The sequence below is a fragment of the Strongylocentrotus purpuratus genome, unplaced genomic scaffold (genome assembly GCF_000002235.5).
Source record: "Strongylocentrotus purpuratus isolate Spur 01 unplaced genomic scaffold, Spur_5.0 spur5_scaffold_18, whole genome shotgun sequence".
Taxonomy (NCBI): Eukaryota; Metazoa; Echinodermata; class Echinoidea; order Camarodonta; family Strongylocentrotidae; genus Strongylocentrotus; species Strongylocentrotus purpuratus.
Window position 1 is genome coordinate 8,570,632 of NW_022145603.1, and position 72,089 is coordinate 8,642,720.

General features: G+C 38.8%; 1 protein-coding gene and 1 long non-coding RNA gene across 3 annotated transcripts in view; both read right to left on the minus strand.

The window, feature by feature from the left end:
- Nucleotides 1-414: 414 nt before the first annotated feature.
- Nucleotides 415-24,462, minus strand: LOC592570 (tetratricopeptide repeat protein 17). Its single transcript, XM_030989481.1, has 22 exons — nucleotides 24,309-24,462; nucleotides 21,538-21,797; nucleotides 19,904-20,015; nucleotides 19,109-19,225; nucleotides 17,986-18,095; nucleotides 17,479-17,626; nucleotides 16,099-16,238; nucleotides 15,080-15,237; nucleotides 14,523-14,698; nucleotides 13,586-13,797; nucleotides 13,074-13,248; nucleotides 12,047-12,130; nucleotides 10,922-11,146; nucleotides 10,274-10,441; nucleotides 8,766-8,929; nucleotides 7,723-7,805; nucleotides 6,681-6,807; nucleotides 5,972-6,137; nucleotides 4,846-4,920; nucleotides 3,859-3,978; nucleotides 1,875-2,018; nucleotides 415-819 (listed from the first exon to the last, which is right to left on the minus strand). Exons 1-22 carry the CDS (start codon nucleotides 24,423-24,425, stop codon nucleotides 691-693), a joined length of 3,210 nt encoding a protein of 1,069 aa, XP_030845341.1. The 5' UTR covers nucleotides 24,426-24,462; the 3' UTR covers nucleotides 415-690.
- Nucleotides 24,463-66,564: 42,102 nt separating this feature from the next.
- Nucleotides 66,565-72,089, minus strand: part of LOC105446956 — an 8,119-nt gene continuing 2,594 nt past the window's right edge. For both annotated transcript variants that reach the window (XR_973919.2, XR_973920.2), the window contains exons 3-4: nucleotides 69,877-69,922; nucleotides 66,565-68,636 (exon numbers count right to left, since the gene is read on the minus strand). This is a non-coding gene — a long non-coding RNA (uncharacterized LOC105446956). The remainder of the gene's footprint in view (nucleotides 68,637-69,876; nucleotides 69,923-72,089) is intronic.

Genomic DNA, 72,089 nt, shown 5'->3' on the forward strand with positions numbered 1-72,089 from the left:
ATTGATGAGGGACATTGTTCATATTAAAGTGAAAGTGGTGAATGTTGAAATAACCTCTTATAGACATATGGGCAATTCAATGGACAATGTGTGTTTACTAAAAATCATAAATTTGGCGTTATCTCCAGAAATTATTGGGCTACCATGACAAATTTGATATGAATCAAAAGAGCTCAACAAGCCCTTTGATCTGAATGATATGCTAATAGGATTAAAATACTTTGAAGCATACAGTTTTATAAAGACAATCACTATGGGTCACGTCCGTTACAGTTACAAAATATCCATTTTCTCTTGAAATAATCAGCAATTTAACACTTCCATCCTTCCGAGTTAGAAAATTGGGGGAAAATAGGGAAATTATGGAAATAAGGGTAAAATCTGGAAAAATCAGGGGGAAAAATGGGGGGGGGGGGGGGGGGGGGGCCGGTGGGAATCAAGAAATTATCAGGCCTGATTTTTGGACTATTATTTCTTTGTTTTTATGGTTATGCTAAATAGATGATAGATTATATAGCCCTATATATCCCTGGGCTTGTCAGAGCCAGGGTAGTATTACTACTTGGTATCCTCCTTGAGCACCCCCTGATACCATGGATACGTATATAATATAAACATAGCTATTATTAAATAATTATCATTGTGCTGCCTGGCTGGGGAGGATGGTGGCTGTCTGTCTGTCTGTCTAAGCTACTTCTTATTGGCAGTAAGCTGAAGGACATTGCATTCTATGGTTCTCAGCCTCTCCACAGCAGGCTGAAAGTCTGGCTGCAGTCTGAGCGTGGATTGGTAGTACTCCAATGCATGGTCCCATTGACCCTGTAGCAGAGGAAGAGCAAGAAGAAGAGGAGGAAGAAGAGGAAGAACAAGAACAAGGAGAAGGAGGGAGGGTAAAAGTATAAGAAAGAAGTAGAAGAAAAGGAAGATGGAATAGGAGGATGAGGAAGAAAAAGGGAGAAAGAGTGGAGGGAGGAAATGAAAAGGAGAAGGAGAAAGAGAAAGAGGAGAAAGAGCAGAAGGTCACAAAAAAGAGAAGAAGGAGGAGAAGAAGAAGAATAATCAACAACAGCAACAAACATCAATGTTGAAGCAGGGTGTGCTAACAAAGCGCAAGATTTGAATTTGACTGAAAATCAACTTAGAACAGAAATCTGACATTACAATTCACACAAATGAGTGCATTTGTGTGACAATTTAGTTGATTTGAACATCAGTTGGTGTAATGTGAGGTAGTGGAATGATGCCTGATGTACGAATGCCCTCATATTCGAACTATGACTAGTAGCAGCTAAAGGTTGTGGACCACAACTATCATGTTTGTGTAGTCCCATATACACATGTTTATGTACAGTGCACTTGACTCTTAGCAATACTGAGCCAATTTCTTATCATTTTGACAATTCCAAAACCTCACAATAAACACTAATACTTATGTGCTACAATATCCAACCCTTTCCAGCCGCTTCCGCAGTTTCTTTCACATTACAAGTGTAGCCTACAACTCAACCATATCTTTGAAGGAAAATCCCAGAAGCTCAGGGGAGTGTTCCACAAAGACTAAGATCGACTTTAAGTTGGACTTAACTATGGCAGGCTGTTCATGCCTAGTTCCTCTAACAATTCCTGACACTGGTTTCTCAAGGGACGTACAAATCATGGTGATAAATCTACAGAATTTATATTTTTTGATGGTTCATAATTGAAGGAAAAAATACAATCTAAAGATATTAATTGATAGGCCAATGGTGAGAGCAACCAGTGGCATGAATGGCCTGCCATAGTTCAAGTCCAATTTAAGTCGATCTTAGCCTTTGTGAAACACTCCCCTGAGCAGATTACAGCCTGGAAACCAATGTGCGATGAGCCATTCTTACCTTTGAGGAGTAGACGTTAGCCAAGGTGAAATGGTTGATGACTAGCTGAGGTGTGATCTCGATGGCCATCTTAGCAATGGTAGCAGCATCATCATACATTCCAACTCGGTGGAAAATATTAGCAATGCTCACCAACGCTAGGTCCTGACACATAAAACAATGAGTAATATCAGTAGGTGTAAACAACAACAATAATAGCAACAACACCAACAACAATGATGATGATAATAATAATAATAACAACAACAGCAATGATATTAATAATAACAATGATAGTACTAATAACAGCAAAAAAAAAAAAAAACATCATTCATAATAATACTGCAAAGATAATATCAATAATTTGTTCTTTATCTAGCAAGCAATGGCACACCGGTACAGCTCTTCCTGTGGCCTTACAAATATTATTACACCAGTGTTGTCATGTAAACACTTAAAGGGATTTGGGTAACTTTGTCTCAGATTCTGAAATAAAATCCTTGATTTAGCTCATGCTGCAATGATAATTATAAACTTTTAGGTCAGTCAGGAACCCCGTGAAATTTACAAGCCGATCGCATGTCTGATTATCAAGATATTTATGATTGGAAATAAAAATTTAAAAAATTGTTTTCCTAACGGTTTTCATAACACTACAGTCTATTGGGGAAAATGAGTATGGTAAAACCTGTCACTCAAACATTTTTACTTTTTTGAGGCACTGAGCACTAAAACACTCTGGCCCGTATTCTGAAGTCGTGTCTAACTTAGCCACGTCTAAAGTTAAACAACTGTTTAGTTAGACAGGACTTAGACAGGACTTAGACGCGAGGTCGTGTCTAAGTCCTGTTTAACTAAATTTCGTATTCTGAAGTCGTGTCTAAGTCTCGTCTAACTAAACAACTGTTTAAGTCCTGTCTAAGTGGTATTTAACTAAACAACTGTTTAAGTTCTGCGCAAGTCGTGTTTAACTCTTAGTCACGACTTCTGGGCATGCCCAGTAGGCGTTAATTCTGACGAAAGACCCTATGCGCATGCGTGCGCGCACCGGATAAATAAATTAACGCGCACAGCTAGCTGTGCGCGTGCTGGTACCATGGTGATGTGATCGTGACGTAATGACTAGACTGTATGTACTTTGTGTACGTACGTACGTAGTACACGTACTGTACACTGAGATTGACAAACACACTACTTATTGGTGCCTCAGTGCTCGGAAGAACCACAAAAGAAACTTCTCCAACAGAATAGTTAGTTTATTATAGATTATGGAATTTCCAAGATGTCACCAGTAGATAAGAATAGTTAATATTATCGAGAAAAAAAATTAGGCTACACGAGAAAAAATCCTGCAAAACGTATTTGAAATTTTGGAGAATGCACGTACCATCGTTCTCCCCCGCAAGTTCGGGGTCAGCAAGTACAGTGTACCGTCGACGTTGAAAAGCAGCAGAATCGCGCCCTTAAACAGGACTTAAACAACCCCTCGCAGTTGTCTAAAGTTAAACAGGACTTAGACAGGACTTCGTGTTTAACTTTATTTAAACACGACTTCAGAATACCAAAAAAGTTAGACACGACTTCGTGTCTAAAGTTAGACGGGACTTAGACAAGACTTAGACAACTGTTTAGTTAAACAGGAGTTAGACACGACTTCAGAATACGGGCCTCTGTATATTTATGTTAAGAGCCTTTTCAAATGTACCACAATGCTCACATTGGTAATAACAGTGAAATCTGTATATAACAACCACTCAAGGGAGGGTAAGTGAAATTTTATGAGCAAGTGGTCTTTATACAAGGTTCCTTTAAGACATGTTTAATGAGAAACATATTCAACGTTAATCATAAAAACAGTCTATATGAACAGGTGGTCTGCTACATAGGTGATTGCTAAAGTAACTTTGACTGGCAAGTCTATCATTGTAAAAGAGCATTTGTAGTTATGACTAAAGTCCATCTAAAAATAAAATACAAAGAACTGAAGAAAATACATATTTTTTACCTTCATATTTGCAGGAGCATAATGAAGGGCATGGCGGAGACAGTCCAAGGCATTAAGGGACTTGCCTTCTATTCGCCAATAGAGGGCCGCCATATTAGTTGCAACCCAAGATTCAGGATCCTTTATTACATGAGACAGAAGGAGAAAGAAAAAGCATAAAAAACAAATAGCTTTTAGTTTTGGAAATCCCTTTCAAATTTCACGTATTTTTGATTAAGTGTAAAGTTGAAGAGAAGGGTAAGTTTTGGTAAGAACGAAACATGATGTGTTATTTTTCTCATTATTTGTATGTCAGTTTGGAAGGATACCATTAAAGAAATTTTGCCTGAAAATAATTGCATTTCACCACTCTCGCATTAGAAATATGAAAAGACTTGATCATAGCCTACTCCCATGCCAAATGTGTGTTGTCACATACAGTTAACATCTAAATTATTCATACCCCTTATGTCTTCTGTGTTGAAAAGTGGACTGGTTGACATGGGGACTTTGTTGAAAACTTTTAGATGTAAGCTTTAATATGTCACATTCTTAAAAAACGTAAATTAGGACAAATCAATTTTTGACATACTTAAACACATTGTAAAACATGGTAAGGGTATGACAAATTTAGTTGCTAACTGTTTTGTTTGTTATATATTTGTAAAACTGCAAAAGAAAAGGAAAATCAAACAGAAATAAATAAATCAAATCAAATCAAACTGAATACCTGTTTCTGTGTGCAGTGCATGATATTTGCAGCAAGTTTGAGTCAACTAATTTTTATTTTGATAATTCCAAATCTACTGGTATACACAAAGTCTGATGTATTACAAAATCATTAATTCTCAGTTGCTTCTAGGTATTTTGGTTTTTTGTTTTGTTTTGTTTTCAGAGATGGGGGAGAAAGGGGGGGGGGGGTCCACAATGTGGTTGCATGACTAGTACTCAACCCCACTTCTGGAAAAAAAAACTTAAAGATGAAAGCTAATTGCACTTGGGACTGACCTTCTGTAAGAGTTTAGCGACCCTTGTGCCGACCTCATCATGATCCATGAAACCTCCATTGATAGTTTGAATCACCTGCAGGAAAGAGAGAAAGAATGGTTCAATCTCATGTCCTTGTAGAGGTGTTGTGGTCTAGTGGATAAGTCACCGGACTGTGGATGGCATGGTTCCCGGTTCGAGTCCCGGGGCGGCACTAATGTCCTTTGGCAAGACATTAATCTACATTGCCATACTCCACCTAGGTGAGGTAAATGGGTACCTGGCAGGAAGAAAATTCCTTGAATGCTTGGGCACATTTTCATGGTAGCTCGGCTAAAGCTAAGGGTAATGATATGATTGCGGTGCCCTCAGGGAGAACAGTATGTATACTGATGAGGCTACCGTGGGTAAACATGACATATTATTATTATTATTATTATTATTTTTATTATTATTATTATTATTATCATCCAGAGAGAAAGAAAGATAAAGAAAGATGGAAATGAAGCCAGTTTGCTCAGTCGGTAAAGCGTCTGCCTGTCGCACCATAGATCGTGGGTTCGAATCCCACCCAGGCAGATGACTGAAGTCTGCGATGTGTGTTAACGTGCCCCTCCCCTGTTTCATAGATGCAGGCTATGTGACAGTGAAAAACACTCCGTCCCTCGGATAGGACATTAAATGGAGGTACCGTAAAATGGGAGAGTCACCACCTTTGCAAGTGAAGAACCCATTTACTCGCTTGTTTATTCTAGATGAACTTTTGTTACCACCGTTACCTCCTCAAACTTGTTCCGCTTCATAAGTTAGGTCTTTTCTCTGTGCCATGGCAGTAGTGGGTAGGTCTGATTTGCAGTAAAGTTGTATCTCCAAAATCAATGCAATAACACACACACACACCTGTACATGTACAAGTACCAAGTGATATATGAGGGCAAGATCTTTATGGAGATGTGTATGTACATGTACATAGGTTTCATATTTTCTGTTCTAGATGATAATTTTATGAGTATTTTTTACCTCTTTAAGTCCTTGTTCCGCTTCATAGGTTAGTTCTCTCCTTTGTGCCATGGCTGGTATATATGATCTAACGTATGCATGCTTGTAGGTAGGTCTGGATTGCAATAAGGTTGTATCTTCAACTTACCTCTTTAAGTCCTTGTTCTGCTTCATAGGTTAGTTCTCTTCTTTGTGCCATGGCTGGTATATGATCTAACGTATGCATGCTTGTAGGTAGGTCTGGATTGCAATAAGGTTGTATCTTCAGCTCCTCACGGGTCAGTTGTGTGCGGAAGTCAATGTACTCATCCAATCTGTGCAGCCAAGCAGATAGAGGAGAGAATTGAATATGAATTTATTGATTCATCTGTCGGTGTCGTGGTCGAGTGGATATATAGATTCATCATCAGAATTTAAAGTGACTGGAAGAGAGAACAACCAAAGGAAAGATAGATAGATTTACTACAGCAATGAAGATTGAAGAATTAAACTAGAGATGGCCACAAGTTTGACAGAGAATTGTGTTAACTAGAGATGGCCATAAGTTTGACAGAGAATTGTGTAAACTAGAGATGGCCACAAGTTTGACAGAGAATTGTGTTAACTAGAGATGGCCATAAGTTTGACAGCGAATTGTGTAAACTAGAGATGGCCATAAGTTTGACAGGGAATTGTGTAAACTAGAGATGGCCATAAGTTTGACAGAGAATTGTGTTAACTAGAGATGGCCATAAGTTTGACAGGGAATGGTGTAAAAAAAGACCTGGCATTGCGTAGAGAGAATTGTTATGATAGGAATGGTAGTGATGATGATGATAATGATGATGATGATGATGATAATGCTTATGATGATTTACCTCATATCTTTAGCAGAAATGGAGACCCATGTGCTGTAGAAAGCCTTGAGATTGAGTTTCCTGTAGCCTGCACACTCTTCAATGGTCGGCCATCGTTTGTCCCTTTTGGCAAGGAGTTTGTTCACATCTGATACATCATTACACAAAAGCACAAATTAAGAATTTGAAAAGAGCTCTTTTAGTGTTTGGAATCTTAAGATTCTGACATTTTCTGTACTGTTACGTATATTATACGTGACAGACCATAACTGAAATCCCATCCAACCCATCCCAACTAATCGATCTGATCCAATGAAAATCAGATTTTATCAAATCAAAACGAAAATACAAACGTCATCTAATGAAGAAATTCTATCTTACCGGTAGTTATGATTAATTAGCCGGTACACACTTGTTTATGTACTACCCACTCTTTCTTTTATCTTTACTTTGTTTAATAATCTGCGGCCATTGGAGCCTTGCCTTTAAAAGTCCAATGGCCTCTGCTGGCTCCTCCATATTCTTTGTATTGTTTATATATTTTCCTATATTGTATTGTTAAATGTATTTTTCACGAGAATTGGAAATACAATAAATCCAATTGTAATGGTGAGACAGATACTGTTACTCACATACATCAGGTGCAGGGGCAGCTGGGATCTGAGAGAGAGTGAGAGTGGGAGGGAGGAAGGGAGGGAGGGAGGGAGGGAGGGAGGGAGGGAGGGAGAGAGAGAGGGAGGCAGGGAGGGAGAGAGGGAGGCAGGGGGGAGGGAGGGAGGCAGGGAGGGAGGGAGAGAGTTACTCACCTACATCAGGTGCAGGGGCTGCTGGGATCTGAGAGAGAGTGAGAGGGGGAGGGAGGGAGGGAGGGAGGGAGAGAGTTACTCACCTAAATCAGGTGCAGGGGCAGCTGGGATCTGAGAGAGAGTGAGAGGGGGAGATAGGGAGGGAGGCAGGGTGAGAGTTACTCACCTACATCAGGTGCAGGGGCTGCTGGGATCTGAGAGAGAGAGTGAGAGGGGGAGGGAGGCAGGGAGGGAGGGAGGGAGAGAGTTACTCACCTACATCAGGTGCAGGGGCAGCTGGTATCTGAGGACCAAAGGCTGAAGAAGGCGCAGTACCTGCAGAACAGGTCTCAAAGTTGACCTGGAGAGAGAGATAGAGAGGGAGAGGTGATGATTATGATACTAATGATTTATATTCATAAAGTGTGCAATATATAAGTAATATTAAATTTCCTATATCGATACTTATGTCCTATTGGCCAAATGCTGTCACGTGACCATTGCTACAAGGATGAGAAGTGTTATATTTTCCAACATGATGTAAATTACGTCATACCTCTGAATATAACGCCGTTATATCCAGAGGTACAGTGTATGACGTAATTTACGTAATACATCAAGTCCACACTAGAAGTACAAGTTCAATGCACTACACACGTACACCGCCGATTCGCGCACAATATACAATGAATACAGCACAAAATATGATATTGCAACAAATCTGTTTTCATAAAAATTGGCAGCTTCGCTTGGTGAGAAAAAATTAATGAAAAAGATTCACATTCTACTGAGAAAGTCATCAATGTTGCTGAGAATGTGCTGAAAGCTTACAGCGAACACAAAGGATTTACAATTTCAGAAACAATTGCAACTGAACTGAGTTAGTCTACTGAGTAAGTTTCAGTCTTCTATCATTTTATGTGGAGGTTTGTATATCGAATGGTGAATTGTACAGTAAGCAGTCCATGATAACACTGAGATATGGATTGCATAGAAATTTGTAAAAGGTGAGTGCTTTCGGTTTTGACATTGTAAATGAATAGAGCACCATCCACTTCTGCTAGCAGTAGCATTCATCTTGTGCCTTGTAGAATATCATACAGATAAGACTAAACACAAAATCCCATTGACTTTTCTGAGCGGTCAATGATATATTTTTCGCCCATAGTTTTGTTGGCTTATCAATTAAACCTTGAGGGCAATACAATTTAAAAATTGCCCTGCTCAGATGTCTGATATGGTTAATAATACATATTGCTACACACATCACATGATTCTGACTTCACACCTGGACAGTTGATATCAAACTAGCCTTACTTACCTGACCATTGGTTGGGTTAATACTAGCCCCAGGGGGTCCAGCAGGGGCTGTTTCTGGCTGGGTTGTTCCCCTAGAGGTGGGCCTTGCACGCATGCAGGGACAGACTCAACAGCTGGTGTGCTTGCACTAACTTTGCCAGTCTTTGCTGCTTTGCTCGGGTTGGGCTGTTGACGATAAGCACACAAGCAAGGAAATACATGTATTAGCGCCTTGCTATGGCATGGCACTACTATGGCGACTTAGGAAGATGTTGGTGGCATTAAAAAACGCATCCAGAACACAAAGTGCTGAAAACAAATCAATTCTAATTTGTTATATAATCCTCTCTGTTTGTAATTAATGTAAGCTTTGTATGGTAATGTCTTCTCTCTTTGTTTGTAAGTATTTCTTGTTTATGTGCTTTGTATCATATGAAAAGGCACTTTATAAATGTAATATTATTATTATTATTATTATTATTATTATTATTATACCTCATATCCTCAAATAATTCTAGAAAGCAACGTCTTGTCTACCGGAACCGCCGGCTCTGGTGGAAAGTCCCTTGAAGCGCTTCAGCAGAGGACAAACGGAGGATTCATGGGCGTGCCTAATTCAAGCTGGAAAGGGCTTGCACCAGTGTGCAGCAGTAACGTCATTAAATGGACCAACCAACAAGCTCTCTATTGGATAGAAGAGAATGGCTTCCCGAGACTGACGCCATGGTTTAAAGGATCGGACGGGGAGGATCTCTTAGGACTCAAAGAGATGGCGATATCCGCACCCTTGACAAAATGAAGGACGGAGTAATCAGTGCCAGAGCAAATGATCATGCTGCTGCTAGATTGAAATATGCCCCGTTATAAAGAGAATGTGGTAAAAGCTGAAAATGATGTGGAGCTTGTTTATTTTTATTCTATTGACATTTTGAAAAATAACCTAGCAATTTGTTTTCATACAAGGTTTTTGATGGGTAAGTGTTGGGACCAAGGTTGAAGTTTGAAATTTTTCAAATGCAGCAAAATGATTGCAGAGCGATTATTGCAGGAGCATTTGTTAAAGTTACTTGGTAACATTGTTGAAGGTTGATAAAAAAAATGTACCCTCTAGCATGCAAAAAATCCTGAAAAAATTCTCAAACCACAAAGATAATTATGGTTTTCTTTGAAGGCGTCACTGTGCGACACCCTCTAACAGTAAATTCTCCCAACAATTTTAGAATTTTCCCAACCGTTTTTCCATAAAAATAAGATATTAGACAGGCTTTTAAAAATCTTTCAACATTTAATGTATGGTTTAAAGATCCCATTCATTGCTTTGAGACTATTTACATTCATCTAGAATGTAATTGAATTGTAATAATATAGTTGGAAGAATTAAGGAATCGATCAGATCAGTTTTTCCTAATTTATCATCATTAATAATGGATAAAAGATATCTTTAATTGTACATCTAGCATTAAAGTCACTACCTTAGCACCATTTTCTCTCATATGAACAATGTTAAAAAGTCCGTTTAGAGTATCTTACCTTGTTATCTTCTCCTGAAGCCTTGAGCAAACATCGAATCCTAGAGGAGACCTCAAAGGCATCATCAGACTCTGGATCAAGATTGTAAGCTAAAGAACTCTCTAGTCTTGCTTGGTGGTACCGGCCCAGATGGGCATATAAACATCCAAGCAGGTAGCGGATTGTGGGCTATGGGTATGGAACAAACAAATGAATTCTTTTTAGATTATGATGTTACAACTTTTAAAAAAGATAAAGCTGAGTTCTGGTCATGCGATTGCATTGTGAAAGAAATGGTGTGGAATCGCTCAGAAAAAGGTTATCATGTAGTATAAATATTGGTGTGTACTGCAAGGTTCTGGAGTCCACAAAATTATAAAAAATTTGGCCCAGTCTTGGTAAGCTGACAAGCACTGTACACAGAAAGATGTATATAGGACTACACAGACATGTGGCATAGAAATCGGGCCTTGTTTTTAAGCTGTTACTCGTCATATTTAGTATATGGAGGATTTGAAGAGCCATGCTTTTCAGGGAACATCTATTCTCTGATGTTTTTCCACACTTGCATAATAACAATGATAACGCTCACTGTCATCATCATTACCATCATCATCATAATATCACCATCATCAATATCACCACCATAATCACCACCATAGAACCCACCTTCATGCTATCTACAACCAAAGCCATACGTAGAATCTGAATGGCATCCTCCATGCGCTCGTGGTCAACCATCGTCATGGCCATGTTGGTCAGCGGAATATTGACCCGGTCAGCGGGTGCGAAGAAGAGCGCCCTCCGTAGACACTCAATGGCTTTAGTATCGTCATGGTGAACTCGCCAGTAAATACCTGCTGCACTGTAGATCAGCCATATATCTTTGTAATCCTGTAACAACAAAAAACAAGTTTTTAGATTTGAAAGTTGAAACTCAAAGTTAAGATTGTATTAAAAAATGAATTTGAGGTCTGGGTCCTGTATTATACAGAGCTGCGATAGATCCAAATCAATCACAACTTGTAATTAATTGCAACTGTTTATGGTACATGAGAGATAGAAGTTGGAATTGATTTTAAGTTGCTAATGATTTTAAATCAATCGCAACTCTTTATAAGGCCTAAAATAAAAAGATGTTGTATTGCCCCTTTAGGTGCCAAAACATGGGTCGGTCAGTGGAAATCTTTTTTTCCCCAACTTTTTTCTTCTTTTTTACTCCCTCTTTGGGCAGATATTTCTCAGTTTTGAATGCTTTAATACATTTTTTTCTGTAAAAAATAAATTTTAAAGCTGACTGTAGATTTCGAAATTTTTGGGTCGGTCACAAAGGGCAATACAACATCTTGGTTATACAAAAATAAAACTGACAAATTCATATTTACAGGGGATCGATCTTCAGATGTGTGTATCATTAGGAGACATAAAATCATTCTTACACAGCAGATTTTCAAATGCTTTATCACAATCTAAAGAGCAAAAAAAAAAATTTGGGGGGGGGGATAGGAAGTTTTATACTAAGGCCCGTAAGGAAGTCAACTTTCATGAGTGCCCATTTTGGGGGATTGTGAATCAACTCACATTTTTATTTTTCACTTTTGCCCATATTAAACTGCAATATGTGTATCTAAACTCACATCATTTCTTACAATGAAATAATATCTGAAGCTCATATTTTGAATAAAGGATCCCATTATGGAACCCTTGTCACACAAAGAGACAATATATAATATGTCACAAAAAAAAAGAAAATGAATAGAGAAAAGAAAAGAAATAAAAAAAGAAGCTGATTACCGTTTTGGTTGACATAGCGTAAGCTACACGGTAATCAAACTCTCGCCCCATCAGATTCTGAGCATCCAGATACTCTCGGAACACCTGAGAAACAATGGGTAAAATAAAAGAAAGCAACATATGAAGATTGAAGTACCAACGCAAACTAATCAACTATGTCGTAAGCATGGGTGTAATAAATGGGTATCTGTAGAAAGTAATCAGTTAGATGCTTTCTGTACCTTAGGGCAGGTAGGCTAAAGCCAGGATCATTAGAATACTTTGTAGGTGCCTTAAGCATCCCTTGGGGTGAGTGTTAACCACAAAAGATAGGTAGCTGTTCTTACTACTTCTATTACTCTTTGCCTGCATGAGTTTAATGGGGGCAGCCCACACTTGGTAGACTCGCCCTGTTTGCTATGCACTCTCATACAAAGTCTATGTCAGAGCTGCCATTGAAGAGAGGGACTCTAATTACTAATACTACATGTATTACTATTACTATAGCTCTTGCTGTAAACATTATTATATCCTGCATCAAAATTTATTGTTTTTTGATTAGTTGATAGCTTTCATCGTGACCAGAAATATTTCAGCCATTTTTAAGGTTGCTCTGAAAAAGTACTGTTTGGGAGATGAAAATTCAACGAGCATACTGGATTTTGAATGCCTCCAGCGGGCAACTCCTCTGGTGTCAGGGTACAATCTATGCTAAGCCGCAGTCTAATTAACTGCGCTGCACTAATTGAAGCCCTTCCCTTGCAAGAAATCCTACCAGCGCAATTTCCACAACAGTTTCATTTTAAAGTGACTCAGTAACATTGTTGAAAGTTGATGAAAAAACTGCGTAATTTTTGGATGAAATTATATTCCTTGCATTGAAGTCGCTACCTTAGTCCTATTCACTCTCATCTGAACAATGTTACAAAGTCCCTTTAATGGCTTTCTGGTGAATTTTTACAACAAGAAGACCAAATGAAACAAAAATGTACTATTACTATAACTATTTACTATTACTATAACTATGAGTATTTCTATAACTCTTTACCAGCATGAGTTTGATTGGGCAGCCCACATTTGGTAGATACTCCCTGTTTGCTATGCCCTCTATAAAGTCTACGCCTGTATTGCCGTTGAAGAGAGGAGCCCTGTATGAGCAGCTTGGAGCATTAGTGTTCGGGTAGTCAGCAGGCATTCCTACATTCTTCTTCAGAGCTTCAAGACTGATGAGCAAAAAGAAAAACAATTTTGTTAAAGCTATATCAACATGGCACACTAAAAGGTTTCGTATTGTAGGATTTTCCTTCCATTTTAACACTTTTTAAAATCATTTTTGTGCATTTTACTTCTGTTCTAGGAATCCAGGTTCGTGCAAATTTTAAAGTCAATTTGTCATTTTTCATAAGTTAGTTGATGGAAATTTTTTTTATTTTTTATTTTTAACACTTCAAAATTTCATTTTCATCAGATTTCATTCCATTTCGTCTCGCCTCCTTGTCCGCAGCAGAAAGTAATAATCAAATTTCGTCAAATTCAAAATTGCTGCAGGCTTGATCTCACCTTTCATTTAGTCCTGATGGAACAATCCGCTGTGCAAACTCCTTCCAACTCACATTGATACCCTTCCATCTTGCACACTCTGAGTCACTGGGTTGTTCCATTCTATCAGGTAGGGATGTCAAAGGCACTGTGTCTTGAGGGATTGAGTAAGTCATATGCTCTACTGGACCTGCTGGACCTCCTGCTCCGCTCAGGTTCAGACAGTTCTTATCCTATCATAACCATGCATTATTATTATGCATTATACAAGAACATTTTAACCCTCATTATCAAAAGGTTGGTTTTAATAGAAGCAGAAACATGAGAGAAACTGGTTCGTGAAAGTTTGAGCAAAAACAATTAAAAATAAGAAAATCATGAATTTGTGAAGGTGCAATCAATCAAGCACAAATTGGCAACTCTGTCATGTATATTGTAAGGCCCTTCAAAAATGCATTTATCTATTTTCCCTTCAGAAAATTTCCAATAATACATTCATCCTAATAAAATTATTGTAAACAACCCTGAATGGAGCGAATCTATTACGTCATCAATAACTTAAAAAATTAAAAGTTTATGAAATAAATAATAATGAATACATTAAAAAAGTACTTCAATAATTGAACTTTGAAGGGGAAAAAAAATCTAAATGAAATCTAAAGCACTGTAGTAGTAAATAATAAACAGAGTTGAACAAAAGCAAGTACATATGGCTCCCTGATGGTAGAGCAGTGGTCTCGTAATCTGGTGACCCAAGTTCGAAACCAAGTCGATGCGCTAGTGCCCTTTGGAAAGGCATTAATCCTCATTACCAAGTCCCTCGGAGAGGACCTAAAGCTGTCGGCAGTCTGGTTGCTTACTTACAAGCACTTATGCTTTCTTAGCAGCCAGGTAAAATAACCCCCACCACATAAATGCCTTATATAATGCACATATGAGAAATGTGAACTCCACTTACCCCATCAGGAAAGACCACACAATTGTTCTGGAAACGAGACTCATCCAGGACTTCGATCTCCTTCTCGTCATCGAACGGTTGGCCGTAGACATCCGTCTCTGGTATGCCATCCCTCCTACACATGAGGAACTGTGTCCCTGAGCCTAGCTGACTGACCTCACAGCGAGGATTCTCACCTGCAAATACACATTTCACAACAGCTTTTTAATAATAATAATAATAATATGGATATTTATATAGCGCCGGTATCTGCCAGGCACTGATGATCATGGCGCTGTACATATTACAAGCCAATACTTAACATATTCAATTGGTATTCGACATTTGGACAATATTTGTGATGCTCTTTTGGAAAATGAAGAAAAATTGAGAAATTCACAAAATAGATTTTTGATGACGTCACACTTCACCACTCTATATACAATAAAGAGAAGAGAGAAAGCTAATACACAAAAAGTATTGAGTATAATAAAAAAAAATCTTTCAAAATACAACTATACTCCCAAGTACAAAGAGGACCATACTCGATGGAAGAAGAAGAAGACTTGTTTTGTTACCCATCTCTTGTAGAAAGCGATGTTTCTGGTAGCTCAGGTTAGCCTCATACTGATCTTCAGCCTTGCGTTGGATTCCTAACATCTTCTTCTGTAGCTCTAGGAAGTACTCTTGCTTCGTCTGATAGTCTTTCAATTCAGACAGGGTTCGCTGTAATGAGCTGGATCAACGATAAAGGCATCCTCAATTTATGGCTACACATTTAATTTTTGTCACTGGGGTCTGAAACAAAATGTGTAAAGTTTCGTTCCATGGGGCTCCAAATTTTTTTTTGTAGGGGGAGGAGTAATGGAGTGAACCTGGGAAGACGTTCTTGTCAAGCCTTGCCTTTTATCAGTTAAGTGTCACCTTTTAGTGACATTTTGTTTTTATCTTTTGAACCAGAATGCTCTGAATAAATTTAAAATGAGCAGAAATCACTACTGGTAGTCCATTTCTGTTGCAGTAAATTGGTTATAAAAAGTGAAATTCATAATCACTGTTTTCATGTACAAATTGGAGACTTCCCATCAATTTTTGTTGTTGTAATTTTCATCCACACTGTTTCATTCAATATACATTATCATTTTTGGAAAATTTGAATCGTTGAAAATTACAAATAAATGTTGCCATTATTAGGAGGAAAAGCTGATTCCTTTAGACACTCCAAACCCTGAACTGATATGGGTTACTGTACATTGAAGCTTACATGTAATATGCGAGAACCCCAGTCAAACATCCAAAATCACCTGGGAAACCTGAGGAGGAAAGGCTTGAAAGCATGTGGCGTACAACCCTTTGGTAAAGAGTTCTGGTTGATAATAATCTTAGATTCCATGTGTTGGACAGTTATGTAAAGTGGTGGGCCCATACAATAAACACAGAATTGAGAGAAGAAATCTGATGAGATTTGATTTTAAAAGATCTTTATATTGTGAACATGGTCATTTAATTACAAGGTGATATTATTTTGACTACAAAATACAACTTAATTCCCGTTCGTCCATTCTCATTATCAAGATTGGAGCAAACAAAAACTTACGAATGCTGAGCTTCTAGCGCCCTCTCTAGCTTCTGATGGCAGTTGACGGCATGCTGTCTCTTCTCTGCTGCGCCCAATGCTGGGTTTATACGACTCGTATGACCAAAACACCAGCTAGATTTATTGTACTCTCCTATCGCCTGTGAGAAATAATGGGGTAAGAGTGAACGTGTTTGGGCTCGGCTCAATTTGTGTTATATTTACATCATACTATAGATACTGCCTATTTGAGAGCATACATCTGGACTGGCTTGTGTTAATCTTACAGCATAGATCTTGCACATTTCACATAATTGAAGAAAGTGCATTTATTTTTGCCACAAAGCGATAATGAGTGCACATGTTCGAAACGGTTCTCTCAATTAGTCTCTTCACGAGACTCACAAAGTAAAATTATTAGACAAACTCCAAATAAGACTAAATGAGCAAAAGACCAAATGGGTAGTAGACTTATTTGAGATTAGACCAAATGGAAATTGGACCAAATGACTATTAGTCTAAATGATCATTAGACCAAGTGATAAGTAGAAGAAATGATTATTAGACCATGTGAATAGACGGGCTGAGCGTAGGTCATATGGGAATAGACCAATTGGATAGTAGACGAACGGGTTGAAGACCAAAAGGCAATAAACCCTTCATAAATAACTTTCATTGCCCCCCCCCGCCCCCCCCCCCCCCCCCCCCCCCCCCCCCCCCCCCCCCCTTGTTGCAAAAATACCCCCTCCTGTGTATCATGGAATGCTCTGATGTTGAATAATACTACTACTCAGTTTTTATATAGCGCTTTTTAGAATCACTAAGCGCTTCCAAACTTGGAGATTATTACCCCGGCTTTAGCTGTGCTGCCATGTCGGCGCTCTAGCATTGCAAAGAATTAATTCCTGCCAGGTACTCATTTATATCACCTGGGTTGAGTGTGGCAAATGTAGATCAATGTCTTGCCAAACCGCGGACCTTGTGATCGACAGTCCGTCGACTTAACCACTCGACCACGGGAACAGGTATATCATGATGACAAACTTCATGAGTGCGTGTCCAGTACTTTATCTTGGTGGGTTTTACTGTTTCGTACAAACGACCTTTACCTTTTAATAAACAGATTGTATGTATGTATGTATGTATGATTCCTCTATTGCTCCTCGCCTGTGGAACTCCCTCTTATCATTTATTCGTGAAATTGAACACCTGGACCACTTCAAAGCATCGCCCAAGACTCACATCTTCCTTCAGACATTTAAATGCTAACTTTATTGGAGGAGCTTGCGCCTTTAAATGTTTTTTAAAACAGATATATGGCACCATATAAATGCTCATCATCATCATCATGTACAGGGTTATTTGACACTATGGAATAAAATAAGCTTTGATCTGACATACAGCATAGATATTGCCGAGAGTGAAGTAGACGATATCAATCTCCTGATCTCCATCCAACGCAGCATCAGCTAGAACGGATGCATCCCCTGATAGATGACCCCGGTGGAGAACGTTAGCCATGTTCATCAACGCTACATTCTTGTGCTCCCTGCATTCAACACAAAGCAGTAAAGAAGACCAATTAAACAAGATTGAGGCAATCATTGACATGGACAGATGGTTGATGTAGCAGTTTATTATTATTCTGTACCTTTTATGCAGTTTGATGCTTATAGAAATATCACCATTCAACTAGCGCACATATCAGTCAGTAAGCATTTATTGCTCTGTGAAATCAATTGCACTAACAGTTTGCATGAATTGCAGTAGCTTTTTTATTAAGTAAAAATGTAGCTAAAAGAAAAGAGTGTGTTTTTTTTTGTAAAGAAAGCCCCAAAACAAACAAACAAAAATAACAAAACAAACAAAAATAACAAAACAAATCTTTGACAAAAATTGTTATCTTACTGCGGTGAAAGGTGCAGTGCCCTCCTTGAACACTCGATGACCTGCTCTGGACGACCTTTGACCCGCCAGTAGTACGCTGCCAGGTTATACAGAACCCAGGATGTTCTGTTCTGTGAGGAGAGAGCAACATGGGATTTATCATTATTACATTAATCTTTTTCATGGTGGTACAAAGAAACAAAAACATTAAATCATGCAAAATGGATCATTTTTATTCATTGAATTGTCTTAAAACTGTGAGGTTTGTGAGAAATTATGCTGGTCATTTGCTCTTCAGATACCTGAGCCCAGTTTCATAAAACTTGATATAAATAACAAGTTACGATAGCTGTTATAAGCTACTGAAATTGTGGCATCTGATGGGCTGACAGCAAAATATGTCATAGAAATCCAGCATTTGACAAGTTTTATGAAACAGAGCCCTGCAGTAACCCATAGCAGTTCAGACATTTCTTATTTTCTACATTAATCGGCAACAGTTAATCTTATTTTTCACTCCTTCCATAGTTTGATACAATAACAATGAACCAATGTGAAAACAATTTGACTGAAAATTGAAAATTTGTACACAAGTAAAGTGATTTTATATTTTACACTGCAATACCAATTTAGATACTTCAATGATTTAATTACTATTGAATCACTCTTATTCATAGACATGATATACTGCAGTGGAGTTTCATGTAGACCAACATTCTCTGTGAATGTTGCTCTTTCTGCTCCTGTATAATGTGTAATTGCTAGCATAACATCACTAAAAGGAGGCACTGTAAAGTTCAACTACGTGTTAACATTGAACTAGTACGGAAATGAGCTCTTTATCTGATAGCACACTAGAATTTTGTTGACATGTGATAAGAGAACAATCCAGATGTAGATTCTCATGGGAACCTACAGGTCAAAGCACGGAAATTACATCATACTAATCATACACCTTTAGAGGATTTCTAATATTAATCTGTTTACCGGTATTGTAAGTATGCTAATGTCTTCATTAATTACAATTACATTCTAGAAAGAAAGCTGCACTTGTAAAGAAAATAAATTTGGCAAATAATACTGCAGAGAAAAAGTGAAATAACAAAGAATATACCACTTTTAGAGAACAAGAATTGACAGATACCTTTGATATAGCCTTGTAGATCATGTGACCAGCATTCTCTAAGCTGCCAACAGAGGGCAGCAGATACATGAGCTCAGGTTCAGGAAAGCTACTGATGTTATATCTCTCCTGTACAGCCTGTAAAACAAAAACATCACAGCTTTCAAATTTCATGTGACAAAAATCATTCATATTATTATCCCTGCCTCATGCAGCCACACTGCTTAAGTGACTCCTAACAGGCTCTTAACTGGTCTATTCTTCACCACTAGGGGTACGTACTGTAAGGTTTTGTTCTGTTATTCAGTCTTGTCGATGTACATGTAACAAAGAAACTTGTCTAGGAAAGCTGGATATGTTGAATACTTGCTTCTCTATATTATTGTTTCTTTTTCTCTCCCTTTTGTCTCGTCTCTCTCTCTCTCTCTCTCTCTCTCTCTCTTTTTTCCTTCATATTAATTATGATATACATACAGTTTTCTGACAAAAAACTGATGTTGTCATTTTACTTTGTAAACCCTAATGTAACTCAGCCCTTGGGCTGCTATGTGGAATTTTCAAAATAATGTTAATACATCCCCCCCCCCAAGACACACGCACATACAGACACACTTGGTTTTAGCATGAAGGGTGTTATGCCTTGGCAAAAACCCTGATACTAGGGACTTTTAGATTTGCACGTCGACAGACTGCTACGGGTGACGTCCTTATAAGGCACTGGCAGTACCTTATAAGGACGTCACATTGCCTTAAGAGGACGACACACGTAGCCGTCCACTATGTCGACGTGCAAATCTAAAAGTGCCCAATATGTACCTTGAGGTGATCAAATGCATGTATGCTGTAGGTGAGCTCTAGGGCTCTGGAGCAGTTTGGCTGGCGGAACTTCTTCACTTCACCGATCTTCATCTTCATATGGTCTAAAGGACTGAAAAGAAAACAATTTGATGGTTAGTAGCTGTGATAGTAGCCTGAAAATGATGTTATTTTCTATGTTAGGGAAAGTGATGGTAACAGACTTAGAGTACACATAACTTACCATTGGTGTTTGCATAGATGTCTCTTTTTGAACTTACATGAATAGAGCAATCTCTGTCCAGACATTAACCAATGACATGTCATTATTTTGATTTTTGATGACAATATGATGGATTTACAATTAACAGCACCCCCACCGACAAGCTTTGACGGGTCAATTTTTCAGCTCGCAGGTCGACATCTTTCATCTAGTGCATCGCAGCAAAATGCTAGTCTTTGATCAAATGACCAAAATAGTTAGACCTGGGTGGTTCATTTAATAGGGTTGATTTTTCTGAGATCAGCGCACATTTTTATACTGAATTTGGACGTCAATACCCACAAATCAATTGATTTTGACTGAAATTTTAGACAGATTTTTGACAGAAATCAATACAAATAGTCCTCTTTTGCCAAAAAGTTATCGAAATGACCATAATGTTGTTGATGAGAGTCAAATAAACTACTTTTTAGAGCTTTGGGGGTTTTTTTACATAGAAAAAGCCCATCAAATCTCTTTTGGTGATAATAACGATTGGAACAATTACCCTTGATCAAAAGTGACCATAATGGTAAACTTGGGCCAAAAAGTGGCTAGAATGACCAAAACGTTAGGAGTAGGGACTATGATACTGGTGTTTTTGGAATCAGAGCAAAATTTTACCCTGGATATTAAAGCTATTCAAACTTATTTCCCAGAACAGGAAATGATGATGCAAATGCTCTGTTCCTGTCTCATTAAGTCCAGATTTCCTTTAGCGTAATATTACTGAATGTAAAACAGATCGACTTGTAAAATGTGGTTTTAGAAGGGATGAAATATACTATGAAATATACAATGAAACCATGTTATTTACTGTGTTACGAACCTTATACATATTCATGTATGCTGATTATGCATACGAGCATAATACAGTTGGGTGAAGAGGAGAAAAAAACCCATAATGACTAGCATTGATAAAGGTATTTATTATTTGTTTTATTCTAATACTGTTGCTACTGTTATGTTGTGAAGTGCACAGAATTTCGATTATATATTCAATTCATCTAAAATCCTTTGTTGTGAGAACTGTAAGATACGAGTTCAACCCCACTAATTAACCAGGAAAGTACTTTTAAATCACATCACCCACTGGGGATGTTTGCATTTTTATTCCACTTGAATTCAATGAGGTTTGTTCAAAGTCCCATGTACGTTGGGGTTGGAATTCAAGGAATTGGTACAGTCAAACCTGTCTATAATGACTGCCCAAGGGAAACACAAAAATTAGTCTCTGTAGCGATTGGTCTTTGTAGACAGGTTCTTTTAGTACATGTTTCAATTGAGAAACCATTTTCAAGGGAAACAAAAAATGTGGTCTTTGTAGACAGGTGGTCTCTAAAGCAGGTTTGACTGAACATAGTACAAATGTACAGATGTAGCCTTCACTTACTTGATCCCCTTTTGTTCGAGTGAGAGGGCGGTGCTGATATAAAGCTCAAACTCTGAGAGTGGTCTACCTGCAGCCACGCAGTCTGGATCCGTCTCCAGGAAGCGCTGCTCCAGGTCGGTATCCTTGTCCTCATTGGCTTCGATGCTGACCTTCTGGAGCCGTAGACTCTCCTCCAGGAGATTGACCTCCTGGGAGCTCCTCTCCTGACCAAGGACTGCTATCAGGTTGTAGGGCTCACGAAGGTTGAACACAGAATCCAACTGTGCAGATAAAATGATAACAAATCAAGAGTTCAGTCACACAAAGATGTAACTCCATATTTTGCCAAAATAAGTATTTGATATCAAAATGTTCAGGAAACACAAAGACTTAACTCCACCCAACACCCCATCGAAATCAATGGCTAGTGAAACATAAACTTAACTTCTTAAGGCCCAATTGCTCAGTGACACATGAACCACTTTTTCTAAAAATGGCCAAAATGGAGTTACGTATTTGTGTCACTGACCCCTCGAAATGGAAGAAGAAAAAGAAGAAGAAGCACAATAGCCTCCCCAGGAAAACTTCTCCAAATTGATTGATGATAGTGTAGGGAAACCAGAAAATAAGGACGCGGGCACAGGTGTATTCAGTTCAGAGTCATTCTGCTACTCAATACAGGACCTAGTCTATCTGCATCGTGCCACTACACAAGGTCCACACTTTTATCCTTTTTTCTGGCATGGTAATCCAGACATATTAGAGCATGAGTACATAACATAAATAAGAGGTAAAGCAATTAAAGAGGTAAAGCAATCTACCACCTGGCTAAATTATGCAAGTCTGGCAGACATCAAACAAAACCCACAAAGCCATATCAATATAATCTACAATGTACATCCAGACTGCATGCCTGATTGCTATTAAGTCAGGGAACCAGGTATGCACTTTGCAAGTCAGGCAGACATAAAACAAAAGCTACAAAGTAATTTCATTATTTACAATAGTATAGAAGAAGGAGGAGGAGAAGAAGAAGAAGAAGTTGAAGAAGTTTCGCCTGGCTAAGGACTGGAGTATATATGGAGATACAGTATGTCAATTCTATTTTATAGGACTTAGATAGATCTAGACTCTACATGTATATACAATATAAACCATTTTTTGCTCTGTATGAATTCCAATCTTTTGTAGAAATAAATAAACTCCAGAAGGTTCTTTCACTCGACTTGTCCGCAAGTGACAAGAGACTTATCATATGTTTCTAGAACGTCATCTAAAGACATTTTAGTCCATTAGTCTACAGACAACAAGTAAATAGGAGAAATACTACTTGTACATACATCGCTCTACCGTAGAAAAGTCACAGAAGATTGAACTGTCTTTAATTTCAGACCAATGAGACCTTGTCCCCAAAGCAACCTTGAGTTTAATAATTTTTCCCTTCTTTCCTATTTTCTTTCTCCTAGTCTTCTCTTTCTGCTCCTTATTCTCCATCTCTTTGCGTTTTTTCTTTTCCTTCTTCTTCTACTTCTACTTGTTCTTCTTGTTTGTCTTCTTGTTCTTGTTCTTATTCCTGTTCATCTTCTTGATCTTGTTCGTCGTCTTCTTCTTTTTCTTGTTCTTCTTGCTGTTTGTCTTCTTGTTCTTGTTCCTGCTTGTCTTGTTGATCTTGTTCCTGTAGTCTTCTTCTTCTTGTTTGTCATCTTCTTCTTAATAATAATAATAATAGGGCAATTCCACGGTAACGGAAGAACACTCAGACAATATTTTTGAACTTCAGGTTCATACTAAAAGAACTGTTTTATTAGTATAAGATGTGAAACAGTACAGATATAATACCTATATAAGTGCCTTTAATTCTCCCCCAAAAAATTGTCATTATAGTTAAGTAGTTTAAGAATGTGCATATTAATTATCTCGGTAACGGAAGGACATAAAAATGGACATGGTTTTTCCAGTTAATTAGTTATCCAAACTTTGTGAAGTTGATGAAGCTTTCCACTTGACTGAAACACATTTTGTTCCCCATAGTTTAATACATACTAATAAACATTTCTTTTAGTATGAACCTGAAGTTCAAAAATCTTGTCTGAGTGTCCTTCCGTTACCGTGGAATTGCCCAATACATAAGATTTATAAGGCGCCAAATCCACTTGACAGTCAAATGCTTAAGGCACAGCTTGTGCAAAAAGATGAAATACATACATGATACATTTATACAGAGTGCAATAGGAAAGGTACAGACATAAAATATTAAAAGGTTATGGTAATCAAATTTAAGCTAAATTAAACAGATATTTCTTAAGATTCTTCTTCATCTTGTTCTTCTTCTTCTTTGCCCTGTTCGTCTTCTTCTTGTTCATCGTCTTCTTCTTGTTCTTGTTCTTCTTCTACTTCTTTTTTTTTTCTCTTTCTTTTTGTTCGTCTTCTTGTTCCTGTTCCCAGCTGGTTCCTGTTCAGCATGAGTTCAGTGTTCTTCTTCTTGTTCGTCTTCTTCAAAGCTTCAATTCAAGTTCTTGTTCTTCTTCTATCATCTACTACGCAACTAAGCGTCTCAGTATTTTCTAAGGTTTCAGGCGACCTTACTGAGCTGAGCTGACGTGACTTCAGTTCGAAATTCTAAAGGGATTGCGAGAGATCAGCCAACACATTAAGCTACGAGTGGGACTGAACATTCGCGCAATAACACCTTTACTACATGATTTCCCATAGACCTCACAACCGACTAGATTATGTTTTACAAACTCTCTTTCAAGAAAAAATCATCTGAATACACAAATACATTCCATTACCTGTTGTGTAATCATTCCATCTTCGGTAACTACCCAGTGTGTTGTTGCTCGACATGGTGAAAAAAGTACAAAGGAAACTGTGACCAATAGCAAAATTACGCGTACAGGATCCGCCATGTTTCACTCCCATTTTATATACCGTAAACTATTATGCGTATATAGCGAACGTATAATTATGACGAATGATCGACTAGTAATACGCGCATTGTTGTTGTCGCTGCACTGTCGTGGCACTAGCTGTCGCAGCTCATTGTTTGCGTTTTCTGTTTCTCTCATCTCTGATTCTCTTTCTTTCACTGTATTTTTGTGTTTTCTCTATATAAAAAAAAATCCGTTTATTTTACTCAATAAGTCTCCCAATCAGTATGCATGTATTTCTCTTTTTGACGATCTATAAATGCATATTTTTCTCTTTCTGTCACTCTTATTTTTATCAAAATGGGAGTTGCTCTCGATCTTCCTCGCGATTATCCCTGATAATATTTTGTCTTCGTTTCTTTCTCTCATTATTTGCTTTCTGTCTCTCTACTCCTCGTAACACTTTTTTCCAGTTTAACTATCCCCCTTTCAAGCATCTCACCTGCATCATTCTCTTTATTTCCTTTTCTCTATCAGCCTATTTTAACACCTTTTCTCTCGATCCCTCACACTGACTGATGTTTCTTTCATATTTTGTTCACTACATCTTTCATTTATATAGCTGTCTCTCGATCTTATTGTTCTCTATCTTCTCTCTCTCTCTCCCTCTCTCTCTCTCTCTTTAACATGTAAAAGTGAACCAAAATTTATGTAAAGCCACATAGCTTTTTCATTTCTTGGCGAATTCCATATTCTCCAAAAGAGATATAAAGAGCATTTCTATTCCTTTTTGATCATTTAATTGATTTTTCAATTCGTTTTTCAGTTTTCGAAAAATTGCAAAAAAGACAAGATGAACAATATACTAGTTAAGTACGTACATCTATATAAAAAAACGTTTTTCTCTCTGAAACTAAAACTTATCTGTAATTGTAATAAAAGTAGTGCAGTAAGAATTGATGGTGCTCCGGACAAAGAATATACCCTAAATAAATAAAAATGATCATTTTTTCCCTGAAATTATGCAAGAAAATATTTTTAATTAATTTTTTAAATATTAAATATTTGTTTTGGACGAATAGCACATCTATAAAATTTGTCATTGTGGAACAAAATTTAGGTTTTAGTTTCCTTCATAATTTCAAATTTTTCGATGAAGATTATAAATGAATGTTATTAAATTGATTATTTAACAACTATTTTTCGTTTTTTGTTGAAATAAAAGGAAATTTAGCATTGGAAACTTAAATATTTCATGGTGAAATTTAAGGCATCTCTAGAGAATGTGTATGAATGAATGGGAGATTGTCATTGTGAACCAGCTTTCGGGTCAATTCATACACCTAGTTTGACCATATATTTGTTTTATTTTTGTTCAAATGCTATTCTGAAATATCAAACAGATGTTAGATTTTGCTTTTATAGGATTTTAGAACTATATTTTCCCACTTTTATAAGTTAAAAATCTGTTTGGAAAAAGGGTTATTTCTAATGTGTTAAAAATACGCCCTCTTTTGGTCGAAAGTGATAAACTACGTGTAAACATATATGGGGCTCTAAAGCGAGTACATGTGTCACGATTCTGATCCCAGTCGGAGTGAAACAGTGTGTCTAATCTCTCACAAAATCATGAAAACACATCGGAAGTCGGTGGCCATCATTTTATTTATTCATCGTATTCGACTTCAAGCTCTGATCAACAATTTTGGTAAGAAATTTGTAAATGATGGATAAGATCTCCGTCTTTTCTGTGATGTTTGTGTTGTGAATATTACGTAGATCTAATCAGCAAGCTCCCCAGAACTCTGGCAGGGGAAGCTGCTGTTCCGAAGAGAGTACGCGAGCACATAATTCTTTACCCTCGGCCGTTTGTTTGATAAACGGGTTGTTTATCCGGACATTCAGGCTGAGAACAGTTGATATCAAACAGTAATTGAGTAAATTACTCGGCTTAACTTTAGGATTTATGTACATAGACCCAGAGTTAGGGTTAGGGTTAATTAGGGACTTAGGGTTAGGTTAGGGTTAGGTTAGGGTTAGGGTTAGAGTTAGGGTTAGGGTTAGAGTTAGAGTTAGGGTTTGAATTAGGTTTAGCGTTAGACCAAATAACAAAAGTGAAGTGTTTCTCGTCCCTGCCAGCCTCCTTTTTGCCCGCTGCCTCCTTTTGTTTACTATTTACTATTTAGTTGAAATATACAACCCCCCCCCCCCAAAAAAAAAAGAAGGGTTGCGATGATGTTCCAATAGCTTCTAGAGTCTATTCTAAGGTGATACAAATCATTTGTTTTGTCATACATGGCATCAGTATACTCACATAGCACCATATATGTGAATTAGATAGACTTGGAAAGCTATAATTAGTACGGCAGCCATCTTTTTCCGGACGAGAAACACGTTATTTTTGTTATTTGTCCTAATATAAGAAACAGAATTCTTCAGATTTAGCGTTGGGTAACCTAAGATTTCTCTTCATTTAATACAGAGGCCATATTAAGCGAGCCCTCCCCTGGCCCCTCACACATTCCGCATGGCTACGCCCCAGCATATTTCCCATCTCTTTCTCGACTATAAAAAGTCGGACTGAAATTACTTATTTTCCCTTTATCTAATACAGAGCCTGCATTATGCGAGCCTCCATTATGCGAGCCTCCCCCTTTCCCCTGTGGCTAATCATATTTGCTTACTCTATCTAGTCTATTGATAGTTCCGACTGAAATTAAAGATTTGTTTCTCTTTATTATACATGACCTTCATAGGTGAGCTCCAGATCCCCCCTTCCTTTGCCCCGTGGCTACGCCCATTATATTTCCCTACTCTTTCTCAACTACGATACGTCTGACTGAAATTACTTTACTTTATACAGAGCCTGTATTAGGCAACCCCCCCCCCCCCTTCAACCTTGGGTTATGACAAACACGTTTCCCTACTCTTTCTCAACTATGATACGTCTCACTGAAATTATAGTTTTGTTTTCTCTTTATTTAATATAGAGCCTGTATTAGGTGAGCCCCCCTCCCCTTTACCCCCTGGCTATGCAAATCACATTTACTTACTCTTTCTCGCCTATGAGAGTTCAGACTAATTTAAAGATATTTATTCATTTCATATTATACAGGGCCTCTATTAGGTGAGCCCCCCCCCCCCCCCCCTACCCCCTGGCTATGCCAATCACATTTCCTTTCTCCTATTCGACTATGAGAGTTCCAACTAAATTAAAGATTTGTTTCTCTTTATTTTATACATGACCTTCATAGGTGAGCTGCCCCTCCACCCTGTGGCTACGCCATTCGCATTTTCCTACTCTTTCTCAAATATGATACGTCCGACTAAAACTATAGTTTTGTTTTCTCTTTATTTATTACAGAGTCTGTATTAAGTGAGCCCTCCCTCTCCCCATACCCCTTGGCTACGCCAATCACTTTTTCTCTCTCCTACTCGAATATGAGAGTTCCAACTAAAATTAAAGATTTGTATTCTCTTTATTTAATACAGAGCCTGTATTAGGGGAACCCTTCCTCCCCCCCCCCATTCCCCATGTAATACAGAACCTGAATTAAGCAAGCCCCCTGCCCCCCCCCCCCCACCCATTCCCCAGAGCTACGCCAATCACATTTCGCAACTCTTTCTCGACCATAAAGAGTCAGACTGAAATTACTTTGTTTTCTCTTTATTTTATACATGACCTTCATAGGTGAGCTCCCCACCCCCCTCTCCCCTTCACCCCGTGGCTACGCCAATCATATTTCCCTACTCTGTCTCAAATATGATACGTCTGACTAAAATTATAGTTTTGTTTTCTTTTTATTTAATACAGAGTCTGTATTAAGCGAGCCCCTCCCTCCCCCCCCCCCTTCCCCCATTCCCCTGGCTATGCAAATCACATTTATACTTGCTCGACTATGACAGTTCCAACTAAAATTAAAGATTTGTATTCTCTTTATTTAATACAGAGCCTGTATTAGGGGAACATCCCCCCCCATTCCCTATTTAATACAGAGGCTGAATTAAGCGAGCCCTCCCCCCCCCCCCCACCCATTCCCCGTGGCTACGCCAATCACATTTCCCAACTCTTTCTCGACCATAAAAAGTCAGACTGAAATTACTTTGTTTTCTCTTTATTTTATACATGACCTTCATAGGTGAGCCCCCCCCCCCCATCCCCCTTCACCCCGTCGCTACGCCAATCACATTTCCCTACTCGTTCTCAAATATGAAACGTCCGACTAAATTATAGTTTTGTTTTCTCTTTATTTAATACAGAGTCTGTATTAAGTGAGCTCTCCCGCTCCCCATACCCCTTGGCTACGCCAATCACTTTTCTCTCTCCTACTCGAATATGTGAGTTCCAACTAAAATAAAAGATACATGTATGTATTCTCTTTATTTAATACACAGCCTATATTAGGGGAACCCTTCCTCCCCCCCCCCCATTCCCCATGTAATACAGAACCTGAATTAAGCAAGCCCCCCGCCCCCCCCCCCTCCCCACCCATTCCCCAGAGCTACGCCAATCATATTTCCCTACTCTTTCTCAAATATGATACGACCGACTAAAATTAAGATTTGTATTCTCTTTATTTAATACAGAACCTGTATTAGGGGAACCCTTCCTCCCCCCCCCCCCCCCATTCCCCATGTAATACAGAACATGAATTAAGGAAGCCCCCCGCCCCCCCTATCCATTCCCCAGAGCTACGCCAATCACATTTCGCAACTCTTTCTCGCCCATAAAGAGTCAGACTGAAATTACTTTGTTTTCTCTTTATTATACATGACCTTCATAGGTGAGCTCCAGATCCCCCCTTCCTTTGCCCCGTGGCTACGCCCATTATATTTCCCTACTCTTTCTCAACTATGATACGTCTGACTGAAATTACTTTATTTTATACAGAGCCTGTATTAGGCAACCCCCCCCCCCCCCTTCAACCTTGGGTTATGACAAACACGTTTTCCTACTCTTTCTCAACTATGATACGTCTCACTGAAATTATAGTTTTGTTTTCTCTTTATTTAATATAGAGCCTGTATTAGGTGAGCCCCCCTCCCCTTTACCCCTGGCTATGCAAATCACATTTACTTTACTCTTTCTCGCCTATGAGAGTTCAGACTAATTTAAAGATATTTATTCATTTCATATTATACAGGGCCTCTATTAGGTGAGCCCCCCCCCCCTTACCCCCTGGCTATGCCAATCACATTTATTTACTCTTTCTCAACTATGAGAGTTCCGACTAAAATTATAGTTTTGTTTTCTCTTTATTTAATACAGAGTCTGTATTAAGTGAGCTCTCCCGCTCCCCATACCCCTTGGCTACGCCAATCACTTTTTCTCTCTCCTACTCGAATATGTGAGTTCCAACTAAAATAAAGATACATGTATGTATTCTCTTTATTTAATACACAGCCTATATTAGGGGAACCCTTCCTCCCCCCCCCCCCCCATTCCCCATGTAATACAGAACCTGAATTAAGAAAGCCCCCGCCCCCCCCCCCCCTCCCCACCCATTCCCCAGAGCTACGCCAATCATATTTCCCTACTCTTTCTCAAATATGATACGACCGACTAAAATTAAAGATTTGTATTCTCTTTATTTAATACAGAACCTGTATTAGGGGAACCCTTCCTCCCCCCCCCCATTCCCCATGTAATACAGAACCTGAATTAAGGAAGCCCCCACCCCCCCCCCCTATCCATTCCCCAGAGCTACGCCAATCACATTTCGCAACTCTTTCTCGCCCATAAAGAGTCAGACTGAAATTACTTTGTTTTCTCTTTATTATACATGACCTTCATAGGTGAGCTCCAGATCCCCCCTTCCTTTGCCCCGTGGCTACGCCCATTATATTTCCCTACTCTTTCTCAACTATGATACGTCTGACTGAAATTACTTTATTTTATACAGAGCCTGTATTAGGCAACCCCTCCCCCCTTCAACCTTGGTTTATGACAAACACGTTTTCCTACTCTTTCTCAACTATGATACGTCTCACTGAAATTATAGTTTTGTTTTCTCTTTATTTAATATAGAGCCTGTATTAGGTGAGCCCCCCTCCCTTTACCCCCTGGCTATGCAAATCACATTTACTTTACTCTTTCTCGCCTATGAGAGTTCAGACTAATTTAAAGATATTTATTCATTTCATATTATACAGGGCCTCTATTAGGTGAGCCCCCCCCCCCCCCCCCTTACCCCCTGGCTATGCCAATCACATTTATTTACTCTTTCTCAACTATGAGAGTTCCGACTTAAATTAAAGATTTGTATTCTCTTTATTTAATATAGAGTCTGTATTAGGTGAGCCCCCCCCCCCCCCCCTTACCCCCTGGCTATGCCAATCACATTTATTCACCCTTTCTCGACTATGAGAGTTCCACTAAAATTAAAGATTTGTATTCTCTTTATTTAATGAGTCTGTATTAGGTGAGCCCCCCCCCCCCCCCCTTACCCCCTGGCTATGCCAATCACATTTCCTTTCTCCTACTCGACTATGAGAGTTCCAACTAAAATTAAAGATTTGTATTCTCTTTATTTAATATAGAGTCTGTATTAGGTGAGCCCCCCCCCCCTTACCCCTGGCTATGCCAATCACATTTATTCACCCTTTCTCGACTATGAGAGTTCCAACTAAAATTAAAGATTTGTATTCTCTTTATTTAATGAGTCTGTATTAGGTGAGCCCCCCCCCCTTACCCCCTGGCTATGCCAATCACATTTCCCTTTCTCCTACTCGACTATGAGAGTTCCAACTAAATTAAAGATTTGTTTCTCTTTATTTTATACATGACCTTCATAGGTGAGCTGCCCCTCCACCCTGTGGCTACGCCATTCGCATTTTCCTACTCTTTCTCCAATATGATACGTCCGACTAAAATTATAGTTTTGTTTTCTCTTTATTTATTACAGAGTCTGTATTAAGTGAGCCCTCCCTCTCCCCATACCCCTTGGCTACGCCAATCACTTTTTCTCTCTCCGACTCGAATATGAGAGTTCCAACTAAAATTAAAGATTTGTATTCTCTTTATTTAATACAGAGCCTGTATTAGGGGAACCCTTCCTCCCCCCCCCCCCATTCCCCATGTAATACAGAACCTGAATTAAGCAAGCCCCCCGCCCCCCCCCCCCCTATCCATTCCCCAGAGCTACGCCAATCACATTTCGCAACTCTTTCTCGACCATAAAGAGTCAGACTGAAATTACTTTGTTTTCTCTTTATTTTATACATGACCTTCATAGGTGAGCTCCAGATCCCCCCTTCCTTTGCCCGTGGCTACGCCCATTATATTTCCTTACTCTTTCTCAACTATGATACGTCTGACTGAAATTACATTATTTTATACAGAGCCTGTATTAGGCAACCCCCCCCCCCCCCTTCAACCTTGGGTTATGACAACACGTTTCCCTACTCTTTCTCAACTATGATACGTCTCACTGAAATTATAGTTTTGTTTTCTCTTTATTTAATATAGAGCCTGTATTAGGTGAGCCCCCCCCCCCCCTTTACCCCCTGGCTATGCAAATCACATTTACTTACTCTTTCTCGCCTATGAGAGTTCAGACTAATTTAAAGATATTTATTCATTTCATATTATACAGGGCCTCTATTAGGTGAGCCCCCCCCCCTTACCCCCTGGCTATGCCAATCACATTTATTTACTCTTTCTCAACTATGAGAGTTCCAACTAAAATTAAAGATTTGTATTCTCTTTATTTAATGAGTCTGTATTAGGTGAGCCCCCCCCCCCCCTTACCCCCTGGCTATGCCAATCACATTTCCTTTCTCCTACTCGACTATGAGAGTTCCAACTAAAATTAAAGATTTGTATTCTCTTTATTTAATATAGAGTCTGTATTAGGTGAGCCCCCCCCCCTTACCCCCTGGCTATGCCAATCACATTTATTCACCCTTTCTCGACTATGAGAGTTCCAACTAAAATTAAAGATTTGTATTCTCTTTATTTAATGAGTCTGTATTAGGTGAGCCCCCCCCCCCCCTTACCCCCTGGCTATGCCAATCACATTTCCTTTCTCCTACTCGACTATGAGAGTTCCAACTAAAATTAAAGATTTGTTTCTCTTTATTTTATACATGACCTTCATAGGTGAGCTGCCCCTCCACCCTGTGGCTACGCCATTCGCATTTTCCTACTCTTTCTCCAATATGATACGTCCGACTAAATTATAGTTTTGTTTTCTCTTTATTTATTACAGAGTCTGTATTAAGTGAGCCCTCCCTCTCCCCATACCCCTTGGCTACGCCAATCACTTTTTCTCTCTCCGACTCGAATATGAGAGTTCCAACTAAAATTAAAGATTTGTATTCTCTTTATTTAATACAGAGCCTGTATTAGGGAACCCTTCCTCCCCCCCCCCCATTCCCCATGTAATACAGAACCTGAATTAAGCAAGCCCCCCGCCCCCCCCCCCTATCCATTCCCCAGAGCTACGCCAATCACATTTCGCAACTCTTTCTCGACCATAAAGAGTCAGACTGAAATTACTTTGTTTTCTCTTTATTTTATACATGACCTTCATAGGTGAGCTCCAGATCCCCCCTTCCTTTGCCCGTGGCTACGCCCATTATATTTCCTTACTCTTTCTCAACTATGATACGTCTGACTGAAATTACATTATTTTATACAGAGCCTGTATTAGGCAACCCCCCCCCCCCCCCCCTTCAACCTTGGGTTATGACAAACACGTTTCCCTACTCTTTCTCAACTATGATACGTCTCACTGAAATTATAGTTTTGTTTTCTCTTTATTTAATATAGAGCCTGTATTAGGTGAGCCCCCCTCCCCTTTACCCCCTGGCTATGCAAATCACATTTACTTACTCTTTCTCGCCTATGAGAGTTCAGACTAATTTAAAGATATTTATTCATTTCATATTATACAGGGCCTCTATTAGGTGAGCCCCCCCCCCTTACCCCCTGGCTATGCCAATCACATTTATTTACTCTTTCTCAACTATGAGAGTTCCAACTAAAATTAAAGATTTGTATTCTCTTTATTTAATGAGTCTGTATTAGGTGAGCCCCCCCCCCCCCTTACCCCCTGGCTATGCCAATCACATTTCCTTTCTCCTACTCGACTATGAGAGTTCCAACTAAATTAAAGATTTGTATTCTCTTATTTAATATAGAGTCTGTATTAGGTGAGCCCCCCCCCCCCCTTACCCCCTGGCTATGCCAATCACATTTATTCACCCTTTCTCGACTATGAGAGTTCCAACTAAAATTAAAGATTTGTATTCTCTTTATTTAATGAGTCCTGTATTAGGTGAGCCCCCCCCCCCCCCCCCCTTACCCCCTGGCTATGCCAATCACATTTCCTTTCTCCTACTCGACTATGAGAGTTCCAACTAAAATTAAAGATTTGTTTCTCTTTATTTATACATGACCTTCATAGGTGAGCTGCCCCTCCACCCTGTGGCTACGCCATTCGCATTTTCCTACTCTTTCTCCAATATGATACGTCCGACTAAATTATAGTTTTGTTTTCTCTTTATTTATTACAGAGTCTGTATTAAGTGAGCCCTCCCTCTCCCCATACCCTTTGCTACGCCAATCACTTTTTCTCTCTCCGACTCGAATATGAGAGTTCCAACTAAAATTAAAGATTTGTATTCTCTTTATTTAATACAGAGCCTGTATTAGGGGAACCCTTCCTCCCCCCCCCCATTCCCCATGTAATACAGAACCTGAATTAAGCAAGCCCCCGCCCCCCCCCCCCCCCCTATCCATTCCCCAGAGCTACGCCAATCACATTTCGCAACTCTTTCTCGACCATAAGAGTCAGACTGAAATTACTTTGTTTTCTCTTTATTTTATACATGACCTTCATAGGTGAGCTCCAATCCCCCTTCCTTTGCCCGTGGCTACGCCCATTATATTTCCTTACTCTTTCTCAACTATGATACGTCTGACTGAAATTACTTTATTTTATACAGAGCCTGTATTAGGCAACCCCCCCCCCCCCTTCAACCTTGGGTTATGACAAACACGTTTTCCTACTCTTTCTCAACTATGATACGTCTCACTGAAATTATAGTTTTGTTTTCTCTTTATTTAATATAGAGCCTGTATTAGGTGAGCCCCCCTCCCCTTTACCCCCTGGCTATGCAAATCACATTTACTTACTCTTTTCTCGCCTATGAGAGTTCAGACTAATTTAAAGATATTTATTCATTTCATATTATACAGGGCCTCTATTAGGTGAGCCCCCCCCCCCCCCTTACCCCCTGGCTATGCCAATCACATTTATTTACTCTTTCTCAACTATGAGAGTTTCGACTAAACTTAAAGATTTGTATTCTCTTTATTTAATATAGAGTCTGTATTAGGTGAGCCCCCCCCCCCCTTACCCCCTGGCTATGACATCACATTTATTCACCCTTTCTCGACTATGAGAGTTCCAACTAAAATTAAAGATTTGTATTCTCTTTATTTAATGAGTCTGTATTAGGTGAGCCCCCCCCCCCCCTTACCCCCTGGCTATGCCAATCACATTTCCTTTCTCCTACTCGACTATGAGAGTTCCAACTAAAATTAAAGATTTGTTTCTCTTTATTTATACATGACCTTCATAGGTGAGCTGCCCCTCCACCTGTGGCTACGCCAATCATATTTCCCTACTCTTTCTCAAATATGATACGTCTGACTAAAATTATAGTTTTGTTTTCTTTTTATTTAATACAGAGTCTGTATTAAGCGAGCCCCTCTCCTCCCCCCCCCCCCTTCCCCCATTCCCCTGGCTCTGCAAATCACATTTATACTTGCTCGACTATGACAGTTCCAACTAAAATTAAAGATTTGTATTCTCTTTATTTAATACAGAGCCTGTATTAGGGGAACATCCCCCCCCCATTCCCTATTTAATACAGAGGCTGAATTAAGCGAGCCCTCCCCCCCCCACCCATTCCCCGTGGCTACGCCAATCACATTTCCCACTCTTTCTCGACCATAAAAAGTCAGACTGAAATTACTTTGTTTTCTCTTTATTTATTACAGAGTCTGTATTAAGTGAGCCCTCCCTCTCCCCATATACCCCTTGGCTACGCCAATCACTTTTTTCTCTCTCCTACTCGAATATGAGAGTTCCAACTAAATTAAAGATTTGTATTCTCTTTATTTAATACAGAGCCTGTATTAGGGGAACCCTTCCTCCCCCCCCCCCATTCCCCCCATGTAATACAGAACCTGAATTAAGCAGCCCCCCCCCCCCCCCCCCTATCCATTCCCCAGAGCTACGCCAATCACATTTCGCAACTCTTTCTCGACCATAAAGAGTCAGACTGAAATTACTTTGTTTTCTCTTTATTTTATACATGACCTTCATAGGTGAGCTCCAGATCCCCCCTTCCTTTGCCCGTGGCTACGCCATTATATTTCCTTACTCTTTCTCAACTATGATACGTCTGACTGAAATTACTTTATTTTATACAGAGCCTGTATTAGGCAACCCCCCCCCCCCCCCCCCCTTCAACCTTGGGTTATGACAAACACGTTTTCCTACTCTTTCTCAACTATGATACGTCTCACTGAAATTATAGTTTTGTTTTCTCTTTATTTAATATAGAGCCTGTATTAGGTGAGCCCCCCTCCCCTTTACCCCCTGGCTATGCAAATCACATTTTACTTACTCTTTCTCGCCTATGAGAGTTCAGACTAATTTAAAGATATTTATTCATTTCATATTATACAGGCCTCTATTAGGTGAGCCCCCCCCCCCCCCCCTTACCCTGGCTATGCCAATCACATTTATTTACTCTTTCTCAACTATGAGAGTTCCGACTAAACTTAAAGATTTGTATTCTCTTTATTTAATATAGAGTCTGTATTAGGTGGCCCCCCCCCCCCCCTTACCCCCTGGCTATGCCAATCACATTTCCTTTCTCCTACTCGACTATGAGAGTTCCAACTAAAATTAAAGATTTGTTTCTCTTTATTTTATACATGACCTTCATAGGTGAGCTGCCCCTCCAACCTGTGGCTACGCCAATCATATTTCCCTACTCTTTCTCAAATATGATACGTCTGACTAAAATTATAGTTTTGTTTTCCTTTTTATTTAATACAGAGTCTGTATTAAGCGAGCCCTCTCTCCCCCCCCCCCCTTTCCCCCATTCCCCTGGCTCTGCAAATCACATTTATACTTTTGCTCGACTATGACAGTTCCAACTAAAATTAAAGATTTGTATTCTCTTTATTTAATACAGAGCCTGTATTAGGGAACATCCCCCCCCCCATTCCCTATTTAATACAGAGGCTGAATAAGCGAGCCCTCCCCCCCCCACCCATTCCCCGTGGCTACGCCAATCACATTTCCCAACTCTTTCTCGACCATAAAAAGTCAGACTGAAATTACTTTGTTTTCTCTTTATTTATTACAGAGTCTGTATTAAGTGAGCCCTCCCTCTCCCCATACCCCTGGCTACGCCAATCACTTTTCTCTCTCCTACTCGAATATGAGAGTTCCAACTAAAATTAAAGATTTGTATTCTCTTTATTTAATACAGAGCCTGTATTAGGGGAACCCTTCCTCCCCCCCCCATTCCCCATGTAATACAGAACCTGAATTAAGCAAGCCCCCCGCCCCCCCCCCCCTATCCATTCCCCAGAGCTACGCCAATCACATTTCGCAACTCTTTCTCGACCATAAAGAGTCAGACTGAAATTACTTTGTTTTCTCTTTATTTTATACATGACCTTCATAGGTGAGCTCCCCACCCCCCTCTCCTTCACCCCGTGGCTACGCCAATCATATTTCCCTACTCTTTCTCACTATGATACGTCTGACTGAAATTACTTTATTTTATACAGAGCCTGTATTAGGCAACCCCCCCCCCCTTCAGCCTTGGGTTATGACAAACACGTTTTCCTACTCTTTCTCAACTATGATACGTCTCACTGAAATTATAGTTTGTTTTCTCTTTATTTAATATAGAGCCTGTATTAGGTGAGCCCCCCCCCTTTACCCCCTGGCTATGCAAATCACATTTATTCACCCTTTCTCGACTATGAGAGTTCCAACTAAAATTAAAGATTTGTATTCTCTTTATTTAATGAGTCTGTATTAGGTGAGCCCCCCCCCCCCCCCTTACCCCCTGGCTATGCCAATCACATTTCCTTTCTCCTACTCGACTATGAGAGTTCCAACTAAAATTAAAGATTTGTTTTCTCTTTATTTTATACATGACCTTCATAGGTGAGCTGCCCCCCCCAACCTGTGGCTACGCCAATCAATATTCCCTACTCTTTCTCAATATGATACGTCTGACTAAAATTATGTTTTGTTTTCTTCTTTTTATTTAATACAGAGTCTGTATTAAGCGAGCCCCTCCCTCCCCCCCCCCCCTTCCCCCATTCCCCTGGCTATGCAAATCACATTTATTTGCTCGACTATGACAGTTCCAACTAAATTAAAGATTTGTATTCTCTTTATTTAATACAGAGCCTGTATTAGGGAACATCCCCCCCCCATTCCCTATTTAATACAGAGGCTGAATTAAGCGAGCCCTCCCCCCCCCCCACCCATTCCCCGTGGCTACGCCAATCACATTTCCCAACTCTTTCTCGACCATAAGAAGTCAGACTGAAATTACTTTGTTCTCTTTATTTTATACATGACCTTCATAGGTGAGCCCCCCCCCCCCCCATCCCTTCACCCCCTCGCTACGCCAATCACATTTCCTACTCTTTCTCAACTATGATACGTCCGACTAAAATTATAGTTTTGTTTTCTCTTTATTTAATACAGAGTCTGTATAAGTGAGCCCCTCCCCCGCTCCCCATACCCCTTGGCTACGCCAATCACTTTGTCTCTCCTCCTACTCGACTATGTGAGTTCCAACTAAATAAAAGATACATGTATTTATTCTCTTTATTTAATACACAGCCTATATTAGGGAACCTTCCTCCCCCCCCCCCCATTCCCCATGTAATACAGAACCTGAATTAAGCAAGCCCCCCGCCCCCCCCCCCTCCCCACCCATTCCCCAGAGCTACGCCAATCATATTTCCCTACTCTTTCTCAAATATGATACGACCGACTAAATTAAAGATTTGTATTCTCTTTATTTAATACAGAACCTGTATTAGGGGAACCCTTCTCTCCCCCCCCCCCCCATTCCCCATGTAATACAGAACCTGAATTAAGGAAGCCCCCGCCCCCCCCCTATCCATTCCCCAGAGCTACGCCAATCACATTTCGCAACTCTTTCTCGCCATAGAGTCAGACTGAAATTAAAGATTTGTTTTCTCTTTATATACATGCCTTCATAGGTGAGCCTCAGATCCCCCCTTCCTTTGCCCCCTGGCTATGCCCATTATATTTCCTACTCTTTCTCACTATGATAGTCTGACTGAAATTACTTATTTTTTATACAGACCTGTATTAGGCAACCCTCCCCCCTTCAACCTTGGGTTTGCAAACACGTTTTCCTACTCTTTCTCACTATGATACGTCTCACTGAAATTAAGTTATGTTTTCTCTTTATTTAATATAGAGCCTGTATTAGGTGAGCCCCCCCCCTTTAACCCCTGGCTATGCAAATCACATTTACTTTACTCTTTCTCGCCTATGAGAGTTCAGACTAATTTAAAGATATTTATTCATTTCATATTATACAGGGCCTCTTTAGGTGAGCCCCCCCCCCCCCCCTCCTTTACCCCCTGGCTATGCCAAATCACATTTATTTACTCTTTCTCTCGACTATGAGAGTTCCGACTAAACTTAAAGTTTGTATTCTCTTTATTTAATATAGAGCCTGTTTAAGTGAGCCCCCCTCCTCATTCCCGCCTTGACTGTGCCAATCACATTAACTTACTCTTTCTCTCGACTATAGTTCTGACTGAAATTAAATATTTGTTCTCTCTATTTTATACAGAGTCTGTATTGAGCGAGCCCTCCCGCCCCCTAACCCCCCTTTACCCCCTGGCTACGCCAATCACAGTTACTTACTCTTTCTTGCCTATGAGAGTTCAGACTAATTTAAAGATATTTCTAAAAACAGGGAATCTATTAGGTGAGCCCCCCCCCCCCCCCTTTACCCGTTGGCTATGCAAATCGCCTTTATTTACTCTTTCTCGACTATGAGAGTTCAAACTAAAATTAAAGATTTGTATTCTCTTTATTTAATATAAAGCCTGTTTCGAGCGAGCCCCCCTCCCCTTACCACCTGTCTACACTCTACACCAATCACATTTACTTACTCTTTCTCGACTATGAGGTTCCAACAATTTAAAGATATTTATTCCTTTAATTTAATACAGGGCCTCTTTTACATGTAGGTGAGCCAACCCCCCCCCCCCCCCTCCCCCCCCCCTTTCCCCATTCCCGTTTAGCTACGCCAATCACATTTACTTACTCTTTCTCGACTAAGAGAGTTCCGACTAATTTAAAGATATTTATTCCTTTTATATAATACAGGGCCTCTTTTAGGTGAGCCCCCCCCCCCCCTCCCCCCTTTCCCCATTCCCGCTTAGCTACGCCAATCACATTTACTTACTCTTTCTCGACTATGAGAGTTCCGACTAATTTAAAGATATTTATTCCTTTATATTCAGGGCCTCTTTTAGGTGAGCCCCCCCCCCCCCTCCCCCTTTCCCCCATTCCCGCTTAGCTACGCCAACCACATTTACTTACTCTTTCTCGACTGTTATAGTTCTGACTGAAATTAAATATTTGTTTTCTCTATATTTATACAGAGTCTGTATTGAGCGAGCCCTCCCCCCCCCCCTTTCCCCATTCCCGCTTAGTTACACCAATCACATTTACTTACTCTTTCTCGACTATGAGGGTTCCAACAATTTAAAGATATTTATTCCTTTTATATAATACAGGGCCTCTTTTAGGTGAGCCACCCCCCCCCCCCCCCCCCCCCTTCATCCCTGGCTATGCAATCGCATTTATTTACTCTTTATCGACTATGAGAGTTCAACTAATTTAAAGATATTTATTCCTTTCATATTATACAGGGCCTCTTTTAGGTGAGCCACCCCCCCCCCCCCCCCCCCCCCCTTCATCCCCTGGTATGCAAATCGCATTTATTTACTCTTTATCGACTATGAGAGTTCAAACTAATTTAAAGATATTTATTCCTTTCATATTATACAGGGCCTCTTTTAGGTGAGCCCCCTCTCCCTTACCACCTGGCTACCCCAATCACATTTACAATACTCTTTCTCAACTCTTTATTTCTGGTCATTGTCAAGCCTGTAATCAAATTACTTTTCTTTTCAAAATAAATAATCAATCAATGCTTCAAATGTAATGAACTTCTACATTTTTTATTGAAATAATTCAGTTCATACTATTCATGTACAGTGTACATAGCAATTAAAATATTGTTATTAACTGTATTCAAAACAATATTTAACAGAAGTAAACTTCATAACTTTTGTTTACATGTATACTAATTGTCAAGCTCAGAAATGTGCATTTAATGGAATCCATTGTACATTCACATTAACTTATATTCAATCACATTACTATTAAAAATAATTATTATACAATTGAGTATTACACATAGTGTTTGCTTTGCCTCTAGCAAAACATATATCACAATTAAAATACAGTTTTATATTGTCATCATAGTGTAGACTATTCTTTACCATTAGATACCATAAACCTTGAAGCCCTCTAACATGAAACATATCCGATGTCACTTAAAGGGATTTGGTAACATTGTTAATATGAGTGAAAATTGTGCTAAGGTAATGACTTCAATGATAATCTGAAAGTTTGAATAAAAATGGACCATTATTAATGATAAAAATGGGAAAAACTGATCTAATCGATTCCTGAATTCTCCAAACTATATTATCATAATTTATTTTAACTTCAGGTGAATTTAAATCGTCACAAAGCAATGAATTGGCTCTAGATATGCCATTCCAAACATTTAGGTGTTGAAATATTTTTAAAAGCTTGTTTTATGTCTTATTTTCATGGAAAAAACGTTTGGGAAATTAACAAATTGGTTGGGAGAATTTACTGTTAGAGGGTGTCACACAGTGACGCCTTCAAGAAGAAAACCATAAATATCTTGGTGGTTTGAGAATTTTTAAAGCATTTTTTGCATGTTAGAGGGTTAGTACGGTAAGAGGAATATAATTAGTAACATTTCATACAAAAATTACGCAGTTTTTTCATCTACCTTCAACAATGTTACCGGTTCACTTTAAATAAGAAAATGACTACAAGAGTTGTTTATAGCTTTCTCATTTGACATGTTGATGATTGCAATGCTCTCTTTTCACTCTGCCATAAACTCAACCAAATTTGAAGCATCCAACATTCTCTGTTTGTCTCGTTTTTGAACTCCCTCTCAAATATTAAAGGCAGGCTTTACTACTTCAGCCAGAAGGGATTAGACCACCCAGCGACCCAGCGAGGTCACTGTGACAGGTGGCTATCTCATTAACTCAGCTCTCATTTAACATAATAAAAGAGGATCATGGGTGACCAACAGGCACTGATTGGGGAAGTTTTCTATATAGAGGGAAGTAGCTACAAGTAGGACAGTGTGCCTTTAAAGGAATTATACTGGTTGTCTTGCTCATGCTCTAGTAGACTTCAAAATCCTTGTTCTAAATTTTAATTGCCTGAAGAGATTACCAGCGTGTCCACACACAAAACAATTTATCCTGAAACTCTATAACGAAACGTGGTATAAAGAATCATCGTATAAATTTCAGGGTGTCCACACGCAAGAAACGTCGTATAAAGAATCATTGTATAAATTCCAGGATGTCCACACACAGAAGAAAGTATAATCCTGAAACTCAAAGCAAAATGTCGTATAGGTACGCAGTTTGCTACTGCAATCATGAAATGGAAGCGGAAATGAGAGGTCAGGTCTCCTTTCGCTCGAGGTCATGTTAAGCCCCGCCCAGTTATACCGTTCTAGTTCGACTAGTTATACTAGTTACGTCCACACACATCACATTCCGTGATTAGGCGTGATTCTTTGTACGTCGTATAACGAAACGCATGTTTTGGCATCGTTTTTGTTATACGACCTTTTGTTATACGACGTTTAGTAATAGTAAGCGTCCACACACACAATTTCATCGTATAGCTATCTCGAAACGGTATAACTAATCACGCCTAAAATTTGTGTGTGGACACGGGGAATATGTAGCTCTTGTTTAATTAATTAATTACCCGATATACACAAAATAGAAACGTAATCTTCCCAGAAGTATGTTCTTGTTACAAGGGTGAACAGAATATTCTGTGGATTTAGATCATTTTAAGCTGGATGAACAGTATTAATGAATATTTATCATTATATCTCAAACTTCCTCCTTTCTGGCCCAATGATCCTGTAGTATTTTCCTCATTTCATCCTTCTTCATTTCTCAGTTTCATTAGTTATTTGGCAAACCCAATTTGGGAGGACATTGCCCTCTGACTTATGCCAGGCACTGCCACCCCTATATATTTATCAACAAGTGTTAGCTTAATGGCGTAATGGCCCTGGACACTGCAGTTATCACCAGTGACCCACCCTTACTTCTCAGAATTGGTATAGAACTCTCTTTGTTTTAATCCTGCCTCCCAAGAAGGATGAAAACAACATCTTCTCTCTAAACTCTCTCCATCACTACACTTCTCGAAGTTCTTCATCAAAGCAACACGTCAATTTGAGAACGTCATCATAATTTGGTTCCAGCATACACTTGGAGCAAATCTATTTCAATTCTATCTCCTGCATTTCATTTTGGAGAATATCTAATTTCTCTGCCATTCACCCAGAGAACCATCCTTAATTCGCTTGTGCTAGCCAAGTTTATTTTTTTTTGTGATATCATCTGTGGTGATTTTGTGGTGAGTGCCTTGGAAATTGTGCAATATTTGGAATAGTTGTATATATGATTGGAGGATTCATTGCTGAGTGTCTCAATACGCATTAAGTCGGTAAGTGGTGATTGGTTTTTGTAATCATTTTATCTGCTCAGCGACCGTTCCCGCTTCACTGGTGACCCCGACGTGATTTAAACCCGACCAACGTGCTGAGTAGCAGACATCCTTCATCAAAATTGTTTCAATTATTGTCTCCTTTCCTTCATATTTCTACTGGCAACTTCAATAGTCATCATGCCTAATGACGATCACACCCATTGGTCTGTTGTGTCAGCAGGTGGTGATTGTTGCACTCCCAAATTCTCTGCCAAAAATTTCATTTAAATTCTGCTTTTTAATGCTTGTTTTGTGTAATCACATGATTAGCTAACTGCCAATATCCTTGTGAACACATTAAATCAATTTTAATTGACAATTCTGGGTTGTCATCGTGAAAATCTGCAAAAATCTGCAGATTTCAATCTAGCTTCTCAACTTTCCACAGTAAGCAAATGGATTTACCAGCCCTGCATACTACCTCTTGTGTTGGTAACTGACATCCACAAGCCAACTTCTGCAAGTCTTCTGCAAGTATTGATTTCATTTCCTTCTTCGCTTGTATGATGTTCATGAGAGTGATGGCAAGTCTGAGAGCATAATTGATCTTGACTTGAAGTGAGAAGCTGTTATAAATTTGACTTAAAGCTGGTTTTTTAGACTAGACTGAGATTGCTACAATAGTACTTAGTAAATAGTAGTACAAAAGTAGTCCAACTTCATGTATCTTGGTCAGTAACAATGTATATTATCGACTTGCATTGTACATTGTACATTTATATGCAACATCATATCATTCTACATCTAGCATGGGTAGACATATTCCTCCAGCCATGATCTCATCATGGAAACATCCTGTCATCATGGTTTCTTGATTATTGCTAGCACAGGCTTACTGATAATTAAGCCATTCTTTCAGCAGGATATTCATCATGAGCATGAATTTCGCTCATTGGATACCTCTCTCTGCCCTCAAGCAGACGTGCACCTTGTATGCAAATCAAGCACATTGCTACTTCTTCAAGCATTTCAGAATAAAAGAAATTCAACCAGTGTGCTGAATCTTCGCTCTGCTAGTCACCTCGCTATTCTACTACTCTTAAGCGGCCAAGTTGAGCGAAACCCGGGGCCAATAGACACATTCCCATGTGCTATTTGTAATGCGAATGTCACGGACAACGACCAAGCCCTTCTCTGTGATAACTGCAACATGTGCCATATTACATGCAATGGTATTTCTGAGCAATCATATGAAGTCCTTGCCAGACTCAACAGGTTCTTGTGGGTCTGCTGCAGATGTCACAGCATAAATGCAGAAACAGCAGCTTCCCTCAGCAGCAATGCCAGCCTCTCCACAAGCAATCGGTTTGAGTAATTAAGCATCAGCGACACAACTGATGATGCTCAATATCATTGTCAGACGTCAACACCAACTTCAACGTCATCTTGTCATGCATTGAGGCTACCACCACGCCCTCACTTCTCACCATCTAAAAACCGCAGGAAGATCCTGAAGAGTGTCATTATCGATTGCAATGGTCTTAAAAGTTCTGCAAAGTACTCTCAATTCCAAGCAATGATTAGTCATCACAAGCCAGATGTGATCCTTGGTTGCGAATCTAAGCTTGACGAGACATCCCCTACTTACAGCGTATTTCCTAGAAATTACACAGTATTCCGGAAAGATCGAAACGACCGTGGGGTGGTGTCTTTGTAGCAGTGCATGAGTCTCTCATCTTAACCAACTGTCCGGAGTTCGACACAAATAGTGAAATCATCTGGTGTAACTTACAATTCACCAACGCAAAGCCACTATTTATAGCAAGCTTTTACTGTCCCCCAAGTAACGGAAAGCAAGACCTTGAGGAACTCCAACTCTCCATCGCTAAGTTTATGTCTAAACACAGAAGAAGTCACCCTAACATCATCATTGGAGGAGATTTCAATCTTCCAGACATCGACTGGGAATCCTGCTCACTGACCAATCCAAACCGTGCAAGCATCCATCAACTTTTGCTTGACACCTTATTGGAATTCTCACTGACACAACTGGTAAGGGATGTAACCCGTCCTGCGTCTAGTAACATCCTGGATCTTCTTTTGATGTCCAACCCTGGCCTCATTACAGATGAATCCATTCATCCTGGCATATCAGACCACAACATTGTGTCCTTCGTCTTTTCAGGAAATCCGAAAACAGCCCGTGCCCCTCCCAGGAAGATCTACCAATTCCACCGAGCAGACCACCAGATCATTAAAGAAACTGTTGAAAAGTTTTCAATCGATTTCTTCCTTTCATCTCCAGAGCTCCAAACTGTAGATGAGAATTGGAACAGGATATCTGCGTTCCTCAAGAAGTGTATGGAGGATCTGATACCATCAAAGATGAGCAAATCCCGGCGACACCTTCCGTGGATCACCACCGACCTCAAACGAAAAATGAGGAAGCGTGATAGGCTCTTTAAGAAAGCCCGTAAAACCCCAGTACGTCAAAATGGAAGGCTTTCAGACAGCACGGCAACGTGGTAGCGAAACTAGTTCACCAAGCACACCACGATTACGTGAACAACATCATAGGGAACAGTCTGCAAGGGAATCCCAAGACCTTTTGGTCCTATGTCAAGCAGTGTCGGACTGAGAATATGGAAATCCCATCGCTTAGATCTGACAAAGGCATCCACACGACCAACAAAGACAAAGCAGAGTGTCTCAACTCTTTCTTCCACTCGGTATTCACCAACCAACATGTAGCTGCCAACAACATCCTGGTAGATGACCAACATGGATTTCGGCAGAAACTTTCCACCACCACACAACTCATCTCTGCTACCCAGGATTGGGCACACACCTTACAATGCAGAGGCCAAACAGATGTCATCTTCCTTGACTTCCAGAAAGCTTTCGACCGAGTACCTCATCGCCACTTGCAGACCAAGCTCGAGCATTATGGCATAAGAGGAGACACATTACATTGGACTATGTCGCTACTTTCCAACAGGCAGCAAGCAGTTGTTGTCAAGGGCTCCCGGTCATCTTGGATGCCTGTTACCTCTGGGGTACCTCAAGGTTCAGTGATCGGACCAGTCCTCTTTTTGCTGTACATCAACGACATCACTGCAAATATCCAGTCCAAGATGCGCCTTTTTGCTGATGATAGTGTGATTTACAGAAATTCACACTAAGAATGACACCTCCATCCTTCAGCAAGACCTTCAAACCTTGTCTGACTGGTCCGATTAATGTCAAGAAGTGCGCCTCCCTTACCATCACGAGGAAAAGAACACCAATACAGCATGACTACCGGATTTCCAACGAGATAATACCCAGGATAGACAAGTACAAGTATCTCGGGGCAGGTCAACAACCAATCAACCCCGAGTTAGAAAATTCTGACCAGCCATCACGGATAGTGACATCAATAATTTGGCGATTCATGACTAATTCAATAACAGAGTTGATCTAGGGATGAAATATAGACATGAATAAAAAAGAAAGCTATACCTATACACTTGATACATGTCTAAAGAACATTTTTGCATCCAGTCATGAAGCTTGATTATGAGATAAACCTTTTTACACTAGCTGAATACTATTGGTATGTTTTATCCCACTAGACAGGGTAGAACTTTCAATAAAGAATATCCATCATCTATATCCATACTCTAATTATTGTCTACCTCTAAGTGGGGCTAACAGCTGAGAGTTAGGCCTGTCATTGTACCCACTGGTGATGCAAAATTTGGCGATTTCCCCAAAAGAACGTTTAACTTAATTGAGATGAAGAAACCTGATCCAGATGAAAAAATCATAGATACAAAACTAATAAAATTGTTGCTTGAAAAGCGAATGCCTGGCCTTGTCTTGGAACTTCCTGAAGGTAACTGTAGCATGAATGCCTTTCATTTCCCTGTACACCAAAGCAATCTGCAATTTGAAACAGAATAATGTAATTTTAGTTGAAAACAATACGCTTATTATAATATGTTATATTATTATATTTTATCCAATGGCCAATTGCCTTCTCCAAGTTTCAGAAGAATATCCTTTAGCTTTTTTCCAATCATGTTGGATATGTTTATCCAATTTTGTGATAGTTATTGATACATGAAATATGAGAAGTAATAAATCATTTTTTGTTATTTGTTCATATTTCATGAAAGTTATCAATATTGGTACAAATAATGATAAATAATTCTGCTGATGATTCTTATTCAATATTCACTTAGAAATGCTGATTATATTCAGAGGCTAATGGGCCACCCTGCCTTTAAATAATGTCCCAACCTCAAGTTTTTATCAAATCAAATTGCGTAATGCAGGCGAGGCCGCGGAGAGCGTCTCCCTTGTTTATTATTATTATTATTGTTATAATCATAATGATGATTAATCTTTTCTTTTGGGAAAATTTATAATTGATATTGAAGATGAAAAGATAATTATGATAGGTTATGCAAAATCATATGACTCTAAACTCGAACTGATTTCATGTAAATACAGTGTATATCAGATTAAAGGAAACCTAACACCAAGATATAACTTCAGTTATTCTAACAGATTTATTGTATTTTTTGCCCATTAATCTACAAAGTGTATGAGAAAGGCATTAAGCAAGAAAAAAGTACAGTTTCTCAGCACGACATGGGCATCGCCATTTTCTTGATAACGTGACATATTATGCGAAGTCATTTATCAAGTAAATGTATTCAAATTTAGGGATGCTTCCTTCCCAGGTGTGTGTGGCGATGTTAGTCCTTATGTTAAATCGCTCATGTTAGAACTGAAATATTAAATCCTGCAACAAATTGTATACAAAATGTACTCACGATTTCATGGTATGGCTTAGGGTGGGCCGAGGTTTTGTTTTTGGCAAATGCTTTCTTCGCTTTTTGTAGCATCATTGTTTCATCTTCTGATGATAGTAGCTTTGTCTAAAATGATAGATACAACAAAGAAGAAATGTATTGATGGTGAAGGGTGATAAAATTATGTAGCTAATTGTAATTACAACAATTGTCATTTCCACACATTAAGAACACACTAGTTTTGCAAGACTTTCATATTTACAGGAAAGATGGCCTAACATGCAGATCAATGCAGAGCTATTATTACTATTCCATGTTATTTCATTTCAAATATAATGATGCATTTCTATTTTAAACCAACCTTTCTACTGGTTTCCAGTTGGGACGGTAGCCAGTCAGTATCTGCCTCCAAATTTCGTTTGACTCCTCTCGAAGGCTTTGCCGGCTTCGTCTGTTTTTCTTTGTCATTCTGCATTAGAATAAAGTCAATTATAATCAACATATCCAACAATACTGCAGTAATGCCTTGACATTTCTTGAGTTTGATTTTTGTGGATCAAACCCATTTTCATAAAAACCTTACAAAAGTAGTTGCAAACTAGTCCCTACATGTAGTAGCCAATTACAATCCCTAGTTACCAACTGTGGAGTAGCCAACTAACTTGTTGGAAAGAACATTGGTCTGAAAGGTTCATATTTCTTTGTTCAGCACAAGTAGTCTTTTATATCTAGTTGCCAATTAGTAAATGGTTGATTAACAAAAATAAAGACAAAGAAGCTGAATATTACAATAAATCTATTTCCAAGTCTATTGAATGAGGGAATTTGTATTGCAGTGACAAACAAACCTTTTCAGTCTGGCTACTGCTAATGTCTGTACCTTCATCCTCCTCCTCGTCCTGCATTAAATTTAAGGAAAAAATGTCAGTATGCTTATTTTTTAAAATTATATAAAATATACATGTATATATATATAAGAAAATTGCATTCTTATTTCAACATTGATTTCAGAGCCCCACTTTGAAGAAGCATGCATTCAGCGATGTAATTATGTCATGAATATTTCATCCTTCTATTACAGATTACAAGATTTAAGTTCAGCTGCACCCTCATCTAGGTATTAGAGCAGCCATTCAAATTGGAGTACCTACCTGAGAATGACTATGTCAATGGACATTGTTTAGCAACGAGCAGTCATCCATTTCATGGTGCTCCAGAAGAAGGAGTTAAAGGATATCAAAGAGCAGCTGGTGACAACATTAGGAAACCATGATCTTGCCTTCTCCACACTCTTAAAGGAGTTGAGGAACACTCTTCAAAAAATGGTCGGGAGAGCATCTATGATGATGACCCAAAAAGGACAAGGTAATAACCAGTAGGGATACGGCACTAAATTATTTCTTCAAATTATTCCATTTAGGGTCCTGTATTTTTCCAGGGAGAGGTACGGTTTATTCATATATCTAGAACATCCATTGCACGAAAAATGCATATATTAGTAATTTAAAAAAAAAATACTTGCCTCTTTCCACATTTGGGAAATTGCCTGGCTGGCCCTTCTTGCAGAATCCATATCCTGGGTGGCAGTATAGTACTTTTTTGCAGTACTTGTAGAGTGCTTCATGAACTCTGCCACCTCACAAGCTGCTTCCGCAGACAACTTCCTCTGTGCCTATATTTTTTATTTGAAAACAGAAATCACCCATTACCTTAATTGAAGTAAATATTTTATAACAAAATATTAATCACCACCCACCCCCCCCCCCCCCCCCCCCCCGTCCCCTTTCCCAGTCTGTTTGCTAATTGAAATATTGTGATTCTCACATTTGCTCTACGTCTTGGAAACGGCGGCCGTTGGCCCCCAAAGTCGAGAGATACCTGCGGCGGCCTCCACAAATTCAAAATATGAAATGCGGCTACCCTAACATATGTGACCGTTGGAATTCTGCGGCGGCCCTATAATTGCTATTGGCTGTAGATATTATAGATCCCATGGCCGCGGCGGCAAATGTGACCTATTGGCATGACATGTAGTATGCTTTTTGCAGCCAACATCAAATTCTGTAGTTCTTTGCAGGAAATATGATATGTCACCTATGTCCCATGCAAAGAAAACCTGATTACTTTCTAGACTTTGCTGTGAGACACTATTGAGTGACCAAATTAAACTAATTGAATATATCTTTGCGCAGCACAAAATTTGATTAAACGAGTGCGCTTGCTAAATTAGATTAAGACAACTAACAGTCATTATTCATCCACACAAAGACATTTTCAATCCCTTTTGTTTTGAGAAAAGTTCAAAATTAGTATTAACTTTCAAATGCCGTTGGAATTTAACCTTTTCATTTTTTTTAGCCTGCCTGGGTAAACCTTTTTTTTTTTTAGCATTTAAACATCAATAATAAATATAATCTATGATTCATTTAGAGGAGGATCAAATGAGACACAATGGAGTGGAAGAAAACATACAGAGAAGATAATTGTTATGAAACCTCCATTGTTGAACATGCACCACAGGAAACATGTTTCCTCCTCCCCCCCCCCCCCTCCCCACCTCCATATGTTTAATCAGTACATGTTTCATGTACATGAAAGTATCCATTGACTCCTTACATATTATCCCTGTTGTTATAAAAAGTACATGTAGGCATTTTATTAAATGGGCATTGCCTCTGAACAATGTTCTCTAATAATTTATTAATTATATGTATTGATGTTCCTATCTTGTTGTCATGTTGTAGACATTTCATGGTTGGTCTTTCAACTACAACAATTTAATATTTGTTGTCCTAAGAAAACCAAAATTAAATTTGATTTAATTTAATATTGCACTTACGTAAGTGGCGGCAGTTTACGGATGTTTGTAGGCAGAAACTTTCCAGGGAGATTGTACGACTCCCAAATCCTGGACATGATCTGTCCAGGATTTGAGAGTCGTCCTCCTGTTTTTTCCATCAAATATGGCTCGTTGGGGTCGGTTGTCATGGTCGCCTTATACCCTGGCGTAAAATCTCTCATTTTGGAGTACGACTCCACCAGGGTACTCCCATATTGGTCCAGCAGAAGGACAGCATCCCCATAGGTTGTTTTCGTCTTGTGGTCTTCCACCTGTTGTAAATCATAAATTCAATCATCAAAAATTAATTTCATGTTATTGTCATCTTCTACAGTGCAAAGCATATTGAGTGGTTTGGATTCATCTTAAATGAAGATTGCATCATATCAGTCAGTCTAATAAAGTAGCATTAAAATATTGGAATTTTTCTGTGATAGACATTGCCTATTATGATTAAGCTGTGGTTACTAAGCTGGCCTATTCCATGGAAAGTGTTCACCTTCCAAAAGTCATAAAATGAGCAATATCTTCAAAAATACATATATTTGCGTCACAATGGTAATTATGGTAATTTGCCGGGGGGAGGGTGCATGCGCACTCGCGAAGGAAACCAGCGCATGCGCACGTGGAATCCGGTAGGGCGGTCAATAGGTTGATAGTAATTATACAAAGCAATCTTTCATCAACTCATCGTTAGCTCAATTGGTAAGGACAGCGTGTTACTAATAGAACCTTGGAGTTGCCGTGAGGGTTCAAATCTCGGTTTATTTAGTTTTTTACCTTTATAAATAGTGAGGCAAAGCAATAAATAATCAAAGTCTGATTGTTTGTGACCTCCTTGCATGCGTCAAGTATAACAGTTCGTATGTGAGCATGCGCTAGGTATAAAAGTTCGTAGGAAAAAAAAGGTCGCGTCCAGGAACCAAGTATATGTTTTTCTATTTTTTTTTTTTTTTAATGTGGCAACAAATTTGGTAAAAAAGAACAGATTACATGAATAAGCTGAAACCAGAGTGACTGACAGGCAAACAAAAATTGTTTGTAATTGCTACAAAAAAAGCATAATGATGTACCTTAGGCTGATATGAATTGCAATAATATTGGCTGTCTTTTGTTTGGGGATATCAAAATATGCCCTTAAAAGGACCAGTCTTACGACTTAGGGCATTATGAGGAATATATTCTGATATCCCCCTCAATGCCATCCGATATTATGTATAATTACTAACTTTAATTCTTTCAGATATAAGTATTTTATTTAGTTGCTGCCTGTAAAATAGGTGGTCATGAAGAGCCCTGCATCTCTGGACCAAGAATCTTATGGTAGATTTAAAGATAAAGCTTGCCCATTATAGGAAGACTATTTGCATGATTTGTGAAAGTCACCCATCTCTTAATAGAAATTTATGTACTCTGACTATTTTTAATACATGTAGAAAGGAAAAATAATGACAGATGATGTCAATTAAATATTTGTACAGTCATGTCACAAGTTAAATATATAAATACAAGCATTTTGGGGAACTAAAGAATAAAATAATATGTAATTTGTTAATACCAAGAATTCTCTCTTGCCATCTCGCCCTTTACTGGCTGCCACCTCATTGGTTTTGAGGGTGGCACATAGCCCCCCTCGTCCGGCATTTTGACATTCGAGTTCCACTATGAGGGCGTCCCTCACTGCCTTGATGACTGCCCAAGAAACTTCTCCTTCGTTGAATTTGTCTGTGTGAAATTAATCAAACAGCTGATTATTGAAATCATATAGTAAATCAAATTTAAATTGAAATAGGAAGTTTTCCTTGATATTGTGTATGAAGGTTCCAATTTCTTGGTTGTTGATGAAGAATTACGACTAATCAATGAAGGTACTTAGAAAATTCAGGATGAATGTATAATTGAAAGATTACTGCATGAGACCATAATTATATAAATGTATATATTTTTGTTGTTCTTCTTTATTACAGAACAAGTGGATGAGGGGCTTGCAAGATATGTCATGAGGCCATCTCATTTGTCTGATTTTCTTAATTCCAGTCTGGTATCAAGGTGGACCTTAAAGCTGTAGAAATATGATTCTTGAGGAGAATACAGAAAATATCATGGAGTGACAGATTGTCAAATGAGGAAGAGCTTGTGGTGTGTTGATAGATCCCTTCAAAACCTCCTAAGATAGAGACAACTTCATTTGGCACAGACAATAGGATATTGACTGGGAAAATTTGGGGGAGAAGAAGCATAAGGAGGCAGCGTATCAAATAAATTCATCAGTTGACTGGTAACAGTACTACCAGTTTATAAATATAACCAGAGATACAAGTAGATAGAGTGTCATGATTACCAGTGCAATTGTCAGCACAGTGCAGTTGTATGAGAAGATAGTGAATGGCCCATTGCTTGGAAGATGAGATTAAATGAGTAGTTAAATGGAGCAACGAAAAATCAATTATTACTGATCTAATGTGAAACTTTTGAAAGAGTTACAAATTGTAGTTATTCTTATTCATTATGTAAATACATGATATGTGTATATGTTGCGTGCACAGACAAGCAATCTAGAGTTCAGCAATGTAACACCAATCAGGGTAAACATTACTCTTAGTAAAACAAAAATATATATCTTGATAATCTTGTGAGCAGTTGTGTGAGAGGATGATCAGTCAGTCAAATAGAATTGTCATATTTCATAATAGTAACTTGCCAATTCTGGGGACTATTAATGTGTTAAGTCGCAGACCTTTAACGTTGGTCCCTCCTTATTCTACTTATTTCATATGGATTTATTTAATGTGTGTTTTGCTTTATCTTTGAAATGCTTTGTATACGTATACAAATGCTTTGTATATTTAAATGTTTGCATGTTTTTTTAAAAGTAAAGAATGAATAAAGACCGAACAGAAATAGTAGAATTATTTGACTTTTAGATTAAATAATAAGATATAGAGTGTTTACCGATGGCATTTTCTGCTTCCTGCTTCAGGCTTCCCCTGAATCTCTGTACGTCGGTAGCTGGGAGTAATTGATCTATTATCAATCAAAGAGAAAATATATTAATTACAGGACGTTGCATTTCATATACATTTAACTAATATACTCTACTTGAATCTATTTGTCACCATTCAATATTTGTAATGATTATCTATATAAGGCTTCCAAGTGGTACAATAAATCAGTGTATTTAATATCTTTAGCGCAGTACCCGGATGACTGATCAATATTGCTTACGTATTGCTCTGTCATCCGGGGAACTTCAACTGTCGATTCAATATCGCTTGATTATCAAATTTTGTTATTTCGCTAGTCAGCCTGATATAGATAATAATAATAAATATTGTATGGCTCTGTTTTCGTGTGATACAAGAATAAGAATATATTGCTTTCGCTATGACAATATATTCTTGTATCACACTCAAAGCCATCCAATATTATATACGTATTCCATTGGATTCCTGGTACTTTATTAATTCATAACTGGGTATAATAAGTCGAATACATATTTCTTTTTGTGAAGTGGTATGACTTAAAAAAATGAGCTTCCCAAGAACATTTTTATAATTAAAAATTAAAATTTTAAAATTATAATAACGTACCTTCAAATAGCATATGACGCATTTACACCTTTCAAAATATTCTTTGTAACTCCGTAGTAAATAATTATTTGAACTCTCTCAAGATATTGTTTTTGTTGTGCATGTAATTGATCCAATATAAATTTGTATTGAGATGAAGGGGATGAACAAGCAGAATCTAAAAGACATGCTGATCTTATTGCCTGTCATATCTCCTTGTTATTACAATCAGCAGATGTAATATAATATTAGAGGGAACCGTTTACCTTTAATCATTTTCTTGTTGGCCATCTCCCGCTTTTTGATGTCCGGTCGAAGGCCGGACATAAAGGTGCTTACCCTTAAGAGGGTTCTCGTAACATCCTCTGCCCTTCCAAACTGGCCGGTATATCCGGCCTCCGACAAAATGTAGTTGCCAAACTTCTTTAGTGTATCGAGATACTTATGCCTTGTTTTTGGCATATTCGTCTCTTTCAATCTTTGAACGATGCTGTTTGAAAATAAATGTATGAAATACAAGTATGTATTGAATATGCAAGTAAATTATACAGGGTTAACAAATTATTTTGTACTTATGAATGTTATTTCATTTCCTATTTTTAACTTTAATCTGAAATGAAAGATGCTGTTAAAGTACATGTGTAATATAATTTGCGAGAATTATAGTTCTTGGAAAAAACGTTGGGGGGGGGGGGGAGAAAATGTTATGTTTACTATCTACATTAGTTAGGAGTTGTTTGCATAATTATTAAAACAGTGCATTGGCAATTCATCAGATCTTGCCATATTAATGGAAGCTTTCAGGCTGTAAAGATCTGAAGGTGCCCACTCCTTTCTGGGATAAGTAATCTATGTACATATTTCATTTTAAATTTTCTTGTATATGTATGTGAAAGCAAAATGTAAGGTGCAGTTGATCATTAAATATGAATTAAACATGAATTAAACATCAAACTGTATATATTTTTTTCTGTTATGTGTTTAAAATTACTAACTTCAAGAGCACTTTCGAGTCGGTGAAGACCGACTTCAAAGATCCACCTCCCATTTCCTTGATTCTCTTCAGCATACCGCAGTGTGCAATTGCACTGCTCCCTGCAATACCTGATGCATGCTCTAGATATGCAGAAAATGCGAGCATTATCTCTTCCGGAGTCTCCTCTGTTGGAATATTTTATTCAGATAGAAACAGAGTAATAAGCCAACTAATATCTCTTAAAATTGAGGGTACAGATGATTTTTTTAAATGTCGAAAAGTATTACAAGTGGAAACTCGGTACACGAGCATAAAGACATAAAATCAATAAGAATGTGAACATTTCATTTTCATTTTAAATTTAACAAAAATGAATATCTGAGTTTATGGACATTTTGTGATTTTTCATTATTTTAATGTTAAAAGTTATTAAGATCTATAACTTATAATACAATGCTATTGAAGTAATTGCCAACCAGTGGCGGATCCAGCCCGCGGGGGGGGGGGGGGGGACCACTATTTTTGTTTTTTTCACCTAATTCGTGAGAATTTTTTTTTTTTTAATTCTTTTTTGTTGAACCGTCGCTTTTGTTTTTTGTTTTATAAAGGTTAACTTTACGTTATTATCCTATTTTTTTTTGTTTATCGTTTTGTGGGGCTGGGGGGGGGGGGGCCGAGCCGGAATAATCGCTACGTGGATCCGCCCCACATTGGAATTTAATAACAATTGAAAACAAAATGAAAAGTGAATTACAACTACCCCCATTTTTCTACCCAAATGGGTTAATCATCACGCTTGACCTAAACCCACCTCTCAAATTAGAAATTATGAATTTAATAAATATTACTTATATCTTTCACTAGTGATTAAAAAGAAACAAACCTTTCTTAGCTTGAACTTTTACAATGTCTTCTGTTCCCCTCTTAAAGCTGTGTCTGTTAACTAGGTGGCTGTCCACCCTCCCAACAGTCATGCCACAGACGGGGCATTCCTTGGCTGCTTTGGGGTTGGAAGTGTTAAGGTGACGAATTGGCTCTCTATGAAAATGGTAAATTAAAGAAGTCATTGAAGAAAATCTTCATATCATGTCATACGAAATATTGACGAAAATATCTTCATATCATGTCATTTGTAATATTGTAGGGAATGCGCCATATATACATACAAAAAAGTGTACCCAAACTTGGTAGATTCTTATTAAAGAGTTATAACCTATGTGATTGTAAAGAAAAACTAATACCCTGTCTAATGATACCATTTTCATAATTGTGCTGCCAAGGATGACTGTACTTAGGCTTTTCAAAAAATATTGTCAAAATCCTTTCGTACCGAGTTTGGCCTGAAGTAATGAATGTGGGTCCGAAAGCCATTATGTCCGTGTTATCTCGTTCCAAAAGCAATTGCTCATTTATTTAAATTGAATATAAGGCATTTGGAAGAAGAAAAAGTGTTAATATCAGCTCAAACTAAAGGAAATAATCACAATTTCTGATATTCTCTTTGGGATGATTATAATCTTGACTTCATTCGCTTCCCTTGTTTAAGGTGACCTTTTCATTGAGTGAAACACAATGGGATGTCGACTCTTTTAACATGAAAGTCTGCTTTAAGTTTCATGTGGATTGAAACAAGGTTCTGTGAAATGCTTAGATACATTGCATCATTTTAAACTCGCCTCTCAATCACCTACTGCGCTTTTTCCCTCAATGGTTTAATTGGGGGGGGGGGGGGGTCAGGGGCGTCGCCAAAGGGGGGGTGTGGGGGGTGCGACACCCCCCCACCTGTCAGGATATTGTCGGTAAAATTGCGCTGCCGTCGGGAAAAGAGAAAAGGGGGAGGCAAAAAAAGAGAGGGAAAAAAAGAGAGGAAAAAAAGAGAGGGAAAGGGAAAGAAAAGAAAAAAAGAAAAGGAAAAGAAAAGAAAGAAAGGAAAAGAAAGGAAAGAAAGGAAAAGAAAGGAAAGAAAAGGGAAGAAAGAAAGAGAAAAAAAAGAAAAGGAAGGAGGAAAGAAAGGAAAAGAAAGAAAAGAAAGAAAAGGAAAAGGAGGAAAAAAGAGTGAAAGGGAAACAAAAGAAACGGGGGATGAAAGAGAGGAGAGAGAGGGGAGGTAAGAGTATGAGAGAAGAGGAGTGGGAGAAAAGAGAGAAGGGGGTTGTTGGGTGGAGTCGTCTCGTCGAGAGAGCAAGAAAGACACGGGTACATATGTTGCTGTGTCGGGTCAGCTGTGTCGGTATGCTTGCTCGATCCTCGTGTACTATATCAATGCAGAAGTTTGAAGTCGGTGAGATGTATATCGTCGGTCGGCCGACAAATTTTTTCCCTACGAACTAATGACGACTTCGAGAGTGACTACAACTACAATATATACTTGTATTTTCTCGAAGTTTCACTTTCCTATAATATCAGCTAAAGAAATCAGAGGTTTATAATTTTCGGGGAAACTAAATTCAAACAAGGTTTAAGAGTCAACAACGGTACGACGAATCGTCTTCTTTTCTTTATATTGTGATGAAACGCCAAAAATTCCGCGCTTCGCGCGGAAGGGGAAACTTCATTTAGACGAGTCGAGACAAAACAACGAATCGTCTTCTTTCTCTAATAATTTAAGGAAACGTCAAAGCTTCGCGCCAGAGTGGGAAACTGAATTCAGACAAATAGGGCTTATTAAAAGTCGAAAACGGTACAACGAATCGTGTTCTTTCTTTTATAATTTGAGGAAACGTCAAAGCTTTCGCGCTTCGCGCGAGAGGGGGAAACTGAATTCAGATGAATAGGGCTTAATAAGATTCGAGAACGGTACAACCAATCGTCTTCTTTCTCTAATAATTTAAGAAAACGTCAAAGCTTCCGCGCTTCGCGCGAGAGGGGAAAACTGAATTCAGACAAAATTAAAAAGGGCTTATTTAGAGTCGAAAACGGTACAACGAATCGTGTTCTTTCTCTAATGATTTAATGGAACGTCAAAACTTTAGCGCTTCGCGCGAGAGGGGGAAACTGAATTCAGATGAATAGGGCTTATTATGAGTCGAAAACGGTACGACGAATCGTCTTCTTTCTCTAATAATTTAAGGAAACGTCAAAGCTTCGCGCCAGAGTGGGAAACTGAATTCAGACAAATAGGGCTTATTAAAAGTCGAAAACGGTACAACGAATCGTGTTCTTTCTTTAATAATTTGAGGAAACGTCAAAGCTTTCGCGCTTCGCGCGGAAAAGGGAAACCTCATTTAGACGAATCGAGAACGGTACAACGAATCGTCTTTTTTCTCTAATAATTTAAGGAAACGTCAAAGCCTCCGCGCTTCGCGCGAGAGGGAGGAAACTGAATTCAGACAAAATTAATAGGGCTTATTTAGAGTCGAAAACGGTACAACGAATCGTGTTCTTTCTCTATTAATTTGAGGAAACGTCAAAGCTTTAGCGCTTCGCGCGAGAGGGGGAAACTGAATTCAGATGAATAGGGCTTAATAAGAGTCGAAAACGGTACGATGAATCGTCTTCCTTTCTCTATATTGTGACGAAACGCCAAAAATTCCGAGCTTCGCGCGGAAAAGGGAAACTTCATTTAGACTAATCGAGAACGGTACAACGAATCGTCTTCTTTCTCTAATAATTTAAGGAAACGTCAAAGCTTCAGCGCTTCGCGCGAGAGGGAGGAAACTGAATTCAGACAAAATTAATAGGGCTTATTTAGAGTCGAAAACGATACGACGAATCGTCTTCTTTCTCTAATGATTTAATGAAACGTCAAAACTTCCGCGCTTCGCGCGGAAGGGGGAAGCTTCATTCAGATAAGGATTTAGAGTCGAGAACAGTACACCGAATCGTCTGCTTTTTCTCATAATTTAATGAAACGTCAAAGCTTCCGCGCTTTGCGCGGGAGGGGGGGGGGGAAACTGAATTCAGAAAAGGATAAACAGTCGAGAACGGTACAGCAAATCGTCTTCTTCTTTATAAAAATTTAATGAAACATCAAAATTTCGCGCTTCGCGCGGGAGGGGGGGACTTCATTCAGCCAAGGATTACCAGTCGAAAACGGTACAATTAATCGTCTTCTTTTCCTAACAATTTAAGGAAACGTCTAAGCTTCCGCGCTTCGCGCGGGAGGCCCATCACCCACACCCCCTAATGAGCGCGCTGTTAAGTGATTCTCTTGCTCACTACCGCCCCTCCCTAAAAATAAGATCCTAGCTCCGCGCCTGCATGAAAATATATAGCTATGATGCTGACTAAATTGAAGAAATAATTCGTATATTTATGTCGTCGAGGAAAATGACCATTTTGCGCATATGCAAGTACTATAGATAGTCCATAGGAAAAACAATTTAGCCTTCGGCCCCAGGTTTATAGGGTTGAATTTGTAGATATTGGACATTTAATTTTTTCGGTAATTGGTGGCTAGTTTTGTCGGTAATCGTTGGCCTCTACCCCCCCCCCCCCCCCCCACTGAAAAAGGTCTAGCGACGCCCTGGGGGGGGGGGGGGGGTTCTTTCATGGATATAAATTATTATTATTTTTTTTTTTTAATGAACAGGCAAAATATAGAAAAGTCAAGAGAAACAGAAGGAAATATCTTTGTTTGTGTATTGGGGGGGGGGGGGTAACACATACATAAAGTCGATGCGATAGTGCCCTCGGAGAGGACCTAAAGCCGTCGGCCGTCTGGTTGCTTACTTACAAGCATTTATGCTTTTTTGGCAGTCGGGTGAAATAACCATCACATCACATCAAGATACGCGCAATGTGAATATTGCTATGACTTGAGTCGGCCTAATATATAAACTGAATAATATAAGGTTGAAATAAAGCCGAAGAATGCTAATCAGTCAAAATTTAAGTCATTTGATTGGTGGGGGTTCGTTTTAAAGAGGACCATATCGGTAGATGCCGTCACAGGTAGAAGACACCTTTGGCCGAAGTAGACCCACATGACAGTCCAGGCGCGGATTCGGGGGTGGGGCCTAACGGGCCTTGGCCCCCCCCCCCCCCCCCCTCCCCCCCCCAAAAAAAAAAGAGAGAGAGAGAGTGAGAGAGAAGGAAAAGAAGGAGATCAGTTGCGATTTATCCCGCCAACAACGTGTGGATCGGGGGGGGGGGGATAAAAGGCCCATGCCCCCCCCCCCAATTTGTTTGAAAAAGTATATTAAAGAGAACTAGAAAGAAAGAGAGAACAAAAGAAAGAAAGAATAGCAACTTGCTGGTGTCCCAAAATAATGAGGTCCCAAAATAATGAGGTATCATTATATGTTCATGTAATTAACCTTGATTAAATGCCTAAAACCCCTGGGCTTCCGTGGGCTCTGCCCCCTGGATTGCACCTAGGGCCCTAAGGCGTGCCCCTGGATGCTCATTTGACGGTAATTTAATGCCTAAAACCCCTGAGCTTCTGGGGGCTCCGCCCCTGGATCCCACGACAATTAATGTCCTGTCAGTGTCACAAATATGATATTAAAAAGATGGTTATCTGAACGTAATGAAATGCCTGAAAGCTCTGAAGTTCCGGGGGCTCTGCCCCCTGGACCCAACCAAGGGCCTTAAGGCGGGCCCTGGATACTCGCCTGACCGTAATTTAGTGCCTAAAACCCTTGAGCTTCGGGGAGCTCCGCCCCCTGGACCCCACGCCAACTAGTGACCTGCTAGTGTCACAAATAAGGTATCAAAATATGCTTATCGGAACGTAATTAAACGCCCTACCCCCTGAGCTTACAGAGGTTTCCGCCCCTTGATCCCCGCCGGGCTTATATACCCTAGACCCAAAGCCAATTTACGCTACGCTGAAGTTCAAGTTTCAAGTTTCAAGTTTATTTCACATTTCACAAATAGAAAGAATTTACATAATTGACAAAAATAGAACATAATATGTAATATACTAAAGAGGACATTTTTTTTTTTGTCTCGAAATTTGGAAATTTGACATTTTTTTCGTTGGGGGGAGGGGGGGGGGGGTAAGGTCACCTATTGTAGGTCAGCCATGGGCATAATTATTATTTTTTTTAAAATAATTTAGAAGAAAAAAAAAGGGGTGGGTTTTACACACATAAAAATACCATAGGGGGGGGGGGTTCAACCCCCCCCCCCCCCTGTATACGCGCCTGGCTGGTCACCATTACGTACCAATTTTTTGCTCGCATAATTTCAAATTTGGGCCCCCCTAAGAAATCCTGCATCCGCGCCTGTGTCGATCAGTCCTTGTATTTGAGAGTATAAGGTATATACCCCCCCCCACAACCTCTCAATCACATACTGCGCTTTTTCCTTCAATGGTTTGATCCGAGGGGGGGGGGGTTCTCCGGCCCCCGCCCCCCACCCCCCCCCCCTTTGAAAATGGGCCCCGTCTTACCAAGAGTTGATATCAATCGCAACTATATGCATAAGAGATAGGAGACTGCAAACTTTCGATTGATTGGAGGACTTGATTCCCCCCCCCCCCCCCCCCACGGACGGACCCCATGCGTGTTACCAAAATGTCCGGTAAAGGGGTACTTTTCGTGCGACAAAGTCCGGCCCGAGAATTGTAAAAAAAAAAGGTGTATTAACTTTTCACCCGGAGATTTCTTTAAAAAGGGGGCGTTTTTTTCTTTTTTTCTCTCATCTCTTTGGACTCCTGAGAAATTATTCAGAATTAAGGGGGTACATTTAGCATTTTTCATGATTTAGGGGGTCTCCAAGGCTTGAAAAGCCCGCGAAAGGGGGGTTCGGAAATGTTGGCAGTCCTCAGATAGGGGATACTTTCAAAAGGAGGAAACAAGCATATGCGTACCCTAAATAACACTGAGGGGGGGGGGGGGGACTTGAATCAATCGCAACTCTTTGTAAGACGGGGCCCTGGTCACCATTAGGCCTACGTACCAATTTTTTGCTCGCATAATTTCAAATTTGGGCCCCCCCCCCCCTAAGAAATCCTGGATCCGCGTCTGTGTCAGTCCTTGTATTTGAGAGTATAAAGTATATACCCCCCACCAACCTCTCAATCACATATTGCGCTTTTTTCCTTCAATGGTTTGATGCGGGGGGGGGGGTTCCATCAAACATGGATGAAAAATTCCAAATAAAATATAATGTTAATGAACAGGCATAATACAAAAAAAATCAAGGGAAACAACAGGAGGAAAATGTCTTTGTTTGTGTATTTGGAAGTGGGGGGGGGGGGGGGTTACACATACATAAGATACGCCCCATTGTGTATATTGCTATGACTGAATTGGCCCTATAAATTATCTGAATAATGTAAGGTTGAAATAAAGGCGAAGAATGCTAAGAAGATGTGTTTATAATTATAAATTTGACTAAATATTGAATGCATTTTATTTGTGGGGGTTCGTTTTAAAGGGAACCATACCGGTAGATATGCCGTCAAAGGTAGAAGATAGCTTTGGCCGAGGTAGACCCACATGGCAGTCAATCTTTTTTTTTCTTTAAAGTAATTTTCCTCAAAGTTTTAAAATTCCGTTTAAAATCGGTGTTGGGGGTGTTTAAAAAGTATTTGTTATTAGAGAAAGGGAATTTACCCCATCACATTTCGTCTTTTTTCCCGAACGCTTTGGGGGTTTGTGAAGAAAAAAGTGAATTAGAAAAATTATAAAGTAACACGGTTTTAATGAACGAATAAAAAGTAATTACATTCAAAATGTTTTTAATAGAACACATTTTGATCATCTTCAATACATTCATGAATGATTCAACAGGCAAAACACAAATTCAAGAACAAAAAATATAAATCGGGATTTGGGAGAGGCTTCCTTGAACTTCGATTCGCTGGATCATATGATTGATATGAAAGACTAATGTCAGATTAAACAAAATCAAAGAATTCGAAGAGGCGAGTTGTGTTTCCAATAATGCTTTTTGCTGGACACTGCAGCTGTTGGAAAGTTTCTGTTTGTTTTAAAGGAAACCATATCAGAAAATTCCTTCACAAAACAGATAAAACATTTAAAAAAAAAGTATATGTAGTTTGACTCACGGGAAAGTCTTTACAATTTTGTTTCTTCTCCTTTTCTTTGAAAAGTCCTTTAAAAGCAGGTAAAGATTTCATAAAGTCATCGGATCGAAAGGAGAGGTAGCCCCCCCCCCACCCTTTACATATTAGACCCTTACAGAATGAAATTCAATGAATAAAAACAATTAGTGCAATGGAGACACTTCTCGAGCCCCCACACAATGGCTCTGAAAATTGAGCAAGGGGGTTGACATCATCAATCTACAATGGGAGGCCAAACTGATTTCACAGTTAACATGAGAACTAAGCATTACAAATGCAGCCAACCTCACATAAAATGATTTTTCTTTTCATTCTCACTTTATGTGGGAGAATTTTTCCTTGTCTTATTTGTTTAAATCTTTACTTTTCAAAAATATATAATGCGTTCATTCGTTCCCGTTTCAATTTTGTTCACTAATTTTGGCCGCCCATTTACAAATCGGTGGTTTTGTCAACGTAGTGAGTTGGGGCCAAGTATCTTTCTCCATGAAACTATTACCTCCTTAGCATCTCGTTCTTCCATTCCTTTTTCTGCTGGTCTGACATGTCCTTGTGTTTTCTCCCAACATGTTGAGACATGTTCGAGACAGGTGCTTGGCATATGTAGCATGTCCTTTGCATTCGTCTTCAAACCATCAAAGATAACAATATTTTTGAAATATAAATAACTTATATATTTTTTAATTTTTAATCATACTGTATTAGGTGTATTGGAAAGAATGGAATATCTCACATCACTTAAACTATTGAGATATAATTGTAAATATTAAAGAAGGTCCTTTGCATTCGTCTTCCAATCATCAAAGATAACAATATTTTTAAAATATAAATAACTTATATTTTTAAATTTTTAATCATACTGTATTAGGTGTATTGGAAAGAATGGAATATCTCACATCACTTAAACTATTGAGATATAATTGTAAATATTAAAGAAGGTCCTTTGCATTCGTCTTCCAATCATCAAAGATAACGATATTTATGAAATAGAAATAACTTATATATTTTTTATTTTTAATCATACTGTATTAGGTGTATTGGAAAGAATGGAATGTCTCACATCACTTAAACTATTGAGATATAATTGTAAATATTAAAGAAGGTCCTTTGCATTCGTCTTCCAATCATCAAAGATAACAATATTTTTGAAATATAAATAACTTCTATATTTTTTTTATTTTTAATCATACTGTATTAGGTGTATTGGAAAGAATGGAATGTATCACATCACTTAAACTATTGAGATATAGTTGTAAATATTAAAGAAGGTCCTTTGCATTCATCTTCCAATCATCAAAGATAACAATATTTATGAAATAGAAATAACTTATATATTTTTAATCATACTGTATTAGGTGTATTGGAAAGATTAGCGTGTATCACATCACTTAAACTATTAAGAATAGATATAATTGACAAATATTAAAGATCCTTGCAGGATATGACTACAGGAAAGTCATAAGAACAAATGTATGTACTTCAAATTTAGCAGAAACTTGACAAAACTTCAAATTAGATGAATGTATGTTTGTGATTTGATCATATAATGTTAATTTGGATTAGATCATTTTCATCATCATTTTTAATATTATTTGGTACTTGGTTGGGTAATCCCTTTGGCAGCTCACTCAGGAAGCTATACTGGGATGGTAGGTGAAGCGAGTAACTACAAGGAGTGTCATGAATTGCAGGTATGGTGTGTGGACAAAGCACTCATTCATTTACAGTAAAATATGCTAAGTCCAGTGCAAAACCAAGCTAGTAAGCTTATATGATGTGGGAACCAACAGGGGGCTGCATCATTCTGATGGAGGGTAGAGAAGCCTCCTTGAAGTTGGTTATTCCTGTTGGATTGACTGCTGAGGCTGGCAGACGATTCCAGATCCTTATTGCTCCTGGGTAGTATGAGAACTTGTAGGAGTCAATAGTTGCAACAGGAATTACATACTTCAGGTTGTGATCGTGTCTTCCGAAGTATGTAGCAGGGGTGACAATAGTTGGTGCAGGTATTGAGACAAGACGGTGATGGATCTTGTAGAGAAGAGTGCATTGGTCGAGGATTCGACGTGTGTGGGGGCAGATCCAATGATTCAAACTTGTTGATTCAATCCAATGATTATAATTACTATTACTATATTATTATTGTTATTGTAAATGTTATTAGAAAAGCAGTATAGGAGTAAAGATGGTTTGTATTTTTAACCCAAAAAAACATAATAATAATGTTCTTATGTAATCATTGGATTAAATCACAAATTTTGAATCATTGGATCTGCCCCAAGTGGGATTCAACCAAGAATAAACACTGGTTTCTATAAAAGCTTGCAGAAATGAGACAAACTGTGAGTATCGGGTTTCAATGAGTCTAGCTTTGTTTTCAAGAAACCAATTATGATACTCTAAGAATGGATTCAATGTTTTCCTTGTTATAGCTATGAAAAGGGTATCGGTGAGGAACTGTTTTATATTCATTAAAAAAAATGAAAAATAGAATCTGAACTGCTTGCAGTGTGATGTAATGAGACCCCCAAACAACATTTTGCCCCCAAATGAGTTTCACTAAATCATAAAGAAATGTAATTCACTCCACATTATATACATGTAACACTGAAAATAAAGATCTTGTTGAGCTTTTATATTTAATTTATTAAATTTGCCATGGTAGAAAAGTGTAATTCTTTACAAAATTATTATTTTTTTCAATGATTATTTACAATGGAATAAAGTTCAACTTTGAAACAATTTTAATGTAAATGCAGTTGGATAATATCTTTGATGTATTTTTACAAACATTAGTTAGCTGGAATAACTATGTGTATTGCACAAGATACTATACATCTTCAATAGTATTCCATGTTACATGCACTATAACATACATGTAAATACTTGAATTTATATCCTGCATCCAAAAATTATTGTTTTTTGATTGGTTGAAAGCTTGTAACATGACCAAAAATATTTAAACTGTTTTAAGGTTGCTCTTAAAAAGTACTATTTGGGAGGCGACATTTTTTTTTTTTGGGGGGGGGGTGGGGAATTTTGATTGTTTTTTCTCCAAATCTTAATTAAATAATTTGTTTTTGTTTTTATTATTTATTTTTTTTTTTTTAATCTTAAATTAATGTTTTGATGCAGGATATAAAACAAATATACTATGCCCTCTTTTCGAGGTACTGGTTAAAACTACGGTCCTCGGTGACTCCAACTCGTCTATTGGAGTAACCTCTTGCGCATAGTTTTAACCAGAACTTCTCTCGACAACTTTGTATAATATCAAACTCAGTTGAATTGTGTTAAGGAAAGTTGGCAAACAAAGTAACATAATTACCACTGCTAATAATTGGATGTACATGTAACAAAATTATTAACCTGGGCGGAAGTCTTTGTATACTATGATTTTCTTTAACCACACATAATAAGATGCCTCATATAATAACATGATTAGCACTGCTACATGCTCCCTCTTATATTCAAAACACATTTTGACCAGCACTCTAGAGTAGCTATTCTAGGAAATTTCATTGTGTACATGTTATAAATGGTTGTTATAAGTACATTTACAGGTGTAGATTAATAAAAGTTAGAAAATACCAAATAAATTGAGCTGATATATTGCTAAGCCGAAGTCCATCATTCATTGGTCGATATAAAGAATTAAAAAAGAAAACGGAAAATTCAGTATTTTAAATAAAGAAATATAGAATGACAACTTAAAAACTGATCTCAAGTTACTCACAAATGAATATGAAATAGGGAATTAACTAGAGAACATCATATTGCTTTTAAGGATATCACATGACTTTAAAAATAAATTGTTGTATGATCAAAAATGTTCATTATAACCTCATGAACTTATTTCGGCACTGTAATTTGTGTACAAAAGAGATGATATTCTTTTCCAAAAGTCCCCCAGAAGAGGATGAAGCGTACAAAATACGTTTTAATAATTTCTACATTATTTGGATTGTCTTAGAGGCACACAGTTGATGTACAATGCAACCTTCATGTAATCGAGACAGAAGACTCCTGGAAAAAAAATGTATGTGGTCACAAACACCCTAAATTTTGTACATGTGCATGAATTATAAATGTTAAAACTATATTGCTACATATATAACAATGATTCACCTTTCACCTCGCTGCTCCAACCTAAGAATTTCCCTTGTGTAGTATAATGTCACTAAGAAAGTTCAAAATTATTTGCTTTTTTACTTTGAGTTTTGAGGTCTTAGGTAAAACATTTTATTCTTAACACAAGAGATAGTCTACATAACTTTAAGAATCCATACTAAGTATGAGCTTCATGGGTTTCAACTTTCAAGAGAACCATGATCTGGGGTGAACAAAACAAAACAAAAAGTGAATTCATATAAAAATGAAAATCATCTAAATTTAAAGATTCATGGATAGTATTCCAAATGCTGACAGAGCTATCAATGTGCAGTAGCATCCCTTCTCTTAATTCCAATTTGTTCTGCATACATGTAGACTTTTGGAGTGAGTCAACAACAGCCAGGAGCACGACATCACTGCATCATTGAGGTCAAACGATCAACGTTGAGGGGTATGCTTTTCAACCATCAAAAACAAAGTCTGGAAGGACTTGAGATGAAGCTTGTTCAGTTCACCAGGACATTGGCATTTCACAAACTAAATGTGATGCTGTAGCATAAACAGAACACACGTTCCAAATTCCAAATTGGGAGTACATGTCACAGTGCCATTTCTTCATGACTATCAAGCATCCATTATCAATCAACACTGTAGTAATCAAGCTCACCAACTTCAAGACCTTTACAGTAGATCTGTGACCACGTGATAGTAGATCCTTGGCACTAATTGCCATATTTTGACGGTGGTTGTTATCACTTTGTTTCTATCCCAACAAGACTAGTGTAGCGTCTGTCTTGAGAACGGCTATCTTTGTTCACTTATCAACCAACTCCAATGGTTCGAAACTGGGTCAGGTTTTACAGATGGTGTTAGTAAAGGTTGGTCCCCAGATGTAAAAAGCAAGTGTAATCAGATTGGAATGTTAAATGAAAATCCAATAAAACTCTTTCAAGCACTTTGCATCGACACATATAGAAATATGCATGGGGCATTTCCTCATCTGGCCTGCTCTGTTCACTCCTGGTTGGGCTATACTGGCTACATACTGGCTTCAGGCAGCAATTGCTTCATTGAATAGAGATTTCGAGGAAGAAAAGTTGAACAGAAAATATATTATTACTTATGATGTTATTAAAGAAGGCAAACGCCAAGCATTGTCTCACCTGCATCTCAGGAGAGCGCAATACGCATATATGAAAATGCTATTTAGATTTTCATTAGTACAAGATGTAAATTTTAATCCGGCTGTTTACAATAACCAATATTGGTAATGTTGCAAAGGCTTTGTCCCTGCAAAACAATACCGGTAGAACACTAATTGAAAAGGCTGTTAATTTTATCTCAATTTTTTTTCCTCTTGACATAACTGGTGACCCCACAGCCTCTTGAGATTGTTTGTTCCTCATAAGGTGTATATGAGGTTTGATGAAACTGTAGTGGCTCATCTTAAAAATTGGCCTAAGCTGGCCTTGAACCTTTGACCGCATCATTAAAGCTATAGAAAGTTTCTGTGTGTACGTGCAGGGCTCCCACAGAATTTTGAGAACTAAATCCCATAACTTTCCTTTTTCCTTGACAAGATATTAAGTACCATTTGGGTATGGGACGCGGTAATCAAGTGGCCTACGAATTCCACGTGCCACACACCTACGTTCAATGATTTTCATGATTTTTCATGACTTTGGGAGAATACTTTTTCCATTTTATAATTTTTTTTGATGACTTTCCAAATTTGTCAAAGACCATGGGAACCCAGACAGTGCTTTTCAATGGAAATTCACTTAAAGTTCACTGGCCTTTTGACCTTGGTCAAATATGACCCACTTACCAATTTTATCTACGCCTTTAAAGTGGGACTGCACTACTTGTGGCTACTTGCGCCCTCTATATAGCAAACAATACCCAAGCGGTAATCATAGGTCCCCCATGATCCCTTTTGTTGTTATGTTGAGAGCTGATTTGATGAGATAACCACCTGCCAGTGACCTTGCAGGGTGGGTGGTCTAATCCCTACTGACCAAACTAGTGCAGACAGGCTTTAAGAGATGTACTGGTGATATAAATTTGGTGATCCTACCTCAAACCTATAAAGTTATTGTGAATACAGCATGATTTTTGACGATGACAGCAACAAAAACTATGCCGGAAATAGTGAGGCCTATGTCTCACTCTGCTACACAGGCAAGACCAAAAATCAAAGACAAAAATTCATTGAAGTCATATATGTTCTATGAATAAATTGCCTATTACAAACATCAACTCAAATTTTAAAGGAATGTAGTATGTCATGTTCATTCTTAATTACCTTTGTTTCTTCTTTTTCACTGGCGTCTCAACCGGTGTCTCTTCAGCTGCAAATAAATGATAAATATGTGAATAATAATACCAATAGGCATTTGTATAGCGCCGTTTATCTAGAAATTCTATTCCGAGGCGCACTTATTATTACCTGCTTTAGCCTAGCTGCCATTACAGCGCTCCAGCATTTCAAGGAATTAATTCCAGCCATGCAGGTTCCCATTTATCACACCTGTGTCGAGTGTGGCATATGAAGATTAATGACTTGCCAAAGGACATAAGTGCCATGTCAGGGATCAAACCACGACCTTTGAATTTCAACTACTCGACTACGACACTTCTACGTTACAGTCTCACATTGGTGAGCACAACGTCAAACACAAAATTTGACTAAAACATTATTAGTTCGAACAGCATCAGGCATTATTTCTAAAAAGGTTAAAAAGGAATGTAAGATGAAATATGCTGGAGGCAGAGGTTATAAATAATAGGTCAATAGTAGCATGGAAAGGCTGGTCAGACCTGTTGAATGATGGTAGGGTAGGAGCCCCCATGGCATTTGTACATGAAGAATATATTACATTCTAAATTATTTGGGGGCTCGAGGCGAGGCCCCCGCCCCAGCCCCACACAACTTTATATGATATTCTTGCCGGGGGCTCCTACCCTAATATCGTTCAGTTGGTCCTAAGGCAGCCCTGTACCAAAAATGGCATTTGTACAACAACAAATCAATTTTATATTACCTTCTAAATTATTTGGGGGCTACGAGGTGACGCCCCCGCCCCACACCCTTATATGATATTCTTGCCGGGGGTCCTACCCTAATATCATTCAGTAGGACCTGTTGAATGATGGTAGGGTAGGAGCCCCAATGGCATTTGTACAACAAAAACTCAATGTTATATTACATTCTAAATTATTTGGGGGCTACGAGGTGACGCCCCCGCCCCACACCCTTATATGATATTCTTGCCGGGGGTCCTACCTTAATAACATTCAGTAGGACCTGTTGAATGATGGTAGGGTAGGAGCCCCAATGGCGTTTGTACAACAAAAACTCAATGTTATATTACATTCTAAATTATTTGGGGGCTTGAGGTGACGCCCCCGCCCCAGCCCCACACAACTTTATATGATATTCTTGCCGGGGGCTCCTATCCTAATATTGTTCAGTTGGTCCTAAGGAAGCCCTGTACCAAAAATGGCATTTGTACAACAACAAATCAATTTTATATTACCTTCTAAATTATTTGGGGGCTACGAGGTGACGCCCCCGCCCCACACCCTTATATGATATTCAAGCCGGGGGTCCTACCCTAATATCATTCAGTAGGACCTGTTGAATGATGGTAGGGTAGGACCCCCAATGGCATTTGTACAACAAAAACTCAATGTTATATTACATTCTAAATTATTTGGGGGCTACGAGGTGACGCCCCGCCCCACACCCTTATATGATATTCTTGCCGGGGGTCCTACCTTAATAACATTCAGTAGGACCTGTTGAATGACGGTAGGGTAGGAGCCCCAATGGCGTTTGTACAACAAAAACTCAATGTTATATTACATTCTAAAATATTTGGGGGCTAGAGGCGACGCCCCCGCCCCAGCCCCACACAACTTTATATGATATTCTTGCCGGGTGCTCCTACCCTAATATCGTTCAGTTGGTCCTAAGGAAGCCCTGTACCAAAAATGGCATTTGTACAACAACAAATCAATTTTATATTACCTTCTTAATTATTTGGGGGCTACGAGGTGACGCCCCCGCCCCACACCCTTATATGATATTCTTGCCGGGGGTCCTACCCTAATATCATTCAGTAGGACCTGTTGAATGATGGTAGGGTAGGACCTCCAATGGCATTTGTACAACAAAAACTCAATGTTATATTACATTCTAAATTATTTGGGGGCTACGAGGTGACGCCCCCGCCCCACACCCTTATATGATATTCTTGCCGGGGGTCCTACCTTAAATAGCATTCAGTAGGACCTGTTGAATGATGGTAGGGTAGGAGCCCCAATGGCGTTTGTACAACAAAAACTCAATGTTATATTACATTCTAAATTATTTGGGGGCTCAAGGCGACGCCCCCGCCCCAGCCCCACACAACTTTATATGATATTCTTGCCGGGGGCTCTTACCCTAATATCGTTCAGTGGGTCCTGAGGGAGCCCTGTACCAAAAATGGCATTTGTACAATTAATAAAAGG

Coding starts and splice junctions, on each gene's coding strand:
- LOC592570 (XM_030989481.1), bottom strand. CDS start 24,425: ATGGCGGATCCTGTACGCGTAATTTTGCTATTGGTCACAGTTTCCTTT. Junction 10,442..10,921: donor TGGTTGTAGATAGCATGAAG/GTGGGTTCTATG, acceptor CCATACCCATAG/CCCACAATCCGCTACCTGCT. Junction 6,808..7,722: donor GCTGCCCCTGCACCTGATGT/AGGTGAGTAACT, acceptor ATGATGTATCAG/ATGTGAACAAACTCCTTGCC.